We start from the raw sequence: 61,267 nt of genomic DNA, 5'->3' as shown, positions 1-61,267 counted from the left end.
TGATCTTGTAAGTATCTCTAAATTTAGAAAACATGTAGTCAGTACTTTCTGAAACTGTACTGAGTTAGTTAGAGACTAAAACCTCTGAAATACTTTTGAACTTCTGTTAACTTGAGCATAAACTATCTACTAATAAAAATTGAAATTGATGCATAAAATTTTATAATGTAGATAAAATCGAAAATATGATAAGCACTCGTGAAACTCGCTGTCGTGGTATTCGTGGGCTCGACAAGCACCGTACCGTAGGAGACCTTGAGCTGAGTTTTTCTCTCTGGGTGGTATGTCGAATTTAGACACTAATGAGACACCGATTCACCTGCTACTAAGACAGGGTCTCAAAGCCAATCGGCTGGGGATGACGCACTGTCCCAAGCCATGTTGAGAGTGTTAGAGAAGGTCCTTGGACCCCATACTAGATTTGGGGGCCGTGGGTTGGTAACTGAACGACTTCGTTCCAATAGAACTGAGTTGTTCAGGGACGTCACTAAAGCCGCCCCTACTGTGGCAGAGTATTGGTCGGAGGCTACTGAGAGGATTATGAATGACATTGATTGAACTTCTGAGCAGAAATTGAATGGTGCAGTCTTTTTACTTCGCGACGAAGCTTATCAGTGGTGGTTGTCCGTTGAGAAGGGTACTCAACCGGATCGTCTGAACTGGGACTACTTTAAGACTGCCTTCTAGGGAAAGTACGTGTGTGTGAGCTATGTGGATGTTTGTAGGCGTGAGTTCATGAATCTCACGTAATATGATAAGTCTGTAGCCGAGTATGTGGCTGAGTTTCTAAGATTGAGCCACTACGCTCGAGGTATGGTGGCATTTGAGTATGATAAATGTGTCTATTTTTTAGGATGGTTTGAGGGATAGTCTAAGGGTTCTGATTGTTCTGTAAAGAGAGTGTGAGTTTACTGTTCTTGTGGATTAGGCGAAGATCACCAAGAAGGTTAAGCGTATGGAGCACCAGAATAGAGATCATGAGAGAAGCATGAATAAAAGGGATTTGTAGCCCTTTAGTTCTATTCAGGGGCCTAAGAAATGGCCCAAACCTGATGGGCCTGTTAGAATGGGAGTTCTTGTTGCTCCTACTAGGATTCAGACTTGTGGTGATTGTGGTAGGCGCTATTCAGGCGAATGTTGGAGGAGATTAGGAGCTTGTCTGTGGTGTGGGTCATTAGAGCATCGGATTAGAGAGTGTCCACATCATGCTGATTAGATGCAAGCTTCGAGACTGGGTTCTATTTAGCCTCAAAGGATAGTACATCAGCCACCTAGGGGCCATAGACTAGCTAGGGGTGGTAATGATATGGGCCAATAATAGAGAGCACCGGATAGAGGTGCTAATTAGACTGAGGCAAGGTAGTCTGCATTGGTTTATACTGCTTGACGCTGAAATGGAAGAGGCGCCCCTAATGTGATCACGATTACATTTTTTATTTTTTATGCTTCATATACTGCTTTGATAGACATAAGTTCTACACACTCTTATGTAACTAGTTCTGTTTCCGAGAACTTAGAGATTATTGTTGAGTGAACTTCTGGTGAGATCTCTGTGTTGAGTTCGTTAGGACAATCTGTTTGGGTAAATAGACTTTACAACAATATTCCGTTTGAAGTACAAGGGGCTGTGTTTTTGGCAAATTTGATGGGGCTACCATTTGGACAGTTTGACTTAATTTTAAGTATGGAATGGTTAGCTCGGCATCGAGTTAGTTTAGATTATGTGACTAAGAGGGTTGTTCTGAGGACCAAGGATGATAAGGAGGTGGTTATAATTGGTGAGCGTCGAGATTACCTGTCTAATATGATCTCCGCTCTAGTGGCTAAGAAATTGGTTCAGAAAGGGTGTGAGACGTATTTGGCTTACATTAGTTTTTTAGTTTTTGGGGACTCTTTTGAAGGGATATCAGAACAATGAGGGAATTTTCAGATGTTTTTCTTGAGGAGTTACCGGGTTTACCTTCAAATCGGGAAGTTGAGTTCGGCATTGAGGTTCTACTAATTACAGCTCCGGTGTCCATCATTCTATATCGTATGGCACCAAAAGAGCTTACAAAGCTTAAGGTTCAACTTCAAGAGTTTTTAGATTGTGGTTTTATCTGTCTTAGTGTGTCTCCGTGGGGGACATTGGTTTTATTTGTAAAGAAAAATGATAGTACTATGAGGATGTGCATCAACTACCGACAATTGAATAAACTGACTGTGAAGAATAAGTACCCACTTTCGAGGATCGACGACCTATTTGATCAGTTTCATAGCGGCGATATTCTCGAAAATAAATCTTCATTCTGGGTATTATCAACTTAGGGTTAAGGAAGCTAATATTCATAAGACGGCTTTTAGGACTCATTATGGGCACTATGAGTTCCTAGTTATGCCATTTGGCTTGACAAATGCTCCGGCTGTATTCATGAATCTGATGAACTGAGTTTTTCAACCGTATCTGGATCAGTTTATCGTAGTCTTTATCGACGTTATTCTGGTGTGCTATAAAACTGAGGTTGAGCATGATGAGCATCTTAGAGTAGTGCTTCAGATACTTTGAGAGAAACAGCTCTATGTTAAGTTGAACAAATGTGAATTCTGGTTGCAAGACGTAACATTTATAGGATACGTGTTTCTGCTGAAGGGATCTGAGTTGATCTTAGAAAGATTGAGGTTGTGCTTGATTAGAAACAGCCTAAGAATGTATTTGAGATCTGCAGTTTTCTGGGACTTACGGGTTATTATCAGAAGTTTGTTGAGGGGTTCTCGCTGATTGCAGCTCTTTTAACTAAGCTTCTACGCAAGAGTGTTCCTTTCATTTGAAATGATGTGTAACAATCAAGCTTTGAGAAGCTCAAGTCTATTTTGACTCAGACTTATATTCTAATATAGCCTGAGTCTGGTACGAAGTTTGTGGTATATAGTGATGCGTCGCACGTCGATTTGGGATGTGTTTTGATGCAATAGGATAAGGTTGTGGCTTATGCGTCCCGACAACTTAAGTCATATGAGGGAAATTATCCGACGCATGATCTTGAGTTGGCTGTCGTGGTGTTTGTGATAAAGATCTGGAGGCACTATCTGTATGGTGAGAGATGTATTATCTATACCGATTACAAGAGCCTCAAGTACTTCCTTACTGAGAAGAAGTTGAATCTTAGATAGTGTCGATGGGTTGAGCTTCTTAAGGATTATAATTGTACGCTAGAGTATCATCTCGATAAGGCTAATGTGGTGGCCGATGTTCTCAGTCGTAGAATGATATTTGACTTGAGGGCGATGTTCGCTCGTCTCAGCTTGTTTGATGATAGAGTTCTATTAGCCGAGTTGTAAGTTAAGTCGACCTGGATTGATCAAATTCGAGATAAGCAATTAGGGGATGATTCTCTAGTTCTGCGGTTCCGTCAAGTTGAGAGCAACAGTGCATCTGATTTTGGGCTGAATAAAGATGGGGTTCTGTATTTTTGAGGATAGATTTGTGTATCGAACGATTCCGATTTGAGACAGTTGATTATGAAGAAAGCGCATAGTAGTCATTATGTTATGCATCCCAATGGTAATAAAATTTATCGGGATCTTCGTGAGCTGTATTAGTGGTCGGGTTTGAAACGAGAGGTAACAGTTTTTGTTGTTTGTTGCCTGGCATGCTAGTAAGTTAAGGCTGAGCACCAGTTGCCTTCGGGTTTGCTTTAATCTGTTAAAATTCCCTTATGAAAATGAGAACGAGTAACGATGGACTTCATTAGTGGGTTGCCCTTGACACCCACTAAGAAGGATTTTGTTTGGGTCATTGTGGATCGATTAATAAAGTCTGCCCATTTTATTCCTGTTCGGATGGACTACTCTCTGCAAAAACTAGCGAAGCTCTATAATTTTGAGATTGTGAGATTACATGGGGTTCTAGTTTCGATAATCTCTAATAGGAGTCCTCGCTTCACTTCTCGGTTTTATAAAAAGTTGCATGAAGCTCTGCGTTCGAGATTTGACTTCAGTACTACGTTCCATCCTCAAACTGATGGTTAGTCTAAGAGGGTGATTTAGATACTAGAGGATATGCTTCAAAGTTGTGTGATTGATTTCTGAGTTAGTTGGGAGGATTTTCTACCGTTAGCTGAGTTTGCCTATGACAATAGTTTCTATTCTAGCATTCAGATGACACTTTATGAGGCTTTGTATGGTTGTAAGTGTTGTACTCCGCTATGTTAGACTGAGTTGGGCGAGAGTCGGGTTTTGGATCCTGAGTTGGTTTCTGAGATTGAAGATAAGGTTAGACTAATTCGAGATCGTCTGAAGGTTGCTTTTGATAAACATAAGTCTTATGCGGATCTAAAAAGGAGAGATATTGAGTACTCTGTAGGGGACTTTGTATTTCTTAAGGTATCTCCGTGGAAGAAAGTTTTGAGGTTCAGTCGTAAAGGCAAGTTTAGCCCTAGGTTTATTGGGATATATCAGATTCTGAGACGCATGAGACCGGTTCCTTATCAATTAGAGCTACCACCAGAGTTGTACCGTATCCATGATATGTTTCACGTCTTGGTGTTGAGGCAGTATCGATCTAATCCATCTCACGTTGTCTTTGTTGAGGAGATCGAGGTTAGACTGAATTTGACGTTTGAGGAGGAGTCGACTCAGATTTTGGATCGAGATATTAAGGTTCTGAAGAGGAAGTCCATTCTATTGGCAAAGGCTCTGTGGTGAAATCATGGCACTAAGGAAGTTATGTGGGAACTTGAGGACTTGATTCATCAGCAGTATCCTCATCTATTCAAATCAGGTAAATTTCGAGGCAGAAATTTCTTTTAGACAGTAGATTTGTAACGCCCTAAATAATTTAAGTCTACTTTTGGTGATATTAAACACAAATGTGTATTTATTTTAGTGACTAAGTGTTCTGGGTGTGTGTGTGAGGTTTGGGGTTCAAGTCCCACTTTTGGCAATTTTGTTATTTGTATCCTAGCCTTATCCTTGCTGGGTAGGCTTATTTGATATTGTTTGTAAACTATATAAGAATGAGTTTGCTAGTTCGAGAGATAAGGTGTTAGCTTGCCTTAAGGTCTTGATTCGAATCCCTGTGCAATCGTGGATGTTAATTTTTGCTCCTGTGAGTGTTTCGGTAGTATAGTAGAGGTTCGGTGCAAGTGGAAATTTGTGGTAGTAGGTCAGTTTTTGGGAGATTTTTTAGTTAGTGGGATAAGGGGGAGTTGGGGTAATCTTTTTTATTATTTTTTTATTTTATTTTTCCTCTCTCTTCTAAAAATCAATTAGTTCTTTTCACATTCTTTTTCTTTGGGTTTTCTTTCTTTTGTTTTTTTTCGTCTACTTTCCTGTTCAGGTATTTCAAGTTTGGTTTGGGGAAATCCTTGTTGTGCAAGTTCGATTGCTATTGTTTTGGTAAGTATGTGACTTTATTTAAGTTTTGGTTATAGAAATTGATGAATAGATTGGGGGTTTCGTTTGTGTTGTGTGTGTTTAAGAGGTTTTCTTTTGACCATTTTCCATTTGGTTTATTGTTTGATAATCGATTAAGTGAGAATTACAAGTCAGTGGGTGTTTTTTTGGCAGAGTGATTATCGTGGGCCGCTGTCTTCGAGGGTAAGTGAGCCTACCAAATTCTGAGTGGTTGCGGTTGTTTGGGTTTTTCAACATGTTAAGAACATTGATGATGTTTAATCAATAATTTGAGAGTTTATGTGGTTTAATTTGTTAAAGTATTGATGATTATAGGTATTGGGATCATCACCTTTGGAAGTACTTCGAAATCCAACCATGTGTACCCTAAACACGAAAAACCAAAGATTCAATGAAAGCTGAAAAAGGGCACTGTCGACGCCACACAAGCATGTGTCATATTATATAGCTAGCTGTGTGCGAGACACGGCTATGGGAATGTCATAGGTGTGGTCATGTGCGAGACACAGCCATGTGACGGTGTGAGTGTAGATGTGTGGGCCTACACGGGCATACCACACAGGTGTGTTGGTTTTGGGCCAGACCGTGGGGGCCACATGGGCAAAGCCAATCTAGGCATATGGGGCACATGGGCATGTGAGCCCAGGATTCTGAAATTTTCCTCTAGGGTCGCATAGGTCATTCCGATCAACTGTGGCCCTACCGCAGGGTTGGAAAGGGCTAACCAAACCCTAACTCATGTGATATGATATTCTGATAGTCTAAACTAAGTAGGACACTGATAGGTATGTCTGACTGTTCTGTTTAAGTATATATGATATCTGAATACGAGCATGTTAAGCATGTTAATTCTGTATCTGTGTTTGGGGTGGGATTTGTATATGAGAAAGAAGTGGCCTGTACGACGATCTTTCGCCTGTATTCTGGTAGCATGACTGCATATTATTTTGTTATATGTCGCATCGACACTTTATGGTGTGTTAGGATGGGTGGGAGTTTTTAACCCCACATGGTGTGATAGGATGGTCGGAGATGGTGTGTAGTGGATGGGGTAAGATTCTATATATCAGTTCTGTTTATCTGATTTTGATATCTGTATCTATTATGGACTTAGGTCCGAATCAATATTTGACTGCATATGAAATTCTGCGTATGTTGCATGGCTATTTCTGTTGAGTTACACACTGAGTTTATGAAAACTCACATCTGTTGTCTGTTCTGTTGAGGTAATCTAAGACATAGGCGAGTTGGTGCGATGAAGGTTCAGCGGTGACCACTTGATGGGAACTGTTTTTATTATTATTAATTAACGGTTTTATTGAGATTTCCAGTTTTCGTGAGAGCTTTGTAATTTTTGGACTCTTTGGACTTTTTGAACTGTTGGTTTGAACTTTTGGGTTGATTGCGTTACGATTTCTAAATTGCGATGATCTGGCAAAATATTAATTTTATGCGAACAAATGTTATTTTTTGAAAACACGAATGTGATTTTGTTTTAAAGGATTTTCGAACTTACGCTGCAAAATAATTGGTTAACTTTAAAGAACAACTTGTAACAGTTTCAGAAATATATATAAATGAATATGTTTTATAAAACTTAAACGTTTTATCAATTAACTAAACCTTGTTTTATCAAAATACCATTGGGTTCATAACCCTTCTTCGTAACACTCCCAGGTTCTGTCATAAAGTTTAGACCGAATTTGGGGTGTTACATAGGAGGTCCTTGTATTATAGGTATTATATCAAATTAGTCCCCTATTATTAAATGAACCAATTTAATCCCTATATTATTAAAAAGAATCAAATAAGTTAAAATTATAATATAATTAAAGAAAATACCTTTAAATTTTTTTTTCCTCAATTGCTGTTGAAAATTTTATTCCTTCCCTCTTCACTCCTCTCCTTCACCGGTACTCTCACGGCCATGCACTCCATTTCAGATTTCCACAATTTTCTCTATTTCTTCTCAAGATCCGGTATGGATCTATGCCATATATATTTTTATGGACACAGCTACCTACTCAAATCATCCTTTTCAAAGGTTGCCATTCTTTTTGTGAAATAGGTAATCTCTGTCGAAGCATGTGTGACCGTAAGGCTATGAATTCTGAGTTACGACATGCCTGGGCTGGTCCACTTGTTTCCTTCCCTCAAGTGAGATCTATTGTGTATTACTTCCCTCAAGGAACCAAGTTGTGGCGTTACTGTGGGGTGTTGGGCCAATGGCCATGCTTCTTAAATGACTGTCATGCGATTGAAGTCCAATTTAGAAGTTGGGTGTCTGCAAAGATCATTTATTTGGCTTGATCATGGGTTGAATTAAGCTTAAGTAATGGTAGCTGGCATTGGACTATGGATTATGTAATTTGTATTAACGTTATGAGACCTTAGATGGATGCCTGCTAAACATTCAACTTAGACCACCTGCTTTGCTTTATTTTGATGTTTTAAACATTTCATGAACACATTGCAGTGGATGAGTTGCATATTGACATCTTTTAAAGGATTGCATCGTTTTAGTTGGTTTCTGCCATTGCAGTCCCTATCAAACTAGAGATGCTACAGCCTTTGAGTGAATTTTGTCTGTATTTAATCAAGAACCAAATTACTAATGATGGCTTTATTCTTTTAAGCAGTTAGCAGTGTCCTCTCTTACATGACTCGAGATGATTGAATATGGTCATCTGTTTTTCTTTTTCTCAAAATTTTAAGATTGTTTTGGGGTCAGTGTCGATAAGCAAAAGCCTCAGATGTTGAGTTGATTTACTGAGTCATGCTGCTTCCTTTTATGTAATCTTGATATACAAAAGATGAGATGTTAATATTTTTAGTTTTCCTTTTTGTTTATATACTTAACCAACTAATGTTGTTTATTTATTGATTTAACAATCAAATAGAATATTTTAGATTAATCATGGACCAGAAATTATTTTCCAGAAAAAAAATCTTTGAATGGGCATGCCTAAAGGCATTGGTGAACCTAGATTTTGATGCCTAATGGCACCTAAAGATTGAAATCAATGAACAATGAAGCAAGGGTTAATTTTCCTTAACTTGGTATTATAATTTGAAAATTGCTAGCAGTATTAACTACCCATTAAAATGCTAATGCGGTCCATTTTCATATACAGTTAATTTATTAGCAACATAAATTATGGTTGATTGAATATTTATTAGAACCCTAAAAAAATTTATAATTTAAGTATTTAATTCACATTAATTTCAAATTCGCATATAAGTTGCTAAAAAACGAAGTATTTGCATCTTCCCATACCAGAAGTTGAAATTGCTATGAAAGGCTTTCCACTTATTTTATTCCATCTGCTTCTAGAAAAAAAAAACCAACGGTAGCTTTATTTTATTTTCATTTTAATAATTTATAAAATTTAATTCATGATAACAATCCTTTTTTTTGATAATATCAGAGTTGAGCTTAATTCTTTACTTTTAAAACACAAAATACTTGTTAATAATGATTGGATTATTATTGATTTATTGTGCATATATAAGTGAGTCAAATTTAATGTGATTTGTGTTGGTTAGAAAAAGGAATGTAGAAATATAGTGACTCATAAACTTTTACTTCTACTCGCCTCATTAACAAATTTATATGACAATATATTTATTAAATTTTTATATAAAATTAAAAATTGTTTTGATTGAAAGTGGTAAATACAAAAGGTTTTTAGTTCAAATTTTTATTGATTTATAAAAATATATAAAAACAAAAAATAAAAACACTCTTCATAATTATATAATTTCGTAAATAAAACAATTTTTTTAGTAATTTCTTAATTGGGTAGAGATCCGATTGATGGGTGACACCAATTGAATAAGAAATTCTATACAAAAGATTAGGTTTTTGTTAATGAGAGAGACAATTGCGGGCTTTGATAGATCCTTCATTATACTTCGGGAAAATGTTGTTTTTCTTTTTTGAAATAATCATGGACAAATTTTAGTTGCAACTCAAAGAGAGGGAAAAATATAATATGAAAAATACTTGCCTGCCTCTTAGTTATGCCCTTATGATGAAATTTAATAAAGTGAAAAGACCAAATTAAGTAGAAGTATCGTTAATTCTTTGTATTAGGAGTCATAATGCATTTTGTCCTCTCTACTAGAAAAATGGGCAATTTAGTTCCTGTACATTAAATCAAAGAGCAAATTGGTTATTTTGTTAAAAAAATTATCCATTTTACTGTTAAAAATGGGTCATTGTATGTTAGCATGAGCTACACGTAGCATGCTATATATGATTGTCTAGTTATTTCATCAACCACGATAGTTTTTAATGGTAGAAGTGGATGAAATTTTTAAACGGAAAAAACCAATTTACTCTTTAATCTAATGTAAAGTGATTTGATTTGCCCATTTTGTTTTAATACAGGGGTATAAAGTGCAATCTAACTATTAGTATAGGAACCCTTACGGTACTTTTACCAACTAGATTATGATAATCTCAAATTTTATGAAATACAAGAGTGAAATTCATAATTAGATTATTGAATCACTATCATTTGTTATCAATAGTTCTTAAGTCATGTGTGTTACACGTGATTTACGTGTTTATTTTAAAAATTATTAAATAATATATATTTTAAACTAATTACATGAGGAATAATCTAATTTGTAGTAAAATTCTATTAATTTTGAAATATAATTGAGAGAACAAAATAGTGTTTTAAAACTAAAGAAAATAAAAAAGTGAAAAATTGATAACTCTAATATCTTAGAGTTATTTGTATTTTATTTTAGTAGGATTTTAGGATTTTAGTTTATTTTATAAGTTAATTTTAGTATATTTTAGGAATTTTATTTTATTTATGTTTTAGTTAATTATATATTATTAGTGTTAAATCGAACTTATTTTCAAGTATTCTTATCCAGTGCAAGTCCAACAAAGTATAGGAAAATGTTAGCTTCACATAGACAATTAAGGCAGATTTTTAATCCAGTAAAAGGTTTTTTCACCCCAACAACACAACTTTCCTTTCCAGCAAAAAGATTGTCCGCTGGAGCAGTGCACATACATGAATAGTTTTTAAGAGTTGCAATTTTTATGGGTCATAAAAAGGAAAAAAGAGACCATAACTCAAAAGAAAGGATAGGAGAAAAAATGAGAGAAGCCCCTAAAGCCTTCACGCATCAAGAATAGATGGATTTCATCAAGAAGATTGAGTTTCTCCATCGATTTTCTTCATGTTTCCTTTTTCTATGAGTAATTCTTGCTTTTATCTAAAGATTTTTTTTAGTTTTTCCATGAACTAAGTTTTCAATCTAGAATTGCATGGATTCTATGTTTAGTTAATTGAATATTTTTCTATTTCCATCTCTCTTTATTCTTAATAGAGATTTGATTATTTATTCATTTTCATTCTTGATTGATAATCATCAAACCAACTACTAGTTTGACAAAACCTAAAGAAATCGGAAAAAGATTTTTCGTTTTGTTCATTTTATGTTTAGAATGAGTAACGTTTGGTTTAAATTAGATGGGTCAATCTGCAATTCGTTATTAGGATAAGAATATACCTAATTACATTGAGTAGTCATAATTGAGGTTTATTCTTAATCAATTTGGTCTAAGTTATTAGTTCCTTAATTGCTTAGAAAAGAATTAAGGGAATTTTAGTATCTTAGGTTAGTAATCAACTCTATTAGAGTAAATTGGGCAGAGATGGAACATTGGATGAAATTGTAATCCTAAGTTTTTATTATTGATTGATCATTTCGTTTTAATTTGTGTTGCTTATTTTTATTTATTTGAGAAAATTATATTATTGATTTATTTGGATAGGTATTAGAATGATATTTTGTGATCAACTTATAATTAGTAATAGCTTTCTGTGAAATCGATATTTTTATACTACTTGTCACGATACATATACTTGCATGTACGATATTCAACCAATAGAAAAATATTAAGTAATTAGTTAAAATAACTTGTCATTACAAAGAATTTGTTATAAAAGAGGGCCAAAGCCCTAATCAAGTTAAGGCAACGAGTCTCGCTAAAACGACCATTTACAAATTTGCCTTCAGTAGGTGTACGACAACTCGAGGAGGTTGGTTAAGAAAAGTAAAATTAACATCCATATTTAAGCTCGCCTTAGCTAAATAATTCGCCATAGAATTCCTTTGTCAAGGAACATAATTTAGACGACAACTCCAATCCCAATTCAAAAGTACCCTAATAACCGAGACTAGACAAAACAAAGAATGCATGACATTAACGCCTAACTTAATCATCAAAATAGACGAAAGGGAATTTGACTCAACAAAAACATCTCTATACCCTTTACTCCATGTCATAAGAATGCCTTGATAAAGCTCTTAAAGTTTAGCAAAATCGATACCACAATCCCCACATTATGCCTAAAAACTATCAAGCCAAGTACTGTCGTTGTTCCTTAGCACACCATCAACACCTACAAGTCGACTAACATTAGAAGCAGACTCAGACAACTGACAAATTCCATCCACATTGAGCTTCACGCAACAACCACTTGGCTTCTCCTACCCAAAAAAGATTTCAGTTCTCGTTTTTGTGACACTACCAGTATAGGAACTATCCTAATCATGCAAACCTCAATACAAAATAACTAGCTTATTGTCAACAGTCAACATCCTACCAGTAAAACAAAACCCGTTCCTCCACTTCCATAAACACTAGTAAAAAGAAAAAAGAAAAGAGAATACGAGCCTCTTTTTACTATACGTACATAAATTAAGAAGAAACCAAGACTCATGATCACATGAAAAGAATTTCATACCTGAATTGTAACCAAAAAAGTTATCCATACTTCCTTAGCCACAGGGCAGTTGTGGAGAACATGCAATGTGCTCTCAATAGCCGCACCACACACAATGATGTTTTCAACAAGGGCGAGGCTCCAAAATTTACGATTAGTACTCATCATAATTCTATCTCGCGAAACTAACCAAAGAAAGTATTGAATGTGAGGTTGTCACTAAATTCGCCAAACAATTTTAACAAAAGAATACTCGTTACCTTTCAAATCAATAAGAGAATCATAGGTTGATTTCATAGAGAAAATCACGGTCAAGCTTTTACTCCAAATAAGTTCATCAGGCTAGGCTGTAGTAAATTGGAGGTAGCATCTGCAATCTCTCCAAAATATCCTCCGGCAACTAATTCCTTAACAGTGCTATATCCCATCCAGTAGACAACCAATAATCTCCAACACATTTACTAATTTTAAAGGTAAGAAGTGATCGATCATAAAAATAAAAGGGGCCAAAATCAAATAACAGATCTATCCAAAAATCTTAAACCCTAAAATAGCTTAAAGGATAAGATAAGTTGATCTCCAAGATTCTTCAATCAGCCAAATTTGATATCATTTAAAAAAAGATATTATCCAAGATAAATCATTATGATTATAAAGTCTTCAAGTCCAAGTAAAATAACAAGCTTGATCCCTAAGCAAAATGATAAGGATGATGTAAGTTGATTCATCCTTCTTTTCTTTACCCAAATTCAACCAACGTCATTTAAGAGAAGATAAAACATCTTCGAAGGATCATTTCCTTATAGAGAAAATAATCATAAAGGTCCAAATAAAAAAGCCAACAACATAAACCAACAGGCTATCCTGAAATAATGTCTAGACTTCTGTATAAAGGGTTTTCTAGACATATGTTTAAACAAGTGAGTGAATAGACAAACCAAGAAGTTGTTTAGATAATGATAAAAACATTAACAAACATCAATAGTCCTAACAGAAACAACCAAAATAAGTCAAAATATTTGACACCTGATACCTAAAACTAGTAAACTGATAGCTAACTAGAGAAAAAGAATAAAAATAATGAAAATAATTCTTTATTATTCCTTCTTGCCCTCATTTTCAACAATATTGAAGTTTTGAAGTTGATAATGATAAATTGTAACACCTCTAACCTGTCTCCATCATCGGATTAAGGTTATAGAGTATTACAATACATATCAAAACAATTAAAACTATCAAACCATTCATTTATTAATTTAAACAACAACATTCAATTCTAAATTTCTTTCATAGCATAAATATATTTACGGGCCTTAAATCGAGCTTACGAGGCCTTAAAAGTAGTTTAGAAACAATCATGGACTAACTTGAAGCAAAACAAAATTTTAAAAATATGGGTTACACGGTCATATGGTTAGGCCGTGTGACAGAGCCCAAACCGTGTGGCTCAAGGACATTGCCGTGTGACAGCCCATGTCCTAGGCTGTGTGCACCTTAAAAAGCTTTCAAAACAAGACACATTTTCAACCAAACATTAGATTCCAAGCTAACTCAAAACCAACCATTTCCATACCTCAAAAACATATTCAAATGGGCTTAAAACATATTGAAACCTACAACTTAAGTGCCTAACCAATGTACCCTCATTGACACCACAATTCAATTACCAAATCTATCCATATATCACACCAACAAAGTTGCATTCCAGTTCTTAAATCCATATATAAAACTCATGTCAAACTTACCATTTCATTAAATCCATTCACATTCAATCTTACCATTTTTCAAACACTTTCATAAGGTCTCTTTCAAATAGCCAAAACAACTTTACATGGACATTTACATACACAAAACTCAAGGTACATACACAAAAAAGCTTAACCAATCTTATAATAACCAAAGATGTAACACATGAAGTCATTATCCAAAACATACACATAACACACTTACTACATGCCATATAACCCAAAAGTGAATATGACAAAGACTACCAATAAGCATCTAGATAGTGTGATATTCAGGTTGATCCGATCCCCCGATTCCACAAAATGATATTTACAAATAAACAGGAAAATGACACGAGTAAGCTATTATAGAGCTTAATAAGTTCAATGGTTGAAACAATAAACTTACTGATAACATGTTGGATTTGTATGTTTAACCCACCCAATTTTGGTAAATTTTTGCTACTTAGTATGTAATTTATGTTTAATTTGATCAGGTACACCATTTGAGTGTCAAAATTTGAGTTAGAAAGCAAATCAGGCTAAATTGGACCACAAGCAATAAAAGGGGGTTGAATTAAAATTTTTGAGAAATTTATGGTTGATTAGATTTTATTTGACTTTGTAAATGCTAGATTTAAAAAAAACTGCTAAAAATCATATTTTAATGGGTTGGTTGTTAGATGAATTAGGCTAATTTTAGTATATGGAATGTATATAAATACCATGTATGGTAGCCTTGTAACACCTCTAACCCGTATCCGTCGCCGGATTAGGGTTACGAGGTATTACCAACCAAGACACAGTTCAGAACAGTCTTTCAATTAAAATCAAGTACAAAAATTTTCTTTACTCAATCACGAGAATTTTAAACTCGAATAGTAACCAGCAGCTCAATCATATAAATTAAATTCGCACATATTAATTACGTAACCAACCAAAACAAGTCATGTTTCACTAGCCACTTCACACATATGAGAACCCTGCATCATAACTCAACCATCTCGAAATCAATTATCAAATCCAAATTTCGAACCAACTAACATACATCAAGGCCATATTATAATTGCTTATTAATTATAACATTCAAACCATATGACCATCATTTTCATGGCATTCGAATACCCAACTCATAAACAAGCATTTTTTATTCCATATACCAAACATACATTGAAACATCTTTTAGTACAATTTCCTTCCTAAGTTCAAAAAAAAAAATCTAATCATACCATTTTGCTCATCTATGCACCATTTCATATTAAACTATATCAACCCATTTTACACGACATAATATTCTTTCACATGTGTGGTATTACTTAACCTTACAACATGGCCGAACATACCTATAATGCTATTATATTACGCGCTTATTACCCTAAAAACAAAAGCCATTTCTAAGCACAATTACCAAATCAATACTATCCCATTCCATTAACTAATTAATGAATATGCCAATTCACATGTTATGCACAATGATCAAAGTTAAACTATCCACACGGCTTAATAGACATGCTTACATATAAAACATAAACAAGCATCACCAAATAACCACACACAATTGTAATTATTACTAGCTCATGCGCAATTCACTATAGTCACATTTAAACTTTCGAACACAAATAACATATCAATGTACACCTAATTCACATATATAATAATATGCCTAAACTTCATATTTCAACCTATTAACTAATCATTTATTCGGTCATCAAATCTAACCTCAATCGGTCACACCATTATCAAATCACATGCTTACCAAAATAAACCACATACCAAAGCCAAATTTACTACCACATATATAGCACATTTAGTAATCAATCATTGCACTAGCAACTTGACCTTTAAATACCGAACCACAAGCAAACATGTCATAGGCATATGTATATGTTTTACCCATCACTAGCCGAATATAAATGCACATTATTTACCACCTCCAAGCCAATTCACAAGACAAATTATACATCCTAAATAAATAAATAATAAGCCACAACCGAAACACATTCATCATCCATATATCAAGTTTAACACACACATACCATGACCAAAATTACTTAAACATTATAACATTAGCATTAAGATCAAGCCATTTTTGCATGGCTAAATATATAAAAATTTCAAGACCAACCAAAAAAATGCTAGCCTATACATGCCATAGGTTCGAAGTTCAAGCTTTTAAAAATACCAAAATAGCGATCGATACTGTGACAGATTTCCTTGATGATCCCCGAGCTCGTAGCTAGCTTCCAAAATCTATAAAACATCAATTGAACACATACAGTAAGCTTGGATAGCTTAATAAGTCATAAGCAAATAAATCATCAAATGAACATTAGCATTATAATTTCAACTTGGCCGAATATAAACTATCTCATGCACACATAAATCACTCTTTTAACATGCATAATTATATCATCATCTCAAGTACTATACTTACCTTATTTTCATGAACATTTAACTTCACACGAACCTGAACCATTTAGCTCGATTTCACATTCTATCTTAACTCGACAATGCCCGCTGAACCATTTGGAATCAATAAGGATACTCAAAAAACTCGAAAAGCTCGTACAATACTAACGTCCCAGACGAGGTCTTACATGTAATTAAATATCAATGCCACTGTCTCAGATAGGGTCTTACACGAAATCATATACGATGCCAATGTCCTAGACATGGTTTTACACGTAAATCTCAAATCGATGCCAACGTCCCAGACGTGGTCTTACACGAAATCACATACCGAAATCCTATGTCATGACATATGTATCCTAACTATTCATATGGTTCGTAGGGGGCTTTCGGACGTTACAATTCGATCGATTCATGCTCGTAACAAATCATTCCATGCTAAATTCAATTCAGCAATGTAGTTATACATACATACAATTCAATCCGGCTATGTACAAAATAAATACATTCAATTTAGCATCATTTATTCACTTACGAACTTACCTCATACGGAGACGAACGGACCGGGATGACTATTCGACAACTTTTGATTTCCCCCGATCCAAATCCGATTTCCTCTTTTATTGATCTAAATTAGTACAAATTTGACTTGTTTAATCATATATTTATTCAAATTCATCCAAAAACACATAAATGGGAAAATTTCACTTTAGCCCCTAACATTTCACATTTTTTACAATTTAGTCCCTATTTCACAAAACACAAAATATTCAAAATTTCACCACACCCAAGCATATTCAAATTTTACTTAGGTCCCTAGCATTCCATTTATTTCATTTGTTTCATATTTTGACCCCTCGATTTACAAATTTCTCAATTTAATCCTTAATACACATTTTTATCAAAAATCACTTAATTAAACATGATAATCTAACAACATATAATTATTTTTCATCATCAAACAACAAAAATCTCAAGCTATCAACAATGGCAAATCACAAAATCCACAACCAATTCAAAAATTCAAGCATGGGCTAGCTAGTATTCGAAGCAACGATATAAAAAACGTAAAAATTATCAAAAACCGAACAAATTAGATACCTAAATCAAAGAAGACAAAGGTCGAATCTAGCTTGCTTAACAATGGTGTTTTCCACCTTTAACTTTCGGCAATAGTGAAGAAAAGATAAACAAAATGTTGTTTTATTTTAATTTAATAACATTATCTACAAATTACTAATTTGCCATTAATAAAAACATTTACAATTCATATAATGGATGGCCATTTATTTTAATTTAATTCACTAAATTTTATTTTGCAATCATAATTCTATTTTTTTATTTTATTATATTATATATTTGTTTATTTTACTTTTCTTTATCAACTAAATTCCCTCTTTTTGTTTATTTTACAGCTCTGCATGCACAGGTCGAGGGCATGACAGCTACTTAGACTTAGAAATCTAGTCATGAAAACAGGAAAATTAGGAATCCCAGTCCCTGTGGGATCGACCCTACTACTCTATACTACTATTTAATTAAGTTAAAGCGTAGGAATTTATATTTGGTGGTTTCGACGCCCATCACTTACCTTATAAACATATCAATCACACAATCATATTTAATAAACAATAATTCTGTCAACCATAACCGTTCAATAGGTGAGTTTTTATGTTTATACACATATTGTATAATCTAGTCAATTAACTAGATCATTCAATACCAACTTATTTTATACATTCAAAAATTCATATAGGCATTTACAAGATTGAATAACGAATCATATAATCATTGTAAACCTACCCGATGAACGATATAACAGATTCAGATATGCAGTTAACCATCTAGAACACAACAGAATGCTCAAACAAGCCAAACCAACAGATAACACACCTAAGTACCAAGTGCCAAGCCCGAAGGCTTTACATCTATCCCCGGTAACACACCAAAATCACTGTAAATATAACATGATAGTCCGAAACAAATGTTGGACTTCGGTATATTCAATGGATAGTAATAATTCAATAGTTACCATATCATCACAAGTCAAACCTATACCGCGCGCAATAAAATCTATTGGCAGGCCAATTGTATCTTTTCCTACGTTCATCTGGCTCAATATAACATCGAATAATAATGTACAAATCAATTAATTCCTCGATTCACATCAATTTATTACAATTCAATTATATCAGAATATCCAACAATCTCAACTCGCAATTAATATAACATGTCAATTTATATAAAACTAAATCGTACGAACTTACCAGGGCTAAATTGCAGAGATAATGAAAGTTTAAGGACTATTCAGTAACTTTCCATTTTCCACGGTTATCTACTTGTTCTTGATCTATAAAATAGTTTATTTCAATTATTAGCTTCAATTTCATATAATATTCAATTTAGTACATATGACTTCCTATTTATAATTTTTCACATTTACCCTAAATTTTTACATCTTATACAATTTAATCATTGATATTAAAATGAGCTTATTTTCACAATTTCTTCATATACTCAATTTTTACCGACCTTTATAAAAATTTCCTTAATTCTAGATTTTTTGTCAATAAAATGCTTCCAATTTCACGTTTTTATCAATTTACTCCCTAAACTCAAAACTATTCAAATTTACTTTACAAAATAGTTCAACTTCCTCAATTAACCTTCAAGCTTAAGCATAAACATTAAGTAAGCTTCAAAAACAACAATGATGAATTTTTAAAACTTTGGCAGTTTCACAATTTAACCCCAATTTAGCTAGATGAATCTAAAACGATCTTAAAAGCACAAATTCATGAAAAACAAGTGATGAATGGACTTACATGCAAGGAAAAATAGCAAACTAAAGCTTCCTTCTTCTCTCCAACAATGGCATTTGGTATCAAGCCAAAAATAAAATGAAGATGGTGACAATTCTTACATTTTCTTTTGTTTAATTTTACACTAATTACAAAAATGCCATTACTAATATATTTTTAATCAAATTTTATAAACCTACCGTCCACTAAATAAAGAAATGGCTTAATTGCCATATTAAACCATCCTATTTTAAATAAATACTCAATTGGCACTAAAACAATAATAACAATTGACTTTTTCATTTTTTACTATTTAGTCCTTTTTATTTAATTAACTATCTAAACGTTAAAATTTCTTAATCGAATTTTAATACAACACTAATGGCTTCATAAATATTAAATAATTAATATTTAAGGGCTGACACGTCAGAATTGTGGTACCAAAATCGCTGTTTTTGACGCCACTAGAAAATGAGTTGTTACATAAATATTACGAGCCTTGTTTGAAGCAACCACCCAAAGCCAATCCTTTACATTATTTTTTTTCAAGTACTTCTTTGTCAAGTAATGTACCTAAAAAAACAAAACACAATTTTTAAAGAAACTCATCAACTTCAAAAATCAAATGTCTCAAACATTCAGGCAGCCCATTAAAAAGGTAAAGTTATTCGAGTAATAAACAAGGTACATTGCTTCATAAAATTCAGTTCAGACTATTTTTAAGATTTAAGAGATGTGGTACCATTTGGAAAAGTTACGGTCGCTTCAAACGTTGATCTTATGCTTGTTGCAGCATGTAGTGGCGACGTCGCTGACAATACTAGATTTGTCACCAACTTTGACATTTTCCTAGAGGAACTTTCCTAATGAGGTTATCATGATATTATCTAGGGTTAGCTTGGCATGATAGATGGTGAAGGAAACCACCTTCTTTTTTCCACCATTGGGTATTGTTATTGCCATTAGACGAGTGGCCTAACCTGAAAGCCCGCCCGAAAGGTGGGAGGGTTTGGGCAAAAATGTAATGACCCGATTTCCAATGCGTCAAGAACTACAGTTCTGAAATGTCATTTTCCTAAAATGTGTTCATAGATATTAATATTTAATATTTATGAGACTAGTATAGAAACCTGTAAAAGTTAGTATAGGAACTTTGCTTAATTAATAGTAAATTACTAAAGTTAGTAGAGTTAAAAATTACGATTCTGGGATCCCGTTTCCATAAACTAATCTCGTAAATAATATTTATAAATATTTACAGAGTTAAATTTTTAGATAGAATAAATTTTGGTTAGGTAATTTCATGTACTTAGTGTTTAATTTAAGTATAGTAACTAAATTGCATAAGAGGTAAAAGTGCAATTTATAAAAGGATTATAATTAGAAATTAATAAAGGGAGTAAAGTGCCAATTTAACCACTAAATTAAATTGTTTAGCTGTTTAGTATATATATTATATACGTGTGACCAATTAAAAAGGAAAATGAAAATGAAAAGAAACTTTATAAAATAAAATAGAAAGGTTTACTTAGTGGAGTGGGTAAAATAGAAACAGGTTGTTTCTTCACCTTCAGACCATCGACGCACGGGGAGAAAACTTAAGGTTTTAAAAAAATTCAGGCTTCAATTGGTATGCTTTAATTAGTCTCTTTTTTTTTTTTTTGTAACTTTTACGTTTTTAAAATCCTGATTTTATAAGCTACTTGACCCATGTATTATTTTTTGGTACTGTTAGAGATTGAGGATGTTACCATTGTTGTATTCATTACAATGTTACAGACCAGTTTGATAAATTTTTGGGTTAAGTTTGAAAGTTATGTTGGTATCAATTTTTAGAGATTTGATTGAATAATATAAAAAGGTTGTGTATTGTTAATGTGTTCTATTTGTTTAGTCCGTAGTTGACGTCAACCCGGAACCTTCGAGGAAGAAGGGAAAAGACAAGATCGAAAGCTAATAGCTCAGTGATCATGGTTGGTGTTTCTATGACTCGACTATTTCAATTATCGTTATTAATTATATATACATTTATATCCATATACATATCACTTGGTTGGTGAGTTTATAAGAAAATTAGTTCTTTAAATAATTTGATGTATTGGACAAATAAAATTAAAACATGAGTTGGAAATGTCTTCACACATATTTGTCCATTCTACCGACCAGCGCAGGGTGCATTTATTGTCGGTTATATCGACCAATGTTAGGCACACATATTTGTTGGTTTTACCGACCAGTGTAGGGCGCACTTATTTTCAGTTAGACCAACCAGGGTTGGACACACATATCTATTGATTTTACCGACCAATGCAGCGCACATTTTATTTTAACCTATATTGACTAGTGCTAGGCACACATATTTATCGGTTTTACCAACTAGCGTGTATTTATTTTCGGTTATATCGACCAGTGCTGGGCACACATATTTGTCAGTCCTACCAACCAGCGCAGGGCGCATTTATTGTTGGTTATACTGACCAATGCTAGGCACACTCATTGTCGATTTTACTACCCGATGTTAGGCACAATTAATTAATACAGATTTATCCGTCAGGCACCGGGTGCCAAATTTAGAGTGTTAATTGGAACCGTATTCGTGACTAAAGTTGAGTTACGTTAATAAGGAAAATAAAGAGATGGAATGGAAATAGGGATAGAAATGAGTTTGATGAATGGCATTAAATGGAACTTGGATTTGTTGATTATTCTGTAATATAACTTGGTTTCGGATCATAAGAATATTTTTAATTTGTTATCTAGTAAATGACTCCAATTTATGTTATGTGTACAAATTAGGTACTTTTTTGTTAGATTGTCAGTTCAACATCCAACGGCAATCCAGGACTCAATGTTGGTGGTCTGTTTCTTTTTGGTCTTGGCATGTACCTAGATAGTTTAAGGTCTTTTGTTTAGTTATCTCTTTTGTAACGATGTAAGCATGCATATTGATAAATGAATGTGATCATTTTGTAATGTTAAAAATGTGTTGAGGTGCCAATTGTGGCATATTGGTTAGACTTAGGATGGATGATTTTGGCATGCTTCTAGTGTCCTTAGAACTGTCATAAACCATGTGAAATCTAATTTTTTAGGGGTTTTTCGTAAAATAAGCAGAAATGTTGTCAAATTTTAAAAGAAAATAATTTTATCACTGCACTACCATTTCAATAAATTGAAATAGTAAAATAGGCTGTTACGGCATTTGAAGGTGGCATTTTATATTCGAGTCCTCTAATTGGGTCAGATCTAAGGTGTCACAAAAAATATAGGCCCGAAAAGTGGATTTGGGCAAAAAAATTAAGGCCAGCTTTAAAAAAGGGACTGGGCCTCGAGTAAGACATTTTTAGCTTGGGCCCAACTCGAATTCCCAAAAGCACAAAAAAACTGCTATTTTCTTGTTTGTTTTCTCCTTATTTTGCTACCATTTTACTATTATGTTACTATTAATTTGTTGTTATTATTTGGATATTGTATAACACTTGTTTTATTATTAATTTTGTTATTATTTTAAAGGCATTTGCTTGTTAAGTTACATCTATCTTAGTGTTATTTAAGTATGCATATTTTTGAAAATTTATTTTCAATTTGTTGGGAAATATTTATTTTGATGTTTCTAGTATTTTTTATGTATTATATATATTATATAAAAGATAATATAAAAAATTAACACGAGCGGGCCGAGCCTGAGTTTTAACATTTTTATCTGGGCCGAACTTGGACAAAATTTTAAGCCTATTTTTAGGCTAAGCCTGGGCCTAGGAAACAGGCCTAATTTTTTTGTTGGGCTGGGGCCCACGAGCACCTCTAATTACCATGTAGGGGCAAGACTAGAAAATTTTTAGGGGGTTGAAATTAAATTGTAATTTTTACGATATTAAAAATGCAATTTCAACATTTTAATAGCCTATATCTTTATAATTTTTAGAGGATTAAATCAATTTTTTATATTTTTAAGGGTCAAAGAACAATTTTACCTTTATTAATTTAAAATTTTAAAAATTTTAAAAAATCTAAATGAAAAAAATTTCATTTTAAGGTAGATCGAAACCCTTGCCAACCCCATTAGTTTCGCCATTGTTGCAATACGAGTCATACTCGAGCTAATTAGAGTGTTTTTCATTGAGTTAAATTGATGATAACAAATAAGGAAAAGAATAAAAATGGTAACGGATGAAAGGATAGAGAAAGTACCTTGGTTGATAATAACAATAATAATAATAATAAGATGAAGTTGGGATTGCTTTCAGGTTCAACAAAAAATAAAGGTTTTAGTTTAGGGTTGATTTTTTGGTCTTTTGGGCTTTAACACATAAGAGAATGAAATCAAGGACGATACAAAAAGGCAAAAGGGCCTTGACCACCTAAAATGATATATAAAAAATTAGCGCATTTAAAAATTTGAATTTTTAAGTTAATATAATGATTAAATTGCATCTTGACATTTTAAGATGGTAAATTTCTTTTGTAATCCCTTTAAACATTATGAAATAATATATTAATGTAATGATGAAATTATATTTTAACCCCTTTAAAAAAATATAATTTAATCTTTACCCATAAAAAAATTTAGCGGTGCAATCCCGCGACTTAACAATAAAGCAAATTTGAGTTCTTAAAAGATTAAGAAAAGGTAAAACAATGGAGCAAATTGTAAATACGACTGAAAATGTCTTATCTAGAAATTGGTAATGTTTCTAAATCTAGGTCAGCCGTCGATCGGGAAACAAAAAAAGTCAGATTTAAGGAAGACAACAGTATTGCGGATGTCGAAATGATAGGGGATGTAGTCTCACCATCAAAGGACTTGGTTTCACCAGCAAAGATCTCTTGGAAGTAGATGCTTATTGGAAAAGGGGATCCCAATCAAGGTGAAAGGCATCAATTTGCTAGTAAGGATAATGAGGGAGAAATTGAATTTTTGGAAGGGGACGTTAAAAAAACTATGGTTAATGGCATCCTGGCAATAGAATTTTCGAAACGTATTCAACATGTCCTTTTCAAGGATATGAGACTTTAGTGGCGTTGAAATTGTTGGGTAGGAATATTGGTTACATAGCTCTGTTCAACCAGATTAGTAGCTTATGGCGATCATCTAAGTCGTTCAATCTTATGGATATAGAGAATGGCTATTTCTTAGCAAAATTTCAGAGTATTGAGGATTATAATAAGGTCCTTGTCATATATGGCCAATACCTCATTGTTCAGCCATGGACAAAGTATTTTAATCCTATGAAACCTTACCCGAGTATGGTGTTAGCTTGGATTAGATTACCAGGACTCTCGGGTTTCATGTATAAACGGAGAATTCTGGAAGTTGTTGGAGGTTTTGTGGGAAATGTGGTCAAGCTTGACCTTAATACTGACAAAAAAACAAGAGGTTTTGCTAGAATGGTTGTTTTTGTTGATCTCAGTAAATCCCTTATATCCCAAGTTATAGTAAATAAAGAACTACAAATGGTCGAGTATGAAGCTTTACTGACCATCTACTTTTTTTTTGTGAAAAATATGGTAATCTGAAAGACTTATGCCCTTCGCTGGTGGCTAAAAAGAGTATTATGGTCGAGGAAGTCAATGGCAACAAGGACTTGGCGGAATTGATGACTGCGGGTTGGGGATTTGCTTTTCGACCGTGGATGGTGGTGAAACGAAAAGCTCGCGTAATCAGAGGAAAGAGATTCAAGGAAAATCTAGATTGGGGTCGAGATTTTCGGTGTTGAATAGAAGGAGAATTTGGATTCAATAGGGGAAGGGAAGGAAGATAGGATTTTGGGGGGTTCTGTTAAGGAAATTAAAAATATTAAAGGTGTGTCTGTGCGAATTCTGGGGAAAGAAGAAAATAGGTGTGAATGTTGAAGGGACAGAACTGAATAGTTTTCATAATAAGACAGATGGGTCAGTTGAGCTTGTTATTGATAATTTGGGCCAGGTTTTAAGCAAGAAAAATCCCTATTTTTTTGTTAATGATGCAGGCATTAATGCTTCTATTGTGAACCCAAAGAGTTAAGCCACGATAGTTAACAATAATGGGCTGTAAAAATGAGATAGTGTCGACTTAAGCTTGTGGGCTGTATGGGAAATTGCTAAGGACCTTGTGATCTGACAAACTAGGAAAGGTGGTCCACAATAAATATCGAAAAGTCTCTTTATAGATGGGTCCACTCAGTCTAAGGGCCAAACATTTAATGGGGATGGCTCTTTCTTGGAAACGTGTGGGCAGAGCACTAAAACAGAATTAAATGAAAACATTTTTGGGGCTAGTAAACAATTGGATTTTTCCAGTACAGATTCGATTGAAATTGCTAACTCATTAATTAATTCTAATTTAACAACTTCTCGTGACAATCCCACTTTTGAATGTTCGAAAAGGATTATGATTAAATTAGATGATAAATTCTTGGACCCAGTGAAACATACGGCTGTCATTTTCAATAATAGGATTGCTTTTGATAAAAGAAAAAATATTGGAAGTGATATTAAAGTTGGGGGTAGTCCAAAAAGTCATGGATCTTTTGAAAATGTTGGAAGAAACCGTAATGGAAAAAAATTGGATAAGACTATTCGTAATTGTGGGAATAGTTTTAAGTTCATTAGGAATGCTCGAGTTACATTGTCTAATTCTATGAATACCTTGATTGAGGTTATTAATGATAAATTTGACAAATAAAATATTAAAGGATCAGAAGCCTCGGTAGGAGTATAGAATCTTGAGCATTTGGGCTCAGACTAGTAAGTTGGTCTCTTTATTTATTTATTTATTTATTATGAACTTAACGGGTTTTTCATGGAATTGCTAGGGATGTATAAGTCCAAAGTTTATTCGTTATTTTCGTTAGTACAACAGAGAGTATAATCCTAATATTGTTAGCTTGCTGGAAACAAGAATAAGTGGTTTTAAAGCAGATAAGATTATTTTTTGTTTGGGTTTTCAATGTTCTCACAAGGTAGAGGCTATTGGATTCTCTAGAGGCATCTGGGTGAGATGGATGGAACAACTTTCCATTAAGGTTTTATGTATTAATTCTCAATTTATTTGTATACAAGTTTTTAGAATTGATTCTGTTTTACCTATTATCATTGTTTTTGTGTATGGTAGTCTTGATAGACAGAAAATAAGGAAACTTTGGGTGGAACTTTGTTCTGTCATTCCAACAGATGATACTCCTTGGATGGCTATTGGTGATTTTAATGCTTTTTTTTATTCGAGTGAAAAGAAAGGAGGGTGAACTGTTGGGAAAGGATGCCATCTCTTTAATGATTTTCTTGAAGTGTCTAACTTGCAGGATTTAGGTTTCAAGGGGTCTTCATTCACTTGGTATTGTGGTGGGCTTTTTGAAAGATTGGATAGAACTATTGGAAATAATTCTCAGTTAAGAACTTTTCCGAATTGGTCAGTCATTCATCCCCCGAGAATCAAGTCGGATCACAGACCTCTGTTTTTGTTACTTAATCCAAAATTTATCTTGCCCAAAGGTTATCCCTTCAAGTTCATTGCTAGATGGGTAGAGCATCCTAATTGTTTAGATTTCGTGAAAGAAAAGTGAAGTTTTAAAGGTAACATGACTGATTCCCTGAATAGTTTTACCGATATATTAAAGTTTGGAATAATTCTATTTATAGTATTACTAGAGCTAGAGTCCGAAAGAAGTATATGATGCAGAGGTTATATAATGTCCAAAAGCCCTAGAAAGATGTTTTTCTGTGAATTTAAATATGGTGGAAACTCAGATTCGGGAAGAGTTGGAATACGTCCTTCATGAGCTTCTTTGAAAATAAAAAGCTAGGTGTGATTAGTTATAGTTTGGCGATAGGAATACTAAATTTTTCCACTTCTGCGCGGTTCAGAGAAGGAATCGTAGTAAAATTTCTGCTTTAAATAACGATGAGGGTGAATGGATTTTTAAAGATGAGTGGTTCCAAACTAAAACTGTTAGGTTTTTTAAGAATTTGTATGAGGAGGTACTAATTTGTACGAAAGCGTTACCCCCTAGCTCCTTTTTGAAGCTTAGATATGATGATGAGGTTTTCTTGATGAGAACTGTTTCTGATGAAGAGATAAAATTGGCTATGTTTGCCATGGCATCTCTAAAAGCACTTGGTAGCGATAGTTTTCACGCTCCTTTCTTTTAAAGTCAATGGGAGTTGGTTGGTGGAGCTATTTGTAATTGGGTTAAGAAATTTTTTTATGGTGAGCCAATTGATAATGATCTTAATAATACTCTTCTGGTGCTTATCCCTAAGGTCCAAAATCTCGAAGGGTGCGTAGTTCCGTCCAATAAGCTTGTGTTCAGTTCTTTACAAGCTGGTTATGAAGATTATTGCTAACAGGTTTAAAGTGGTTTTATCAAGAATCGTAGGTAAAGAGTAAGCTGGTTTTATTGCTGGGAGGAACATTAAGAATAATATTATTGTGGTCCAATAGGTTATTCATTCTATGATGAGCATACATAAAAAGTGGATAGCTATTAAGATCGACTTGGAAAAAGCCTATAACTTAATGAGTTGGGACTTTATTGACACCTCCCTTTAAGTGGCAAATATTCCCGATTTCTTAGGAAAGTCATTATATCTGCTATCATGATTTTTACCATACAAATTTTCTAGAACAAGGTTCCCATTTAGAAGTTTAGACTAGTTATAGGTATCAAACAGAGGTGCCCCCTCTCTCTGTATCTTTTTGTTCTTTGTATAGATTGGTTAGGTCAGAGCATCGGTTCATCTGTAAGTTTAGGCTTTTGGTCCCCCATTCGACTATTCAGGTATGGTCCTAACCTTTCTCATCTATTTTTTACTGATGATCTTATTATTTTTGGAAAAGTTGATATCAGACAAGCTAGGCTTATAAAGAATTTGTTGGATAACTTCTGTGGTTACTCTAGACATCGAGTGAATGCTCAAAAAATGAATATTTTCTTTTCTAATGGTATGGATGAAAATTAGCGGGACATCTTTATGCTATACTTGGTTTCTGTAGAGTCTTGAATCAAGGTTCGTATTTGGGGGTTCCTCTCTTTCACGATAGGGTTACCATTAGTTCACTAAAATTTGTTGTGGACAAAGTCAAATCGAGGCTACAAAGTTGGGACGCAAGGAAATTGTCTTTAGCCAGCAGGGTTACGTTAGCTCAATTGGTTCTTCTTACAATCCCTACCTACTTTATGCAATCCTTGAAGATCCCGCAAGGCATTTGTGCTGAGATTGAGAACATTATCAGACAATTTATATGGGGATCATCTAGAGGAAGTAAAAAATTGGCCCTTGTTAATTAGGATTCAGTGTGTCAACCGAAGAGTTGTGGTGGGCTTGAGATACATCAATTGAAAGATTAAAAATCTTCATTTCTATTGAAGTTGGGCTTTAAGATTCTGACAAAATCAGAAGTTTTATGGGTGCGGGTTTTACGTGTAAAGTATGGTGTTAAGGAAGGTCTTCAACTCAGTATTCTTCACAGCAATTGCTCTTTTCTCTGAAGAGCTCTTTCTAAGATATTGCCTCTACTCAAAGAAAACATTTTCTGGTTTATGGGAGATGGTAATACTGTAAGATGTTGGAGAGATAGTTGATTCTAGAGGCTGGGCCTTTGGTGAATTTAATTCCAGTACATGCTAACTTTGTTGTGGATTGTCGTCTTAAGGTTGGGTTTATTGAGGAAGGTTTTTGGAATCTCAACATTTTTCAAATGTGGTTATCGGATGATTTAATTGGATATATTACTAGCATCCCTCCTCTGCATCCTTCAGTAGGTTCGAACAGAACCGTTTCGAAAGGAACCTTATCAGGATGCTTCTCTATTAAAAGCACCTATTGTAAGGTTAAGGAGCATTCGTGGAATCCTTTAAAAGAAGCTTGGAAATTGCCTTGGAAGGTTAAGGGACCTCAAAGGGTTTGAGTTTTCCTTTGGTTGGTCCTAAAACAAAGGTTGCTTATTCAAGCAAAAAGCCTTAGGCATGGTGTGAATAATGATGCATATGCACAATTTGTGGTCATGGAGTTGAAGATGTGCTTCACGCTATAAGGGATTGCGACGCAGTGAAAAAGGTATGGTACCGAACTGTTCCTCCTAATAAATTAATTGCTTTCTTTTCAAGTAATTTGCAGGAGTGGCTTAAGGCGAATCTGGAGAACCGAATTATTATTGATTGGAGGAGACTGCTTGGCCTTGCTTACCTTCTTGCTTGGCGTATTTGGAAAAAATGAAATATCCATATATTTTGAGGAGTGCCACGGAGTATTGAGGATATTATCAAAGGCGCTTACAATTGGGCTAAACATTATGGTTCTATTCGTAAAAGAGAGAATTGGCAGACATACTTCAAAGGAGGACTTTGTGGGAATTGGAAAGTGGATTTGCATTAGGTTTGATGGAGCTGTTAAAGTTAATACCGGATTCGCTTCGACAGGTGGAGTTCTGAGAGACCAAAATGGTGATTGGATCCTTGGTTTTAATTGCAGAGTGGGGATCTGTTCTGTTTATGAAGCTAAATTGTGAGGCATTTTTGATAGTGTTAATTGGCACAATAAAGCTTTCATAACCGATTATCTATTAAAACCGATAATATGGAAGTCATTGGGGACATTAAGGAAGCTTTTTTGAAGGGATCAAATTCTGTTTTAATAAGGCGCATCACTTATCTCTTAAGAAAAGAAACATTCTGATCCATTGATTATGTCCCTAGAAAAGATAATATAGAAGCTGATCAAATTTCTAAGTTGGCATTTGATAGAGAGAAAGGCTTATAGTTATATGTTGACTCTCCTCTTATTTCTTTTTAGTTTATTGTAATTCTTCTTTATTCAAAAAAAATTAGCTTTATCCTTAATGAAATGAAGGAAGAGCAAAAATAATGGATTCTGTCGAAACCATTTTTGATTTTGAAAAAGCGGGGATCGACTTTTAAAACCAAATGTGGAGTCGCCACCAATCCTTTTTGTTTAAGTGGGATTGGATCACCTAATAAAGTATTTTATTCCATTTAAATCAATTTTGGCCTACGTGAATTTGAGAAAACAAGTTCGGGAGCCAGTTACGTATGAGGAAGGATTAGCACCCTCACTACGCCCAAAATTGGTACCAAATTGATTAAGTACTTTCCTTATGTCTAAGTTTTAAAGCTATTTTTGAAATGGTTCCTTTGGAAGCATTTGAATGGCTCAAGTTGATCGTCAAAATTATCTTGTTTCAGAGGAATACAGCATCACATCCAGCACGATAGGACACGATCCTTTATATCCTCGAAAACACGATAAATTTTGACTTCCGAAAGTTTATATGTTGAAAATTACAAAAAGATGCCCAATTATTTAGTCTAACGAAAAATCGAAACCCAGCACAGTAGGGCACGATTCCTCGAATTTCTAAACATTGAACATTGCCTTGTTTTAAAATTTAGAAAACATGAGTGAAATTCTAAAGGAATATTTGATTATTTCGAACAAACGGGAAATTGCAACCCAGCACAATAGGACACGGTTCCCTGAATTTCCAAACATTGAACATTGCCTTAGTTTTAAGGAATTTTCAAAGTACGGATGAAATTTCAAAGGAATATTTGATTATTTGGGCAAACAGAAAATCAAAACCCAACACGGTTGGGCACGATTACTCGAGTTCCCAAACATCAACTAGTACCTTTGTTTTAGTGAATCTTCAAATAAACGATTGTAGAACTAGCTCAAAACGTATTAATTTTACTTGAAATAAGATGGAATAATTAATTTTTTTTAAAAAGTTGAAAATTATAATGCTAACATTTGTAGACTAAAGGAAAAAATAAAAAACATGGGGTAACATGCACTCATAAAATACAATGCCAATTAACCAACTAATAATTAACAAATTAACAAAACCAATAATTAAGTATAACTAATCTAAGACAAATATAATCGAACTTCTAAGTATGGATGGAGAACAACAATACGACAAATATACATGAAATAATACAAAAACGACTAACCCATGAGATAACAAACAACATAAAATTAATATGATACAAAACAACTTCTAAAGAATGATGCATTGATGAGCAAATAACACGTGTTAGGACTTGAAATAATCTATAAGAAAAATAAAGAACACGTATATAATTTTTTTTAAATTGATGTTGCAAAAAGAAAACATTTAAATCAAATAATATGCCAAATATTAAAAAATATATATTTACAAAAAAGATTGACAATATACACAATGGAGGAGAATTTAAATGATACACAAAATATAAAAGGATAGTAAAAATACATGATAAAATATGATCTTAGAAAATAATTATGCACACAATAGATTTAAAAACATATGTATATATAAACGAATTTAGAAGCAATTAAGTGAAAAAAAAAAGCTTGGGAATAATAATGCGTATAAGATTAAATTAATTTTGCTATAAATTATATATGTGCCATTATACATAAAAGCCTTTAAATGAGATACTATAAAGTATTAGAATAATATAATATAAAGAAACATCTTGAAATAATAATTTTATAAACACGAAAAATGCAGTTTCTAAAATAGCTTCCTATATACATAAAAGCATTAAGTAAATTTTAAAGAAAACTCCACTAAAATAATATACGTACGAATATACAAAAATATTTAAATGAGATATTAAAAATAATAATAACTTTAAAACAAAACACAATTATCCAAGTAGCTTAAAATATCAAATTATCAAACCAAAATTAAAAAAAAAAGAATCTGAAACGAATTTTAAAAATAATGAAAAGAACTCAATTGAAATAAAATTAAAATAAAAGGAAAAATTTATAAATTCTTGAAATTAAATTGAGGACTAATGCGCCACGCGTGCAAATGCACGAGGATCAAATCTGGAAATATTTCAGATCTTAAAACATTGTGCTCAGGCCAACAACACACGAATTTTAGGGAAAATTTAAAACAAATAAAAGTTAATTGGAAACCAGCGCAAAGGGGAGAGACTTTCCATACAATTAACCCTCAAGGACCAAATGGTGTCATTTCAAAGCCATTAATATTGGCTCAAAACGTAGTCACTTCATGTCCTTTAAAAAGTAAAAAAGGAAACCCTAATAAAGCAAAGCCACCATTTCCTTCCCTTTTTTAAAAAATAGAGTAAAAAAAATTTAAAAGCCATTACCCCATTCGGCTAAACCAAGCTCCCATCCCTCTTTTTCTTTCTTATCAAATCCTAAATTCCCTCTAAAACTGTCAATTTTCCTTCCCCAAACAACAACCAACACACTTAGACTTGATAGAATGATTTTTTCAGCCTAGTAATCTCCTCTTGGCTTCGATTTCAACTAAGCAAAAGGAGATCCATGGCGTATTTTCAAGGTAAGTCCCTCCTTTTTTCTTTTTATTTTGCCTTCAAAATAAAAAACAACAAATCCGAAAGTATGAAGCCAAAAAAAAATAAAAATAAAATACCTAGAGATTTGAATCGGAAATCGCCTTTTAAATTGCTTTTGAATTTTTCTTTTCAATATGCTTCTCTCAGTGTGCGTAAAAAAGAGAGGAAGATACATTGATATTTCTTGGCTTTTTATAGTCACAACAAAAGAGAAAAAATACAAAGTTTCTGCTTGGTTTTTGCTCTTGCTGCTGTGTCTGTCCTTTGCTTGTCTTCTTTTGCAGGTACGGAGGCAACGTGGCGGGGTATCTGGCGCGTACGGAGGCTGCTGGTGGCACAGCTACTGCTAGGGCTAGGGTTTGCTGCAAACATGGTTTAGGTTTTGGGCCTTTTTGGGTTTAAGGTTTTATTAGTTTTGGGTTTGGGTTTGTAATGTTTTGGGTTTTAAATTTAGGTTATGTAATTTGGATTTTGATGATGGACTATTAATTGTTTAGGCTGGTTAATAGTTTGAGCTCAGGCAAATTTGGGTACTTACAGATTCTTTCACATGATTCAAAGTAAAGTCACCATCTATGACCCAATTAGTGTTATATGAGCCCAAAAATATATTTTAAAATTTATTTGGTACGTTACGGATGCAGGTTTTAGACTTTGTAAGTAAGACTTTCATATATAATTGCTATAAATGTGACAATCTAATATTACCTTTTCTTTTCTCGATAGCTAGGGTGATAATTGATAAACCCCCATTTTTTTGTTTTGCACATCTCGTAATGCTTAAATGGGATAGGTATATATAGTTCACAGTTTGGTAACCTATTCTAAAAATAGAATCTAAGCTCTTTGCTTCAATTTTTATTATTATTTTTTTAAAATTTTATTATAAGTTTTTATGTATAAGTTGTAGATTTAATTTTTATATTTTAATTTAATTATTTTGATGGTCGTTAAAATAAATTGTTTTTAAAATTTTATTCTACAAACAAATTATCACATTTTTAATATTATGTTAGCTTGATATTTTCACATAAACTCCCGAAGTCATACTATTTTAGTTAATTACTTTAATGACTATTGTTTAGAGTAATGATTGAAGTTTCAAAATCTAAAAAGAAATCTAAAATTAAAAGTGATCAAATTAGAAAATAAATTCACTATTTATGTATGGTACGTGACTAATAGTATAATTCGATCTATCTACTTGTTATCATTTGATTTAAAATTAAAATTTTAAAATTCAAAAAATATATAAATTAAAAATAATTGAATTAATATATAAATACTTATAATAGAGAAAGAGGAAGAATGGCCCTATGTCACATTGCGATGGCCTTTTTGGTAGGTGTTGAAAGGGTAAGAGTTAAGAAAGAGGGGGATTGGTCAATTATGGATCCACCAAACCTTGTCAAACTAAGAGCCCATTTTAAAGGAGATTGAAATTAAATTAATGACAACGTGTTGATTTTGGTTTCAATTTCCCAAATATATGATTTCTAGAACACGTTGAACTCCTCCTTGTGTGTGTCTTGTTTTAGGAATGAGATTTAATTTAATTACATTTTTGGAAAATTTTGATCCTCCCACCTGCTCTTTTGCATGAATTATTACAGCTTTAAATGGTTTATATAATTAGAAAAAATAAATTGAAGTTTGAATAGCTAATGAAATTTGATTATTACGTTTATTCAAATATTTTAATGTTTGACTTAAATAGCTTGTAAGATTAATCATATTTTTAATCAGTGTTGAAAATTTTAAGTTATATTTAAATTTATTTAAATTTGAAGTTAAGTATTTTTATTAGGTAACCAAAGTGAATTCAAAGAAATGATTGTATGAAATTGTGATTCTATGTTATTTTTATCTCTTTTCAATAAGAGAATGAAAAAACATATCATTTTTAGCATTTTTAGTTAGATTTGAATTTTTTCAGGAGAAAAAAAGCTAAAAATCAAGAAGAAAAATTTGATTTGTCATTCACCTATTGGAAAGAGAAAGTAATAAGGATGACGTGAAATTACAGTTTCATACCATCACTTCAACTAGAACTAAACTCATTTTTACTTGGCAAAGATCAAGTCCCTAAGATCTTGAATAGCTGTGAGTTCCACCACATCAAAATTATGCGTGAATTTTTTTCAAATTTAATTTTTCAAAATCTCGAATGTATCCTTATACTTATTTTTTTAGTGCTTAATTATGATGATATTTATAATTATAATTATACTTCTTCCCTATCATAAAATTGCATTTTGTATAAAAGAAAAAAAAATAAGTTGATACCAACAATTAATACAAGTGGTTGCTCTTCAACGCACTTCACCTTTCTCTAAACAAAAAAAAAACATTGCCTTTGCAATTGCTTTGCTCTTGCTGGCTCTCATTTTGCCTTTGCAATATACGGTTTGAGTTGTTTCTCTCTCTCTCTTTTGTTAAATGTTATCTTCTCTTTGGGTCCTTAATACGTAAATAAACCAAAAATCTGTTATCCACTATGAAAAAAGAAAAAGGAAGAGTTGAAGTTGAATTTTCATGAACATGGAAGTTGAATATAATGAGGTAAATAAAGCAGAAATGGCCTTTTTCTTCATTTTAATGCTTATTGTTTTTGGCTGTTATATATACGAATGCTTCCATTGATGAAAACGTTCATGAAACTCAGGAGAATATAAAGAATTCAAGAGGAACTATGCTTTTTACTTGCAGATGTTTGCCTTCATCTTCTTCGAAGGCTCTTGTTTTCCTTTGCCATGGTACCCATCCCTCATCATTATGCTCTAATTCTAGTTTTACTCCCTCTATTATGTTAGAGTTTGAGATTCAATCTCTCTAGTTTAATTTGGCATTATTTTAACCGTTGTCGACAAGGTTTTGACCTCTCAAGAAGAAGTCTTCCAAGTGTCGTCTGTCAAAAGTTGATGAAAACCTCAATAGGTCCACTATTGGGTCTAGAATGTCCATTCGGATTTATCCACGGATTTTGTACTAAGTGGTGCCTAAGTTGTCCATTAATGAGGCTTTCGGTAGAGGTGAAAGACAAAGTTTGAGGATAAAACCAAGCACAGACATTTCAAGTGTTGAAAGGTCAACAAAGGTAGGAAGCAACTTGTTAAAAAGGTTGAGCAAGTTGCACCGAATGTTGAAAAGTTGAATGGGATAATTGCAATTTTGGTCCCTAATTTTTTAGGCCATTTGCAAGTTAGTCCCTGGACTTCAACTATAAATAGGCCTTTTCATTTTTCATTTCAACCATCCCAACCAATCTTTCTCTCTTAGTTTTCTCTCTTCTCCCATTTGAGAATTCTTAAGGAATTCTATTTGTTTGTAATACTTTGGAGATAGTAAAATTATCATCTGGTGTTAGTGCCCGAGGACGTAGGTATAATTTACCGAACCTCGTTAAATCTCTTGTGTTCTTTCTTGTCCTATTTTTCTTTCAATATTTGAGGGTATAATAGTAGTATTTAATTGTGCTATTAAATTACTATAGAAGGGATATTCTGTCTAAGGAAAGACTTGGTATTTAAGAGATCCATGTGATCCACCTCTCTTCCCTAGGAATTGAACTTTGTGTGATTTTTTAGTACAATAATTTACACGCTTCCGACCCTATTGGAACAACAAGTGGTATCAAGAGCCGAAGGTTAATCGTAGTATGCTCTGTGGTTGCAGTTTAAACTGATCTTCCACATCAGAAAAGATTTCCTTAGGTATATTGAAAGATTATGGAGAAAACGGTCGGTGTAGGAGCTTCAACATCGTCCATGTGGACAAGACCGACAATTGCAAATGCAAGATTGGCCGTGGAGATCTTTGATGGCACGGGTCATTTTGGTATGTGGCAAAGTGAGGTTCTAGATGCCCTTTTTCAGCAGGGTCTAGACATTGCCATTGATGAAGAGAAACTAGATGATGTACAGGAGAAAGATTGGAAGGCGATCAATCGGTTGGCATGTGGCACAATTCGATTATGCCTTTCTCGAGAGCAGAGGTATGCTTTTTCAAAGGAGACTTCTGCAAATAAGTTGTGGGTGGCACTTGAAGAAAATTTTTTGAAGAAAAACAGTCAAAATAAGCTCCACTTGAAGAAAAGACTGTTTCGCTTCACATGCGTCCCAAGTACCACAATGAATGATCACATCACCAAATTTAATCAGTTAGTCACTGATTTGCTGAATATGGATGAGACATTCAAAGATGAAGATTTGGCTTTGATGCTGTTGGGGTCACTTCCTGAGGAGTTTGAGTTCCTAGAAACTACTCTACTTCATGGCAGGAGTGATATATCTCTGAGCGAAGTCTGTGCGGCCTTATACAGTTATGAACAGAGAAAGAAGGACAAACAGAAAAACTCAATCAGAGATACAGAAGCTTTAGTAGTCCGAGGTCGTTCATACACTCGGAAGAAAACTCAAAAGGGGAGATCAAAGTCAAAGTCCAGACTCGGGAAAGATGAATGTGCTTTTTGTCATGAGAAAGGCCACTGGAAGAAAAATTGTCCAAAGCTGAAGAATAAGGGAAAAGCTGCTGTAGATGCTTGTGTTGCTAAGCATGATACTAGTGACTCTGAACTATCACTGGTTGCATCATCATCGTCGTTCCATTCAGATGAGTGGATATTGGATTCGGGTTGTACCTATCATATGTCCCCTAACCGGGAGTGGTTCTCTGATTTAGTAGAACTAAATGGAGGAGTTGTTTATATGGGCAATGACAATGCCTGTAAAACTGTTGGGATAGGTTCAATCCAATTAAAGAATCAAGATGAATCAACCAGAGTTCTGACTGATGTTCGGTACGTGCCCAGTTTGAAGAAAAATCTCATCTCATTGGGAGCCTTGGAATCCAATGGTTCAGTTGTTACTATGAGAGATGGGATTTTGAAAGTGACATCTGGCGCACTTGTGATATTGAAGGGCATCAGGAAAAATAACTTGTATTACTACCAAGGTAGTACAGTTATTGGAGCAGTCGCTGCAGCTTCCGGTAACAAAGACTTGGACTCAATGCAGTTGTGGCATATGAAGTTGGGACATGCCAGCGAAAAATCCTTGCAAATTCTGGCAAAGCAAGGATTGTTGAAAGGTGCAAAGGCTTGCAAATTAAAATTTTGTGAGCACTGTGTTCTGGGAAAGCAAAAGAGAGTGAAATTCGGCACTGCTATCCATAATACAAAAGGTATTTTGGAATATATTCACTCAGATGTGTGGGGGCCTTCCAAAACACCTTCGTTGGGAGGAAAACACTACTTTGTTACTTTTGTTGATGACTTTTCCAGAAGAGTTTGGGTGTATACCATGAAAACTAAAGATGAAGTGCTTGGAGTTTTTCTTAAATGGAAAACTATGATCGAAAACCAGACTGGCAAGAAAATTAAGCGGCTTAGGATGGACAATGGAGGGGAATATAAAAGTGATCCGTTCTTCGATGTGTGCCAAAGTATGGTATTGTTCGACACTTCACAGTTAGGGATGCACCACAGCAAAATGGATTGGCAGAGCGTATGAATCGAACATTGCTGAAGAAAGTTCGATGTATGTTGTCCAATGCTGGGTTGGGCAAGTAATTTTGGGCTGAGGCTGTGACATACGCTGGCCATCTTATTAATCGTTTGCCATCATCTGCATTAGAAAGAAAAACTCCTATGGAGGTATGGTCTGGAAAACCGGCTACAGATTATGATTCCTTACATGTGTTTGGATCCACTGCATATTACCATGTGAAGGAGTCAAAGTTAGATCCGAGGGCAAAGAAAGCTCTCTTTATGGGAATCACTTCTGGAGTGAAGGGATTTCGTCTTTGGTGCTTAAGCACAAAGAAAATGATCTGTAGCAGAGATGTTATCTTTGATGAATCTGCCACATTGAAAAAGGTAGCAGATAAAGATATTCAGACGAGCAATACTCCACAGCAGGTAGAGTGTACTCCAAAACAAGTGGAGTTTGAGCAGATGGGGATTTGCCCAGTTAATAAGTCTAATTCTCCAGCCACAATGGAGGAATTAGAGGTTGAAGAGGTTCTGACCCAAGAACCACTAAGTACACCAGAACCAGTTGCAGTTGCAAGGCCACGGAGAGAAATTCGTAAACCTGCTCGATTTACTGATATGGTGGCCTACGCCCTTCCCGTTGTTGATGATATTCCTATCACTTATCAAGAAGCAATGCAAAGCTTAGAAAGTGATAAATGGAAAAGCGTCTTGGATGAAGAAATGCAGTCTCTCCGGAAGAACAATACTTGGGAGTTGGCGCAATTACCGAAAGATAAAAGGGCAATCGGATGCAAGTCGGTATTCGCAAAGAAAGATGGATCTCCTAGCAAGAAGGATATTCGCTACAAGGCAAGATTGGTAGCTAAAGGCTACACTCAGAAGGAGGGAATTGACTATAATGATGTATTTTCCCCTGTTGTGAAGCATTCCTCCATTAGAATTTTGTTGGCCTTGGTAGCACAGTTGAATTTGGAGCTAGCTCAACTTGATGTTAAGACGGCTTTCTTGCATGGTGAGTTAGAAGAGGAGATCTATATGACTCAGCCAGAAGGATACACAGATGCTGGTGGTAGAAATTTGGTTTGTAAGCTTAACAAATCGCTATATGGATTGAAGCAATCCCCGAGGCAGTGGTACAAGCGATTTGATAGCTTTATGAGAAGGCAGAAGTACACAAGAAGCAAATATGACAATTGTGTGTATTTGCAGAAGCTGCATGACGGATCTTTCATTTATCTACTCTTGTATGTTGATGATATGTTAATCGCTTCGAAGAGCCAAAATGAGATAGATAAGCTGAAGGCTCAGTTGAATCAAGAGTTCGAGATGAAAGATCTAGGTGAGGCTAAAAAGATTCTCGGCATGGAGATAAGTAGAGATAGACAGAGAGGCAAGCTTTGTTTGAATCAGAAGCAATATCTGAAAAAGGTATTACAATGTTTTGGTGTAAATGAAAACACAAAACATGTAAGTACCCCACTTGCTTCTCATTTGAAACTTAGTACTCAATTATCTCCGAAGACTGAAGATGAAAGAGAATATATGGCGAAAGTCCCATATGCTAATGCAGTTGGGAGTTTGATGTATGCGATGGTGTGTACGAGGCCTGACATTTCACAAGCTGTTGGAGTTGTGAGCAGGTATATGCATGATCCTGGAAAAGGACATTGGCAAGCTGTGAAATGGATTCTACGGTATCTTCGAAAAACCGTAGATGTTGGTTTAATTTTTGAACAGGATGAAGCACTTGGTCAGTTTGTAGTTGGATATGTTGATTCCGACTTTGCTGGTGATTTAGATAAACGTCGTTCAACTACGGGGTATCTGTTTACTCTTGCGAAAGCCCCAGTGAGTTGGAAGTCTACCTTACAGTCTACAGTAGCTGTGTCTACTACAGAGGCAGAATATATGGCAGTTACAGAAGCTGTTAAGGAGGCTATTTGGCTTAATGGATTATTAAAAGACTTGGGAGTTGTTCAAAGTCACATTAGTCTATATTGTGACAGTCAGAGTGCTATTCATTTAGCGAAAAATCAAGTCTATCATTCAAGAACCAAGCATATCGACGTAAGATATCACTTTGTGCAGGAAGTCTTTGAAAAAGGAAAAATTCTACTTCAGAAGATTCCGACAGCAGATAATCCCGCAGATATGATGACCAAAGTGGTAACAACAATCAAGTTTAATCATTGTTTGAGCTTGATTAACATCCTGAGAATTTGAGCACCTACAGGTGTATGGCGCTCGAGAGCGCATTTAGAGGCACTACAAAAGATAACTTTATCGAATTTGGGGAGTTGAAGGAAGTGTGTGAAGATGTGATTATCCTAATCAAATCTTCAAGGTGGAGATTGTTGAAAGGTCAACAAAGGTAGGAAGCAACTTGTTAAAAAGGTTGAGCAAGTTGCACCGAATGTTAAAAAGTTGAATGGGATAATTGCAATTTTGGTCCCTAATTTTTTAGGCCATTTGCAAGTTAGTCCCTGGACTTCAACTATAAATAGGCCTTTTCATTTTTCATTTCAACCATCCCAACCAATTTTTCTCTCTTAGTTTTCTCTCTTCTCCCATTTGAGAATTCTTAAGGAATTCTATTTGTTTGTAATACTTTGGAGATAGTAAAGTTATCATCTGGTGTTAGTGCCCGAGGACGTAGGTATAATTTACCGAACCTCGTTAAATCTCTTGTGTTCTTTCTTGTCCTATTTTTCTTTCAATATTTGAGGGTATAATAGTAGTATTTAATTGTGCTATTAAATTACTATAGAAGGGATATTCTGTCTAAGGAAAGACTTGGTATTTAAGAGATCCATGTGATCCACCTCTCTTCCCTGGGAATTGAACTTTGTGTGATTTTTTAGTACAATAATTTACACGCTTCCGACCCTATTGGAACAACATCAAGCTCATTACCGATCTTGTTGAGAGGATCAATTGATTCTCGAGAGATGACACTTTGAAGACTTCTTCTCAAGTGATCAAAATTCCCTCCACAACCCTTCTATTTTTTATAATGTTATTAGTAGGTTCATATACTGATAATTGATGCTGTCAAAATATTAACAATATGAGATATTAGTTGATAATAACATTAATAGTGTTAATAGAATCGTAAAAATTCATGCTATCACTTTAACGATGACAATTATTGCTAATAGCATTATAAAAATAGATTGATGAAATTAAGTGAAATAAAAAATTAAATTTCAAATTCTAAAATTAAAATTAGAATAGTAATTACTATATTAATTAGAAAAAGAAAAAGAAAAAAAAAAGAGTCGGGGTAATGGGTGTAAAATATTAAATTTCATTAATGTGAATTGCAGGTTATGGCATGGAGTGCAGTGAAAAGGTGATAAATACCTCTTAAATGCCTGTTTTTTTTTCCTTTTACATATAAACTCATTTTGTCACTATTTTTCGTCCATCCATTTTTTTTAATTTTTATTAAAGAAATTGTTAACTAATGTTTTTTTTTAAATATTATTATATTAAATAATATTAATTAACTTTTTTTAAAAAAAATCCTCAGAAACACCGATAGGTTGAATTTGTAAAACTAGTTTTAATTTCAATAGTTGAATAAGTTATTTTTCAAAACTTCACATTTTTACTCTATAATATTAAATAAACTAATTATATTTTATTGAAATTGATCTGGATCTAAATAGTATTTACACCTAAATATAATAAATATTTAATAAAAAGGTTAAAATATGATGGTAGTCTATGTATTTTAGAAGTTAAAAATTTAATTTTTCTTTTTTTTTCAAATAAAAAATCCTAATCCAATCATTATTATTATTGATAGTTTCTATCAATATTTGTCAATTTATCATGATTTTTTTCTATCAATCATATGTCATATCATATGAAGACGGATTAATCAAAATTCAAAATTTGACACAAAATACTTACGATTTTAACAACTTGATTGAAATTTTTAAATCATAAATTAGGAGGACTTAATTTTTATTGTAGACTAAATCTTAAATTCTATACAAATATAATCACGATAACATATTTTAACCGATAAAAAATCAATAAACTATGGTGTCAAAAACTCAAATCTTTTGATTTCCATTCTTTTTAATTTAATTTATGCTTGACTACTTATTTAATTTTTTTATTAATGATTTAAATTTTGGTTTTGGTCCTTTAATATTTAATCTCTGCTTGATAATATCATAACATCATTAATTAATTTGGTTTAAAAACTGATGTAATTCTTTCTTAGAAAAGCCCTTCCAACACAAAACAAAATCATGTAAACATAATGAGTTGGAAGGTCTACCGATATTTAATGATAAATAAATATTTAGAGTAATTAATAATAATTTATACTCATTCAAATTAAAGTGTATAGAATAAATCCTACATTTGAGCATAACATAAGGACCCAAACCAAAATTTGACCTTTGTTAATACATGATCACCAATCACATTGACAATGATTTTAAGTTTATGAAATTTTGAAGATGTGGGTCAGCTGTATATTGATTGGGTTGGCAGACAACCACTGGCCCCACCGAGATCTTTGTAATATTAGAGGGGACTGAGGGGGGAAGCTAAGAATTACGTTACATGATCAAAATACAATTAAAATTTGTAAGAGGTTAAAGTGAATTTTTTATATTAAAATGAATATTTGAGAGGGACTACAGTCCAATTATACCATTTAACATGAAGAAAATAAGCATTTTACTTTTTACTTTTGCCTAAATGAATCGATTGGTTAACTGATATCATGGTTTTTATAGCAGAATGTGGAACCAGGTTAGCTGCTGCGGGATATGCGGCGTTTGGGGTGGATTATGAAGGACATGGGAGGTCCAAGGGTGCTCATTGTTTCATTAACAAGTTTCAGAACATCGTTAATGACTGCCAAGAATTCTTTAAGTCTGTATGCGGTATGTGTTCTTCGAGTGTTTGACAAAATTACCAAGCCAACTTTTCTCCTTTAAATCACGATGGTTTTGTCATTTTACAGAGCTGGAAGAATATAAGGATAAGAGCAGATTCTTGTATGGAGAATCAATGGGAGGTGCAGCGGCACTGTTACTTCATAAACATGATCCTTCTTTCTGGAATGGTGCTGTTCTTGTTGCACCAATGTGTAAGGTAAATGGTTGAGAAATGACCTTTTTTTTTTCTTTAGTTCACCAATTCATTAAGAAGAAAAAATAATGTCAATATAGGTTGGTTTAGTTGGTTGAGTACTTGTTAGCACTTTGATAAGTATCAGGCTCGAGTCTTATTAATAATCTCATTTGACGGGTGTTAGAATTAAGTGACCTAAATTCTTATTTAAATAAAACACGATGGAAAATAAAATAAAATACGATGGAAAATAAAATAAAAGTAAAATCCATATAGAACTAGACTTCTTTTATTTTATTTTAGAATAAGGTTTTTAAATCTTATTAAACTCCTTCTATTTTATATTGATTAGGATAAGGTGTTTCAATCCTACTAGAATATGGCTTTGCAAGCCTATAAATAGACATAGTCTATTCCTCTTGTATTTGATTCAAATTTTTTGACATAGTGAATTTTCTTCTCCTCTGCCCGTGGTTTTTTCCCGAAAGGGTTTCCACGTAAAATTTGTGTGTTCTTTATTTTATTTAATATTATTTTTTCACAAACTGGTATCACAGTAATGGCGTCTTTGAAGTATGAAATTCCGCTGTTGGATTTCAACACCAGATTTGCGTTGTGGCAAATTAAGATGCAAGCAGTTCTTGCACAGATGGATCTGGAGGATGCCCTGCTAGGGATAGATAAGATGCCTTCGACATTAACAGATGAAGAGAAGAAGCGTAAGGATCGAAAGGCATTAACACAATTACATCTGCATTTGTCCAACGAAATTTTGCAGGATGTGATGAAAGAGAAAACTGCCGCTGCATTATGGAAGAGGCTAGAACAAATATGTATGTCGAAAACTATAACAAGCAAGTTGCATATGAAGCAGCGTCTTTATGCTCATCGTTTGGAGGAAGGTGCATCTGTACACGAACACTTAACAATGTTTAAAGAAATTCTCTCAAACTTGGAGGCCATGGAGGTTCAGTATGATAAGGAAGATCTAGGGTTGATTCTACTTTGTTCATTGCCCCCGTCTTATTCAACCTTTAGAGACACGATTTTATATTGCCGCGAGTCTCTCACAGTTGATGAGGTTTATGATTCTTTAACCTCGTATGATAAGATGAAGCATCTTGTGGTTAAACCCGACTCTCAAGGAGAGAGTCTCATTGTTCGTGGGAGACAAGATCGGAATGCTGATGATAATCGTGGTAGGACACAGGAACGGAATCCTCGTGGTAAATCTAAGGGTAGATCGAAGTCTTCAAACAGAGGTAAAACTTGCAACTTCTGCAAGAAGAAAGGGCACATTAAATCTGAGTGCTATAAGCTACAAAATAAGATTAAAAGAGAGGTTGCGAATCAAAAGGGAAAACAACCAGAAAATTATGGTGAAGCTGATGTTGTAGAAGACTACAGCGATGGTGAACTTCTAGTCGCTTCTGTCAATGATTCTAAAGTAAGCGATGAGTGATACTTGATTCAGGCTGCACCTTCCACATGAGTCCCAATCGGGATTGGTTTACAACTTACGAAACAGTAACTGAAGGTGTTGTTTTGATGGGAAATAATGCTTCATGTAAAATCGCAGGTGTTGGAACAATTAAAGTTAAGATGTTTGATGGAGTTGTCAGAACACTTAGTGACGTGCGGCATGTTCCAGAATTGAAAAGAAATTTAATTTCGTTGAGTATTCTTGATTCAAAAGGGTATAGATACACAGCTGAAAGTGGGGTTTTAAAGATTTCCAAAGGGTCCCTTGTTGTGATAAAAGGGCAGAGAAATATTGCCAAGTTATATGTTTTACAGGGTTCTACTATTACTGGTGATGCAGCTGTCGCTTCCTCTTCCTTGTCAGATGATGATATTACTAAACTTTGGCATATGCGCCTAGGGCATATGAGTGAGAATGGCATGGCAGAATTAAGCAAAAGAGGACTTCTTAATGGGCAAGGAATTTGCAAACTGAATTTCTGTGAGCACTGTGTTTTTGGGAAGCAAAAGGGAGTTCGATTCACTAGAGGAATCCATAACACGAAGGGAACGTTGGAGTATATTCATTTTGATCTGTGAGGGCCATCTAGAGTGCCTTCGAGAGGTGGAGCTAATTATATGCTAACCTTTATTGATGGTTTTTCCAGAAAAGTTTGGGCGTTCTTCCTGAAGAAGAAAAGCGATGTGTTTTCCGCATTTAAGTCTTGGAAAATTATGATTGAAAAACAGACGGGAAAACAGATAAAATGTTCTGATGAGTTTAATAGATTGTGCAAGTCAGAAGGGATCATGAGACACTTGACAGTTCGTCATACTCCACAGTAAAATTGCGTTGCAGAACGAATGAACAGAGTGATCATAGAGAAGGTTCGATGTATGTTGTCAAATGCCAACTTACCAAAGTCATTTTGGGCAGAAGCAGCCTCTACTGCATGTTTTTTATCAACCGATCTCCATCCGTTGCCATTGAGAAAAAGACTCCACAAGAGGTATGGTCTGGTAATCCTGCTAATTATTCTGATTTAAAGATTTTTGGGTGTCCTGCGTATGCTCATGTTGATAATGGAAAATTGGAACCGAGATCTATTAAATGCATTTTTCTTGGTTATAAAACTGGTGTAAAAGGGTATAAGTTATGGTGTCCTAAAAATATAAAAGTTGTGATTAGCAGAGATGTTTTTGATGAAACTGCTATGCTACCTAACTTATCTCTTAAAGACTCTTCCAATAAAGAAAATCAAAAGCAGGTGGAGCATCAGATTAATACAGAGTCAACTCCTCAAGCCAGAACAAAAATTGAGAATAGAGTTGCTTCTTCACCACAATACTCTATCGCCAAAAACAGAACTAGAAGAGAAATTAAACCTCCAAAGAAGTATGCCGAGGTTGATCTAGTTGCTTATGCTTTAAATGTGACTAAAGATATAGATGCGAATCAAGAGCCATCTAATTATTTTGAGGCGGTTAGCTATGAAGACTCAGAAAAGTGGATGTTTGCTATGCAAGAAGAGATGGAATCACTCCACAAAAACAGAATATGGGACCTTGTGAAACTTCCTAAAGGTAAAAAGGTTGTTCGTTGTAAATGGGTGTTTAAAAAGAAAGAAGGGACTCTAGGAGTTGAAGAACCCAGATATAAAGCAAGGCTTGTTGTAAAGGGTTACAGTCAAATTCCAGGAGTGGACTTCACAGATGTGTTCTCTCCAGTTGTTAAGCATAGTTCGATTCGAGCTTTGCTTGGTATTGTGGCCATGCATGATTTGGAGCTTGAGCAGTTAGATATAAAAACTGTATTTCTGCATGGAGAACTTGAGGAAAGATATTTACATGCAACAACCAGAGGGTTTTATAGTCTCAGAAAAAGAGGACTATGTTTGCTTGCTGAGAAAGTCCCTTTACGGTTTGAAACAGTCACCAAGACAGTGGTACAAGAAGTTTGATTCCTTTATGACTTCTTATGATTTCAAAAGAAGTAGTTTAGACAGTTGTGTTTACTTTAAGAAAAATAGTGATGGTTCTTTTGTGTATCTACTTCTTTATGTTGATGACATGTTGATAGCAGCAAAAGATAAATAAGAGATAAGAAAGGTTAAAGCCCAACTACGTGAAGAATTTGAGATGAAAGATTTAGGACCAGCAAAGAAGATACTTGGTATGGAGATTCTCAAAAATAGAAAAGCAAGTAAATTGTACCTAAGTCAGAAGGGGTACATTGAGAAAGTTCTTTGTAGGTTCAATATGCAGAGTGCTAAGCCTGTTAGTACTCCTTTAGCATCCCATTTCAGACTTTCATCGGCCTTGTCTCCTCAATCAGATGATGAGATTGAGTACATGTCACATGTTCTATACTCTAGTGCAGTGGGATCTCTCATGTATGCTATGGTTTGTTCACGTCCAGATTTATCATATGCAGTTAGTGCAGTTAGCAGATATATGGAAAATCCCGGTAAAGAACATTGGAAAGCAGTTCAGTGGATTTTAAGATACTTACGAGGCACTACTGATGTTTGCTTACAGTTTGGAAGAACTAAAGAAGATCTCTCACAGGTTACGTCTTTACAATCGGAGGTTGTGCAATTAGTTGGAAAGCCACTTTGCAAACTACAGTCACTTTGTCTACCACTGAAGCTGAGTACATGGCGATTACTGAGGCTTGTAAAGAAGCTATTTGGTTGAAGGGACTATTTAGTGAACTCAATGAAGACCTTCAAATCAGCACAGTATTTTGCGACAGTCAAAGTGCCATCTTTCTTACAAAAGATCAAATGTTTCATGAGAGAACAAAACACATTGATATTCGGTATCATTTTGTTTGTGATATTATTGCTCGTGGTGATATTGTTGTGAGCAAAATTAGTACTCATGAAAATCCTGCAGATATGATGACTAAGTCACTTCCTATAACCAAGCTTGAGCATTGCTTAGACTTGGTTGGTGTTCATTGTTGAAGTTAAACAAGGGGTTTTATGGAAGAGGTGGAGAACTTGTTTATTGAAAGTTCGCGATGAAGAACTCGTTCATTGAGAATTTGTGTCAAGGTGGAGGTTGTTAGAATTAAGTGACCCAAATTCTTATTTAAATAAAATACGATGGAAAATAAAATAAAAGTAAAATCCATATAGAACTAGACTTCTTTTATTTATTTTAGAATAAGATTTTTAAATCTTATTAAACTCCATCTATTTTATATTGATTAGGATAAGGTGTTTCAATCCTACTAGAATATGGCTTTGCAAGCCTATAAATAGACATAGTCTATTCCTCTTGTATTTGATTCAAATTTTTCGACATAGTGAATTTTTCTTCTCTTCTGCCCGTGATTTTTTCCCGAAAGGGTTTCCACGTAAAATTTGTGTTCTTTATTTTATTTTATTTTTTCACAACGGGTGATTTGTAAGTATCACTTTTAGTTTTTTTTATGAGATCGATGGCATGCTCTAACTTTGGAGGTGTAGTGGTAATGTTAGTGCATAAAAATGATCCCTCTTTGGAGTTGTGCTGTTCTTGTTGCATTAATATTTGGATTTGGGGGGTTTGAAGATGTTTCAAATTAGAGGGTAGAGAGTTGTATGACCGAAGGGTCTTGAAAGTGTGGCAAAAAAGATTAAGAAGCTTGTAGCTTCTTAAAGGGAGAGATGAGATCTCCATGAGTCCCCCAACATGGGTTTTCTTGTGATTAAGAAGAGAAAAAGTGGGGGAGAGTTGCCTCTTGTTCTTATCCTTTAAAAGTGTATATAAAAGGTGCTTTTGGAGTTGTATAATGAGGTCTTAGTATGTATAGGGTGACTATAAGGCAGGGTTTATATGATATGGATAGATATTTATGTACAACCAATCTGGGTTGGTTTAGTTGGTTAAGTACTTATTAACATTCTGACAAATATCATAATTCGTTTCTCATTAATAATTTCATTTGGCGAGTCCTTTATAAGTACCATTTTTAACCTTTTATGAAATCGGGACTACTCGTACTTGAACTATAGTTAATCAAAATATGTATATAATCTTTAGCTTTAAAATTTTGTTATAGATATCTGAGGAAGTGAAGCCACATCCAATGGTGGTGAATATGTTGACGAAAGTGGAAGAAATTATACCAAAATGGAAGATCGTACCAACCAAAAATGTCATTGACACGGCATTCAAGGACCCTATTAAGCGAGAAACAGTTACGACATTCAATTCCTCTTGTTCTTGTTCAAGTCTCATGGTTGCTTGAATTGGTTTATTTGATTTTAAATGATTTAATTGCATATACAGCTCAGGGCTGTCTCTTTTAATTTATGGTTGATGCAGATAAGGAAAAATAAGTTAATATACCAAGACAAGCCTAGACTCAAAACAGCCCTGGAAATGCTCAGAACTAGCATAAGCCTTGAACGTCGTTAAAATGAGGTTAAATAATCATCTCCTCTTAATCCCCTCCCCATTGCAAAAAAATTGCTTGTATATGTTTTATGTGTTTTGGGCTCCTGTCTCATCTATGTATTAATCTCCGTATCCGACACTCATCCGAGTCGTAAGATCTTGGAATGAGTCAATTTCTTTCATTCATTTATACATTTATATGGGTCGGTTGGAATGGTTTTTTGCAGGTGACACTCCCCTTCTTTGTGTTGCACGGGGAAGCAGATATAGTAACAGATCCTGAAGTAAGCAAGGCCTTTAATGAGAAATCAAGCAGCAGTGACAAAACCATAAAACTGTATCCAGGGATGTGGCATGGCTTGACATCGGGTGAGCCCGATGAAAGCATCGAGATCGTTTTCACAGATATCACAGCTTGGCTTGACAAACAACTCTTATAAACTTTAAGCAATAAAGGGTTCGGAAAACTCACTAATACGAGCATTGAAACCTGGTTGCAGAACCCAATGGAATGGGTTCGTAGACATCACTAACCCACTTATCCTGATAGTAACATATTAGCTACTGTCTCTGTATATTTTCTCTACATTAATAGAATTAAAAGATATGAAATTGCTTCAATACTGCAATGTTTGAGGATCTGATTAATTTGTTTCATTGAAAATGCTTTGTTGTTGTTTTTATTAGGAGGAGACATTGAAGTTAAGATAGATTTATGATGTTTGCCTTTGTGTTTCACTGCCCATGAAGTTGATGGGTTCAATAAAAAGACATTTTGCCAACAATTTTAAGTTGGTTGGGAATTTGGTGTTAAGGGTCAAATTTATGAAGAATATTAACCAATGTTGGGAGGCATCTCTCAACCTGTACAGAATTCAAGCTCTGTATGCAATCCATGATGCATTTCACATGAATGTAGTGAGCATCGGCATGATTGCAGAAATAATATAACTCATAACCCACTGCCTCATAGAAACTTTGTCTTGTTATATATTCTTGGAATCTGCAAATTTATATCTATATGAAATTTTTTAAATTTGTCTTTTAAGTCTTTCAATTTTTCTTCAAAAAATAATTAGGTTTCCCTAATTTTTTTTAAATCTCTCGTTAACACTTAAATTTTATCAAAATTTTAATTAAACCATCCGAAATTTATAAAAGTTCTCTTAATTAAACACAAAATTTAATTTCAAGCCCCCTACATAAGTCCTTCTTGAAGAGATCAATTCATTCATTTTTGAGATTATATATATATATATAGGGACAATTTGTGAAGTTTATCGTAATTTATCATTATACAAAAAGTAAATTACACAGAGATAGTCACCTAATTATCAATTTTTTTTTACTTTAGGCACTTAAAATAAAAAGTTTACAATTTAAGCACTCACGTTATATAGTTCAGTCATTTTGATCACTCTCGTTAAAATCACAAACTACAAGCTGACCTAACAATTAAAATCGATATAATAACAAATTAAGCTTTCAAGTTTTACATATTATATCAATTTAGTCATAATTTTAAAAAATTAACCCTCAAAATTTACAAATAATTTCAATTTGATCATAATTCTAAAAAATTCAAAAAATATATATATATATAAAAATGCATAAGTATTTTCAGAAAAACAACAATAAATTTTAAAAATATATAAAAATAGATAAATATTTTTAAAAAATATAAAAATAAATAAATATTTTTTAAATTTATAATAATTAATTTAAATTTTATATTTATATTTATATTTTATTAAATAAATATAATAATATTAATATCAAATAAAATAAAAATTCCCCCACCCCACCATCGTCCCTCCCACCTTCCATCTCCCTCTTTGCTGCTACTGCTATAAATTATGAAACATAAAAGGTTTTTTTCTTAAAATAATTAATTACGAAAATATATTGAATTTTGATTATTTATGAAAATAAAATGTTTTCAACAAGAACTTTGGGTGTCAATGCCCTTTGATTTCACCTGTTTCAGCCTGTGATTTATAAATTGCTTCGGCACAAAATAAGAAACGGTTTCTCCTTCGTATAAATGGTTGGGAGTTCACATTCTCATCATCTTTGGTAAAATCAAGCCCGCCACGTAGACATTCATAAACTGCTCTACCGTAGTTATTAGCGAATAACCCCAATTTAGGTTTAATAGTACATCCTAATAGGATGCGACTATCCTTATTCAATTTATCTCTTTCAACCTAGATGCTATGAGACGGGCCTTGGAAAGTTTTAATATAAGCAGTAAAGATTCGCAGATCCTCTAGACGTAGAGCGCACAGGGCTTTATCAGTAGAACCTTCTTCAAAAAGGTCTAAAGGGCAAGCTACATAACATATATATTGATCTTCTTCTCTAGGAACGGGTTCAATGTGGTAGCATCGCCCTTTGTAACGATCAAGGCTGGTAAGCCCATCGGTCCACACGGTTGTCCATGTACTAGTAGAAGATTCAGCAACTACCACAGCCCCTGCTTCCTCAGGCGGAATTCCGGGTTGAGAAGTTACTACACATTACGGTACCTATAATTTTTTTAAAAAAAAAGTTTGATGAAAAGAAAGTTAAAAAAGTGAAAAGAAAAAGAATAAATTTTATGGTATCATTAGACACATTGTTGGTACAAGTAAATTTTAAAAAAAAAAGTCTAATTGGAAAAAAATGTGAAAAAGTGAAGAAGAAAATTAGTTTATGATTCCAACACCAGACAAACCTGCATTTAATGCTTACATTTCATTCTTAAAATCATTTCTACTTCTCAAGCTTTTAATGTATTTTTCCTAATTTCCATTTGCCAAACCAATATTTAAAGAGAGGAAATCAAGTCTTTTTTTTTAATTTAATTAAGGGGTTCCCATCAATTTAAAAATATTTTTTTAATTTTTTCAATTTTTTTCCTGTAAAATATTTATTTTAAAGTTTATTAGTGTCGTTAATATGTCAAGTAACATCTTAAATTACTGTAAAAAGTATCTCATTTACATAAATAATCTAAATCCAATATAATTTTCGTAATTAATTATTTTTTATATTATTTTTATAAAAAATAGCCACCATAAAATTATCTTATGCAAATTACCTCCAACTCGGAACAAGAGTTACGAAAGTCATCCCAGTTGAAAATGACCTACTCCAAACCTTACCATTTTTTCATTGTAAATACCGATTAATAGAGTTTCCCCTGCAAAACCATCAACCATACTGCATTCGCCATTAGAAAAAAGAAAAGAAAAAAACATAAGCAGTAAATGAGGACCTACCAGTTGATTGGTAGAATAAAACCCTCATTATTACCACCATTGCAATTCCTGTTCTCATTCCCATTGGTGGTATTACTATTACGACTTTGAGGATGATGATCTTCATCCAAAACTTCGGGCTTTAGACAAAGCATCATTCCAAGAACACCAACAATGAAATTCTAATGAGCACTCAAGATAGCAATTTTAGTTGAATGCTTCATTTTTTTTTCTTCTTATTGTACATATTGAACACATAAGAATCTAATGACTCCACCAACTAAAGACTACCTTTCAAGACCAAAAAAAAAAAAAAAAATTCGACATGAAAATTATTTTTTTCAATTGCTATAAAGAGGTCTGAAGGAAAGAGATAGAAAATGAAGAGAGAAATGGAGTATATAGGGTGTGGGGGAGAGGGAGAGGGGTGGCGGTGGGGTTTTTATTTATTTATTTAATATTAATATAATTATTTTTATAATAAGAATATTAATATTAATATAAAATTTAAATATATTTTTTAAAAATATTTATGTGTTTTTAAATTTTATATATTATTATTTTTTGTCTAACAATAAATTTTTTATTTTTATATATTTTTAATTTTTTATTATATTTTTAAATATATTTATGCATTTTATATTTCTTTGCATTTTTTAAAATTAAAATCAAATTCAGAACATTTGTAAATATTAGGAAATAACTTTTTTAAAAAATTTATCACTAAATCAATATATTATATAAAAATTGAAAATTAAATTTGTTATTATACCGATTTTTTTAACTATTATGTTAGTTTACTATTTGTGATTTTAACGAGAATTATCAAAATAATCAAATTATGTAACGTGATTACTCAAATTACAAATTTTTTATTTTGAGTGAATAAAATAAAAAATTTTATAATTGAATTATATGTATATGTTACCCTTATATAAATACATTTAATTAATTTTTATTAAAATATGAAGAACATATCATTTCTGTAGTGGGCCAAATTTGCCCAGCCCGTTACAAACAAATAAATATAAAACCCAAACAAAAATAGAAACAGTCCAAGGCCCAAAGTTATTACAATGACCCAAATACCTTAACATAGCCCAAACTTATTACAAGCCCAAACCTAGACCCAAATATCCTACAGCCCAAAAACAAAAAAATCAAGGCAGAACCCTAGTAGTCTCTGCTTGAGCCGCAGCAGCCCCAGCCTCCGTACCCTCTAGCAGCCACACCCGCGCCTCCGTACGCCAGCCCAGCCCTCGTACTCGCGCCAGGCACACTCCGTACCTACGAAGAAACAGACAAACAACAGCAGCAACAAGCCAATACGAAAAAAGAAAAAGAAAATTGTGTTTATTATTTTATTTTGATGATTCGGCTATAAAGCCTTTCATTTTTCGATTGTAAAAGCCCCTTCTTTTTTTACGAAAAAACACATACAAAAAGATATCAAATAGAACAAAGTAGAAATCACGAATTGAAAAGGTGATTGTTTTAAATCTAGCATCTCATTCATTTTTCTTTTTGCTTTTCTTCATGATTGATATTCGTTTTTAAAAAGAAAAAGAGTAAGGAAAAGAGATTTACCTTCATATTTGGCTCCTTCGAATCCTAGCTACTTCGTTGTAATCGAAGTTTAGGCGAGGACTTTGAAGCTTTGGAGCAAAAACCTTGGATCCACGGTTGGACGGAGCTAGATTGGGCCTTCAAGTGATGACCGTCGGCTAGACATAGAGGCCAAACGGCAGTCTAAAGGTCTCCTAATTCGGCCGAATGGAAAGGGGATGGGAAAGCATTAAAATCTGCTGTGCTGTAACCCTAATGCTTGGGTCTTTGGTTTATGGCTCAAAAAATGGCAAAAGGCCATTCATTTTCTTCAATTTTTAAGCATATAACGAAACGGCACCGTTCTGGGGGGAAAGGGATCCGCGCGTCGACCCGTTCCAGGACCCGAACCCGCGCCTTTGTGCTTCAGATGGGTTATTTGATATATGAGTCCCTCCCTTTTCGCGCCGTGTTCAAATCAGCTCATATCTGTGCTTCTTTTGTTTTTTTTTAAATTATCCCTGTAATTCACACTCTTTTGCAAATGGATCCGCAGCTGATCACTGCGTTTTGAGGGCTGGATTATTTCCAGTTTGAGTCCCTACACATTTGCGCGTGTCCTTTTATTGTTACTGCTTTATTTTCAAATTACCCCTCTTATTTTAATTAAATTTTAATTTAATCTCCTATTAGTATAGCCTATTATTTTACAATATGTTTAATGTTTGAACATGTGTTGATTCATTTTAATATTCTGTACAATATTATTTATTGCTATATATATATTTGTATGTGCACAACTTTATTTTGCTTAATAAAATTATCATTTTAAAATTCTTTTTGCATTAAGCTATTTTAATACTCTTATATAACCTCTTGTTTAAATATTAATATATATACATATACTTTGTATTAAAGTTAATTTTATTTTATATATATATTATTAACCTTATATCATTTTACGCACATGATTTCTTTTAAATTTATTCTTGTATTTTATTATATAATCCTACATAATATATATTTTTTAAGCTATTATCATATATGTATATACATTTATGGATATCCGTATTTAATCTATACGTTATTAAACTCGTGTATTTTATACATATATTTTTTCTTTATATATTTAATCTATCCGTATTTAATCTATTGTGTAATTTATAATAAAATTAATTTAGTCCTATACAGGTTATCATTTCTATGTTATTTTACATGTACTTGCTTTTAAATTTATATGTATACATATTAATACACTTATTACTTTAATAGATTTTTTATTTAAAACACTTTTTGCTTTATGATTTATCAAGTATTTTCTTTATGTATATATGAAACTATTTTAAAAACTTCATCTTTGAAATTATAAAATTATTATTTTTGAATGTTTCTTTATATTATATTACTTTTGTGTTTTTTATAGCCTCTTATTTAAATGTTTTTGATATAAGGGTATGTATATAATTTCTACACTGACTTAAAATTTTTATATATATTATTATTAATCTCATGATCTTTTACAATAAATTTACATGTACATATGTTTTATAAATCTATTTTGTGTATTATGTATTGTTATGTACCTTTATTTTTCTTTCGTATTATATATATTATTCAAATTATCATGTACTTTGTCAACTTTTAAATGAATTTGTGTTTAGAATATTTTTCATGCAATTTGATTCAAACTTTTATTCTATGATATCTATTTCAAAAATTATATATCCTTAGTTTTTATGCAAATTTGTCAACATTATATATTATGTGTTCATTTATTCGTCATTGTTTTAAGAAATGTCTTATATCACATTAACTTCAAATTGTTACTTTGTTCTATACATCTTGCATTGATAGCTTTTTATTATTCTATGTATATTATCGTTGTATATTATTTATTCATTTTATTGTTATATCAATTGCTCCATCCATGTTTAGAAGTTCGATTACATTCGTCTTAGATTAGCCTTGCTTGATTATTAGTTTGTTAATTGGCATTGTATCGTATGTGTGTATTATCCCATATCATGGTTTTCCACTTGGTTTACGAAATTTGGTTTTATAAGGTCCAAATCTTTAAAATTAATTCCGTTTTATTTCAAGTCGAATTATTGCGTTTTAAGCTAGTTTTATAATTATTCATTTAAAAATTCTTTAAGCAAATGCGATGTTCGATATTTGGCAATTCGCGAGATCGTGCCCTATCGTGTTAGGTTGCAATTTCTCGTTTGTTCAAAATAATCGAAGGTCCCTTTAGAATTTCACTCATGTCTTTTAAAAATTCTTTAAACGAAGGCGATGTTCGATATTTGGCAATTCACGGAATCGTGCCCTATCGTGCTGGGTTGCAATTTCTCGTTTGTCCAAAATGATCGAAGATTCCTTTAGAATTTCACTCATACTCTCTAAATTCTAAAATAAGGCAATGTCTGATATCTAGAAATTCGAGGAGTCGTGCCCTACTATGCTGGGTTTCGATTTTCTCGTTGGACTAAATAATTGGGCATCCTTTTGCGGTTTTCAACGTATAAATTTTTGGAAGTCAAAATTTATCATGTTTTCGAGGGCATAAAGGATCATGTCGTATCGTGCTGGATGTGGTGCTGTATTCCTTTTAAGCAAGAGAATTTTGATGACCAACCCAGGTTATTCAAACGTTATCAAAAGGGAATCCCATTTCAAAAACATTTTTAAATCTTAGACATAAGGACAATATTTAATCGATTTGGTACCAATTTTGGGCGTAGTGAGGGTGCTAATCCTTCCTCATGCATAACCGACTCCCGAACCCGTTTTCTTAAAAGTTCGTAGACCAAAATCGTTGTTTTAGTAAACCAAAAATGTTTTATTAAAATAACCAAATTCTTAGGTGATCCGATCACACCAAAACAAAAAGATCAGTGGCGACTCCATTTTCGTTTTTCAAAAAGTCGATTCTCGTTTTTTTCATTAAATTTAACATTATTTTTAAAAAAATGATTTCGGCAGCTTGGCGACTCCGCTAGGGATTTGATAAAAGAGTCTAGCCATGAAATCGATTATTTGTTGTCCTTTTGTCGAAATATTGAAAATTTGTTTTGAAAATCATAATTGCATTTGTTTGTATGATTGCCATGATTCGGGTCTTGTAGTATAATATTGCATTTTCATTGCATGACCGCTGTGGTCACACCTTCTAAGTGGGAGTAAGAGACTATGCTTTCGTGAGGTTTTCACCTCCGCATGGGCTAGTGGATTGCTTCCGGGGTACATCCGTACCTATGATTTCGTGAGATTTTCATCTCCACATGGTCATAGGGAAATGTATCCCCCTAAACCGAACTCGATCTATATGAGCCTATAATGGGTGAAGATTAAGGACTCTGCTAGTTCGGGTACCTTATCTCTAGAACCGAACCACATATAGTGAACCTTAAGAGCTATCCTTGGGTAGAGCCGCATCAAGCCTTAGTATTTACCCGTATACATGTTGTAATTATCATTTATGTGCTTGCATTTCATCACTATTATTTGATACTAACCTGTGTTTTGTTTTGATTGTGTTTTGCATGACATTGCATACTAAATGAGGTGTTGATTCGTATTCAATTACTAAGTTAGAAAGTTTGACATGGAGAATGAATTTCTTAGTAAAGTCGAGGATAATGTCGTCGTCCGCACATGGTTAGAGAAGTTACAATCGGAGAAAGAGGATAGCTTGGTAGAAGGGTATATATCAGAATTGCAAGAATTCACTCGCGTTAATGTAGCACAGAATGAGTTGCAAGAGTTGAGAGATATATGGGCTCATTGGGATGAAGCGACCAAACAGTTGTTTTATCAAAGCTATGGTGATATATCCTACTTGCTAGACATTAGAGTGGATAAGCATCTATTCCGAGTTATGGTTCAGTTTTGGAGTTCTGCTTACAAGTGTTTCACTTTTGGAGAAGTGGATTTAGTACCTACCATGGAGGAATACACTACCTTGCTCAGCTGTCCGAAAATTCAAGTTAGAAAGACTTATGCCAGGGTTTTTAATGGTCAGACTTTCGTGAAAAAACTGATGAACATTTCAGAAATGAGCGAGACTTGGGTCACTGCTCGGATTCAACAAAAAGGAGATAGTAAATGTATCCCTTGGGAGAATTTGTAAGATTTGATTTTGACGCATCTAGATGAAAGAAAGAGGGTCGATATATTCACCTTAAGCATCTACGGATTTGTAATTTTTCCTAAGGATTTGAGGCACGTGGACGAGGCAGTCATTAACTTATTCGATCGCCTTGAGAAGGGAATCACACCTGTACCGGCAATATTGGCTGAGACGTTTAGGTCCTTGAGCACGTGTCGGAAGACAGCTGAGGGGCAGTTTATTGGATGTGCACAACTGTTGATGGTGTAGTTTCATGGGCACTCTTGGAAGGTAGACAAGGTTTCTTATCAGGTCTTTTCCGAAGGTTATTCCCCGTTAAAAGAGGAGGCGGCCATACAAAGGAGAGAGGATATCCTAGAGGAGAAGTGGATGGAAATCATCCAAAACCTCAATGAGGGGGATATAGAATGGAGAGCTTATTGGATGGTTCCTGATGAGAACATGTATTGATGTGGGGACTTTGATTGGGTACCGTTGTTAGGAATTTGGGGAGCTACTGGGTATACTCCATTACTTGCGTTAAGGCAATATAAATCGAGGTAGTTTGTACCCACGACCTACGAACTTGCTCAGTGTGAATTCTTCTTTAAAGGTGCTCACTATAAGAAGAAAGTTTGGGAGCTATCGGATGCTTGGAAGCAAACTCGTTGGATAAAGAGGTTGGCTGTCGATTTCATGGTGACACCCGAGTATGATGGATGGTTCAAGAAGAGGGTTAATGATAATGTTCCTAGGCCAAGCTTGGAAAATACTTGACCTAAGGTGGAACAATTACAAGTTGCCCCGTTAGAGTTGGAAATTATAAAGTAAGATTTCGAGAAGAAGAGTTTAGAGCTTGGGAAAAAGATCGAACAATTGGAGGAAGAGAAGATGCACTTGAGATTAGTCACTGATGTACAGAGGTCAGAGGCTGAGAAGTGGAGAAAAAGGAAAACTAAGGCCGAAGAAGATCTAGACAGCTTGAAGACTGATTATAAGAAGCTACGCCTGTCTATGAGGACTGCGAGGTTAGGTAAAACTTCCGAAAAATGGCGCCATGAAATTCGAGAAGAAAAAACCAAAGCAGACCGATGGGAAAGGAATTTCTAAAAAGCTCAGGCACGAAATGAAGATTTAGAGAAGAGTCTATCAGAAAACAGAAATGAGCGAGGTGAATTAAAGGCTAGAGTGGCAGAACTCAAGAAGTCTCTTCATCAGTACCGAAACCGCAACATCGCAATGGAATTGAGAGCAAGCTTGAGCAAGATAGAAGAAATGAAAGGAAATATAGAAGAATTAGAGGCGTCACTGCAAAATTATAAGATGCGGATTCAGTTTTTCGAGACAAATGAGGACCGTTAGAAAGAGCAGCTTCACCATGCGCAAGACCAAGTCAGAAACAGGGATTACCTTATGGGGGAAGCTATAACCCAGATCCGGGAGGTAGCTGACTACTTGCAAGCTTTAGCGGTACAGGCGGACACACTGAGCATGAAGTACGGGTTGGGGTCAGATCACGGAAAAGAGCTGGTTTCGTTGCTTAGGAAAATTAAGACTTTAAGCATTAGAGCAAAATTTTATTTGTAACTCAACTTTATGTAAAAGAATTTTATTTTCTAGTGAAGTTTTCTAAAGGGAATTGAATTAAAATTGATGCCTCATTTGCATTCATGCATTTGCATTACATCACATCATTATGCATTAAAGGTCATAAAAGGTTTCTAATTAATTAAAAATCATTACAGTAACCTGGAAACCAACGAAAACCAACCAACTATGCACCCCTACGGTACAAGGAAAAAGTCAATGGATAAAAGACTTGAGAAATTGGAGCAAATGCAAAAGGACATGCAGGAACAAATGCAGTCTCAGATGCAAGAGCAGCTAACCAAAATTCAGCGAGAGATGAAGGAGCAAATGATGGAATCCCAAAGAGAAATGATGAGTCAGTTATCCCAATTGCTGATGGGAAGAACGGATAAGGGAAAGGGCCCCATGGACAATGTTGAGGAAACTAATGAAGATCCTCAATCCCCTGGCTTCACACTGACACATGTACCGATGAAGCCCAAGATTAATCTACAAAAACCATCTGTTACGATCATGCCTCAGTAGATTCAGGCTGGAGCTTCGATACCAATGAATTTCCAAGCCGGTTCAGGCTCTAACCTTGTTAATAACTCGAGTTATCCGCCTATTCCCGATTTGGACGAAGTTGCAGAAGAAGAAAAGGCAAGGGTAGAATCGCAAAAACAATTAGAAAAACGTTGTAAATGGCTGGAGGAGAAATTCAGAGCTATGGAATACGCAGATAATCATCAAGGGATTGATGCTAAGGACCTGAGTTTGGTCCCAGACTTGGTCCTTCCCCTCCCCCCAAATTCAAAATGACTGAATTTGAGAAATACAATGGAACGAGCTGCCCTGAAGCTCACATCACGATATTTTGCAGGCGAATGACGGGATATGTCAACAATGACCAACTATTAATTCACTGTTTTCAGGACAGTCTGGTTGGGGCGGCATCTAAGTGGTATAACCAATTGAGCCGAGCTAAAATTAATTCATGGAAATACCTGGCTTAGGCCTTTATGAAACAATATAATCATATGACGGACATGACCCCCGACAGGATCACTCTCCAGAATATGGAGAAGAAATCGAATGAAAGTTTCAGACAGTACGCACAAAGATGGAGAGAAGTGGCCATACAAGTTCATCCGCTGCTTCTAGAAAAAGAAACCACGATGCTCTTTATCAACACCTTGAAGGCCCCTTTTATCACCCATATGTTGGGAAACGCCACCAAAAGCGTCTCAGACATAGTAATGACCGGTGAAATGATTGAAAATGCTGTGAGGAGCGATAAGATAGAAGCAAGAGAAAGTAACAAAAAGTCAGCCCTAAGGAAAAGAGATAATGAAATGAATAACACGAGCACATTCGGTAAAGGTTAGTCCAAGTCACTCACCGTAAATCAACCAAAGACGGTAGCCACCAATCAACATAGCACTGTGAGACAAGAATCCAACGCGAGGGAGAACACAGAGAGGCCATAGTTCTCCCCTATACCCATGACGTATAGGGAGCCGTACCAGAATCTGTTCAACGCTCATGTAGTGTCGCCTTTTTACCTGAAGTCACTACAGCCCCCGTATCCCAAATGGTATGACACAAACGCCCAATGTGAATACCACGTGGGAATTACCGGGCACTCAATCGAAAACTACACCGCGTTCAAGAAAGTAGTCGAGAGACTCATTAAAATGGGGATCGTGAGGTTTGACGACCCAGCTGTACCCAATGTAGCAGGAAATATGCTCCCCAATCATGCCGACCAAGGAGTGAACGAGATAAGTGAAGGCAAGAACAAGAGGATCAAAAGTGAGGTTGCAAAAGTCAGGACCCCATTGAGATGGGTGTGGAAGGAGATGGTCAAGAGAGGATTGATCGCGTTGGATTCGAGAGAAAAGTATGAAGAAGGGAGGAACTACTATGAGTTTCAAAACGAGGTGGG

The 61,267-nt window shown here is 34.1% G+C and overlaps 3 long non-coding RNA genes and 2 pseudogenes across 3 annotated transcripts; 3 read left to right on the top strand and 2 right to left on the bottom strand.

The window, feature by feature from the left end:
• Positions 1-20,634: 20,634 nt before the first annotated feature.
• On the top strand, positions 20,635-22,170 carry LOC121204555 (uncharacterized). The gene is made up of 3 exons (XR_005899602.1): positions 20,635-20,716; positions 20,981-21,059; positions 21,883-22,170. It is a non-coding gene; the product is annotated as an uncharacterized lncRNA (long non-coding RNA).
• Positions 22,171-31,867: 9,697 nt separating this feature from the next.
• Positions 31,868-33,105, top strand: LOC107926860 (uncharacterized). Its single transcript, XR_001692313.2, has 2 exons — positions 31,868-32,392; positions 32,693-33,105. It is a non-coding gene; the product is annotated as an uncharacterized lncRNA (long non-coding RNA).
• A 1,844-nt stretch (positions 33,106-34,949) lies between these two features.
• On the top strand, positions 34,950-49,616 carry LOC107926881 (caffeoylshikimate esterase-like; annotated as a pseudogene).
• A 1,194-nt stretch (positions 49,617-50,810) lies between these two features.
• LOC121205040 (ribulose bisphosphate carboxylase large chain-like) lies at positions 50,811-52,252 on the bottom strand (annotated as a pseudogene).
• Positions 52,253-53,033: 781 nt separating this feature from the next.
• Positions 53,034-54,235, bottom strand: LOC107926853 (uncharacterized). The gene is made up of 2 exons (XR_001692305.2): positions 53,682-54,235; positions 53,034-53,381 (listed from the first exon to the last, which is right to left on the bottom strand). It is a non-coding gene; the product is annotated as an uncharacterized lncRNA (long non-coding RNA).
• Between the last annotated feature and the right edge of the window lie 7,032 nt (positions 54,236-61,267).

The sequence above is a fragment of the Gossypium hirsutum genome, chromosome A08 (genome assembly GCF_007990345.1).
Source record: "Gossypium hirsutum isolate 1008001.06 chromosome A08, Gossypium_hirsutum_v2.1, whole genome shotgun sequence".
NCBI classification, from domain to species: domain Eukaryota; kingdom Viridiplantae; phylum Streptophyta; class Magnoliopsida; order Malvales; family Malvaceae; genus Gossypium; species Gossypium hirsutum.
The sequence above is the reverse complement of the archived record's forward strand: the minus strand, read 5'-3'. Positions and strand labels throughout refer to the sequence as shown.